Source organism: Episyrphus balteatus, chromosome 4, assembly GCF_945859705.1.
Source record: "Episyrphus balteatus chromosome 4, idEpiBalt1.1, whole genome shotgun sequence".
Taxonomy (NCBI): domain Eukaryota; kingdom Metazoa; phylum Arthropoda; class Insecta; order Diptera; family Syrphidae; genus Episyrphus; species Episyrphus balteatus.
Window position 1 is genome coordinate 2,471,781 of NC_079137.1, and position 72,089 is coordinate 2,543,869.

At 30.9% G+C, this 72,089-nt stretch overlaps 1 protein-coding gene across 2 annotated transcripts; it reads right to left on the reverse strand.

The window, feature by feature from the left end:
• Positions 1–17,754: 17,754 nt before the first annotated feature.
• LOC129919420 (protein teashirt) lies at positions 17,755–34,465 on the reverse strand. 2 transcript variants are annotated; one of them, XR_008773066.1, is made up of 3 exons: positions 34,258–34,465; positions 18,241–21,337; positions 17,755–18,108 (listed from the first exon to the last, which is right to left on the reverse strand). XR_008773066.1 is itself a non-coding variant. In XM_056000289.1 (2 exons), exons 1-2 carry the CDS (start codon positions 34,308–34,310, stop codon positions 18,646–18,648), a joined length of 2,745 nt encoding a protein of 914 aa, XP_055856264.1. In that variant the 5' UTR covers positions 34,311–34,409; the 3' UTR covers positions 18,221–18,645. The 2 variants fall into 2 exon arrangements, 1 of the variants encoding a protein (XP_055856264.1); XM_056000289.1 differs by lacking the exon at positions 17,755–18,108 and having other exon boundaries at positions 18,221–21,337; positions 34,258–34,409.
• Positions 34,466–72,089: the final 37,624 nt, after the last annotated feature.

Sequence of the window (72,089 nt, forward strand, 5' to 3'; positions counted from 1 at the left end):
AATTCTGCTATCTTCTGTGATCGAAAAATGCCCCCTAAGCTGAAAGGAAGGCTCTACACCGCAGTTGTGCGTCCAGCACTCACATACGGTTCACAATGTTGGACAATGTACAAAAAGTATGAGAGTAAGTTAACGGCAGCTGAGATGAAGATGCTTCGCATGACAGCAGGAGTAACAAAGCTTGATAGAATTAGAAGTACGAAGATCCGAGGAAGCCTTCATGTTAAAAACACCATCTCCCAAAAAATTGAACACGACCGACTCAGTTGGTATTGCCATGTTCAAAGGAGAGATCCTGAGAACCCCGTCAAAAAAGCAATATCATATAACGTTCCAACACGAAATAAAAAGAAAGGTAGGCCTAAAAACTCCTGGTACAAGCAAATGCAAAAACACCAGCATTCAGTTGGCCTCAGAAATGGAACAATACAAAACCGGAAGGCTTGCCGCCGATTTCTGAGGTCAACCCGGCGAACCCCACAGGCGGATCACTAGTGTGAAGCAGTAACGTGGGAAGGTTATGATCCCCTCGACATCGAGATCATAACAGCGCCGAGAAAAAGGAAAAAGAAGAAGAAGATTAACCCGTGCCTCTAAGGCCATACTTTCCCCATACAAATTTGTATGGGAAATTTTTAACTTATACATAAAATTTTTTTTCTCTCGAGTTAAATCATCTATTTTTAAAATGTTTGTTGATTCTGGTTGGAAAATAGTTCCTTTAAAAGATTACATTCAAAATTTCCCGTTAAAATTTTTTTTTATATTTTATTTCGGTTTTTGAAACTATTAGCTGTTTTCGTAGTTTTTGCTTTCACCTATCACATAATTTTAAATGCAGTTTTATTGGTTTTTAATTCTTTTCAAATATTGCATTCAAAAATTTGTGTATAAATCAAAAATTTTAATTTTTTTTATATCTTTTTTGAAATTTTTGCCGTTTTTATATTAAATAAATATTATTAAATACTTTACCCTTTCTTGTTTGCAACTTTTTTGATGTCATTTTTTAGTTGAATAATTATTAAACATATCTTTTGTAGTTCGAAAAAAATAAATTTAAAGGTATAAAAACGGCAAAAATTTCAAAAAAAAATTAAAAAAATTAAAATTTTTGATTTATACACAAATTTTTGAATGCAATATTTGAAAGTTAAGTTATTAGGTTAATTAAAAGTAATTGTTTCAGAAAATCTTATTTCTACCTTTCTAGCCTGTGATAAAAAAATGCTTAAATGCTTTTTCTTTTCAAAATCTTCAACAACTACTAGGTAGGTACTAAAATATTGGAAAAGTATATTTTATTTTTAAAATATTTTTTTGACATAGACTACAGTTTGACTTCAAAATAGCATTAAAATATAGGCATACGTTCAATTCCTGGCTGGCTTAGTGTGACTTCTGGATAACGAATTCTTCAGGCAGAATAAATAACATGCCCTACTTGGTTGCAAATACAAGTTTGTATTTATCATGGTAAAAGAAGATTAGTATGTTAAAACTTTGTTTTTATAAATGAAAACATTTTATAAGAAATGTTAAGAAAAAGTAAAATTAAAGAAAATCTTTTATATTCATTTAAGTATGTAATATATGCTATTTAATTTGTTTGTATTTCTGGGTAAATTTAAAAAAAAAAAACTAAAAACAATTTTACGAAAAATCCATAAGAAAATATTTTCTAGAAATAGAAAAAAATTTCAAGATTTTCTCAAAAAAAAAAAAAAAAAAAAAACTGGTAGGTATGCTCTTTTGGTAACTTTACAAAATAGGTATTAATTTAAAGCAAAAGGTTAAATTTTTGAAAGTTTTGTTTATTTTTAATTTGTATGTATTACTAAATAGTTCTAAATCAAAAAAAAATTCACTGAAATTGGTTGATTTCGTTGCAAAAATTTCGCATTTCATCAAACCGAGGAATGACTTTTGAAATAGATTTCTGACTCATACAAAATTTTTGAGGACAGGATAGCTCAATAAATTAGGATATTATTTGATTGATGACATTGTTGTCTGCTGGAAGTATTGAAACCCATGATTTGAAGCACTATCATAATCATTTTTATAGCCATATCCATGCTTTGTAGCCTAAAATGCATATTATTATAACTTCAAAAACCCAGATTAAGTCTAATAAGTGATCCACATTTATCACAATCAAAAATTCCACACTCTACAAAAATCCTAAGATTCTCCGTACAAAAAAAAAAAAAACCACTTCGATAAAGTCCAACCCAATCCAATCAATGTCAGTTAAAATAAAAAAGAATCTCCAAAGAATTTAACATTATCTAGAAGCTGACAAAAAATAAATAAAATGATATCAAGCCCTTCAATATCTTTCTGCAGAAATCCAATTCCATCAGGCCAGTATATCGCCATACATTGAAGATTCCTTTTCATCGAGCAAAATCCTCTTGGTTAAAAAGTTTGCAATGTCGTCCATCAGCAGACACAATAGCGACAGTATAGCACGATTTTTCGGCATCGTCCTTTGTGTGATGGTGCAGTACCTTTTGGCTTATACCTTCACATATGGTCGTTTGTTGTTGCTCCTGGTGATCGACGAAGAATGAAACGATATCCCAGTTGTCTTCGTTATCGTTTTATTTTTTTTTTTTTTTGTATATTTCGTTTGTGACTTCCCAGCAACAAAAAAATAATGCGGTTTTGAATGAGCCGATGAAATGTAACGAAACGAAACGAACGCGTCCAGCAAAAGTAAGGTGCATAACTCACAGAACATCGAAGACGTTCGACGACAACGCGGCATAATTTATTGAAAGAGATCAATGAAGTCTGAAGCCCGATTGTTCCTCGATGAGATGATGGAACAGGTAGTGGCCATATTCTCCCACTCTTCGTCCTCATCTCTCACCCACACTCAAATCGAAGACGACCTCGCTTTTTTTTGCTACTTATTACTGTCAATGCCATGTGAGATGTTTTTTTTTTTTTTGTTGCGTTTTCTGGTCCTTGTGTCCACGATTCACAGTGGGAATTATCACCATCTCTCCAAAATATCCGTGTATCGTCTCCGTCTCCTTGGAGTGTCTTTTTTAATAAGATGCGCATTCTCAAGATCAAAACAAAAAACACAAAAAACATCACAACAAAAGAAGCTGAAAAACTTGAGAAAAAACGCATCCGAATGTTTAATTAAGTGATGATTACTATCTCGGTGCGACTTGGACTTGGACTTCGTCTTTAGTTACGACGGACGGCTGCTGTGCGAATGTGAATGCGAGAATGTGCTATGCTTTGCGATTGTATATTCCTATGTGGTGTTTGGTGATGGTAATGCCAATTCAGATATTGCTTCTGTTGGGGAAGTGTGCAATTAATTCGCGGGATTCGCCACTGGAAATCAATTTTCATCCCAATTTTTGTTGTTAAAAGTTAAATTCCAATTGCTACTGCATCGAGGTTTGATATCAATTGCGAACGATCTTACGCACGACCGACGGACGGACGATTTAACCAATGGACAGTTGGTCAATGCGAAATATGTATGCACTCGGACAGAAAGGTTTTGCCCAATGACCGTTTACCTTTAAAATGGATAACCTGACGTAGGTTCTTAGAAACTATGTAATTTTGTAACCATAAGTTCAAGTTTACATTTTTCTTTACATGTATAAACTTCGCAAAGTGCTAATTTCGCAGCATCATAATTTCGCAAAAGCATTCCCCATTTTAGCATTTGCTTTTTTTGAAGGAACCTCTTTGTTTATCAAAACTAATTTAATTTGGCTTCGCAAACATTTCTGTAGTTTTAATTTAAGTTAGCAATACTAATTTCGCAAAGCTTAGGTAAGTATGTGAAGCTTCGCAAGACTTTTTAGAATTGTAATATGAGAATGAATCTTTATTGCCTTATTGCTTAGCGTTCATCTTGTTTTGCATTGCATTCATAACGCAATATGTTGTTTTGGTACCAAAATGAATTAAACTTTGGTTCGCAAATGTATCTGGGGTTCTAGTGTATACTTGCAATATTCTACTTTCATTCAAAACTCATTTCGCAAGTTTATGTAAGATTTCGCAAAGTAATAATCTTTAAGCATAGTAACTTCGCAAAAGCCTGCCCGAATTATAACAGGAGGATAAACATTTATTATAAATAATTTTGTATCGTTAATCATGTTTCTCATAGTAACGCAATAAATTGTCTACTTCAACTTATTTAACTTTGATTTCTTAATGTTTCTACTATTTTAGTTTAAGCTCGCAGTATTGTATACTTTCGCAAGCAAGAACAAGTTAATTCCTTGTTTTTTTTTTTAATGCTTTTTTCGATAAACGAATTTTACATGCTTCGCATGTTTGTAAATTTCGCAACAAAACTAATTATTAGAATTTTCGTTAACTTTGCTTAACACGAATTCTTATTTCGCAGCAAATGCGAAGAGACAAACAAATTGTAAGAATGTATTGCTTATTATGTAAACGCTGCGGCTTAGATTAATTTTGAATTGTTATCGAAAAGCTTTCGCAACTTTGCAAATTGATTTTTATTATATGTACCTACTTTTAACTTTTTGTTGCTAAACCAAATAGAATGTAAAATGCAACTTTGCGAAGCTCTTATTTGCAACAAAAATCACATTGACAATCTCCTCCCTTTTTCTTGATTAACCGCATTGTCTTCAATCAAGATCAGGATAGGAGGCTCCCTTTTTTATTGTTTTTCAAAAGATTGAAGCCCCACCAAATCCCCACAATATTAAATCGATATAAACCAATGCTAAATCGAGAAAAAGTCAACCAACAAGCAATATGGATGGATGCGCTTTGTTCATCTTATGGATGATCCAATTTTTTTGTTACTTTGCATTTTTTTTTTTTGCCAACTTCAATTTTGCAAGCGGAATGATATGGCATCCGCATCCCCGCCGCCATATTGTAAAATAAATTCTTCCAACTTTATCTGTAAAATCAACTTTTATACTACCTATAGTTTGCGATGCGATGGATGGAAACTATTGGTATTTGGGTATGATGATGATGATGCGGATAAAGAAGAGAAGAAGAAGAAAAAGCATCTCAAAAATACGCGATGACAAAAAATTAGCATTGAAACTACACCAGGATATGGCTTTGGGATAGTGCACCGGAAAGTGCAAAAGTGCAATTGCAGCTCTTCCTCTTGGTATAATGATATATAAATGTATCTATATGCAATAGATACAATAAGATACAAAAATACTAGCTTATTGTATCTTTTGGTTTTATAGAAGAGGACATTCCTCGTTTTCATGGTTATTTGTTGCTATTTTTTTTTTTTTTTTTTTTTTTATTATTTTTGTTCTCATCTTGCATTGTCTTGGCCTTGCATTGACAATAATTTTCATTGGCAAGCACAGCAGCAGAAACACCAGCGGCAAGTTAGTAGTAGATATCTATAAGATTTTTCTTCCAACTTCAAACCCAACTTCAAGTCGACTGTACGTACAGCTTAGATACTTTATGTGAGCGCGTGCTTTGCTGATTGCGAATCGATGATATTTCCTTTGGGTCGTCTTTTCTAGGATGCGCGCGAAAGGAGCTGGATTTTATTTTATTGTCTCCATAGATGGAAGAGAGAGGTTCTCAAAAAAAAAAAAAAAAAATGAACTCATGACTTGGTAGGATGGAGTGTTGAAGGGGCCTTAGTGCAAAGTTGAGCTTGCAAAATTCTGTAAAATTTGAATTCACGAAAAAGTTCCAAGAACTTTGTGGAATTATTTTTATTTCTTATTAATATACTTTTAATGTTAAATACTACTCATTAAAATACTGCCAATAAATAATTCTGCTTTGCAAAAATGTCTAGTTCGATGCATAATTTTGTGATCGAAAATGTATTTATGTACCTACATAGTAATTCCATTCGTCAAAATACTGCAAATTAAGAAAATTCTGCATAGTTATTGGTCTTCTGCAAATCGATAATAACTTTGTAAGATTCCAAATTTGTTTTTTTTGGACTCATAATTCTTTGCCGCCGGGTACAAAGGGGTTAAGTCACAAAATTGCACTTTTCGGAATTCGATGAAGTAAGAATAACCTCTTTTTTCCCTTTTATTTGGTATCAAAAAAATAAATTTAGAACTCTTTTTTATAAAAATAAGAAGAACAATGCTCAAAAATTCATCCATTAGCTCAACTTCGCATTTTCTGGCAAACTATCATTTATGACTTAACCCCTTTGTATTAAGCGGCAAAGAATTCTTTATTGAAAAATACTTCAGATGTACCATAGTAGGGAGCGGGTCATAATTCTGCTTGTCAAAATTCTGTACGACAAAATTCTGTATGAACAAAATACTGACTTGCAAAATTCTGTTTTGTAAAATTCTGTACGGCAAAATACTGTATTTTCATTACAGTATTTTTAAAGAAATTTCCTTTGATAAAAAAACACTAAATAGTAACTTTAAATTATTGACAGTAAAGTTGTAATTTTATACAAAACATAATTATTAACGTAAAAACGATATTTTTTACAGCATTCTTACAGAATTTTGAAATGCAGAATTTTGATGTACAGAATTTTGCAATACAGTATTTTGACCAACCAGAATTTTGCTATACAGAATTTTGACTTTCAGAATTTTGTTCGTACAGCATTTTCCACATGCAGAATTTTGACATACAGTATTTTGGCATACAGTATTTTGAATACAGAATTTTGCAACATACAGAATTTCGACCCCAACCTTCCATAGTAGTCTGCAGGATTTTTATTCAAGAGGCTTCAAACTAAACAAATTGGCCTCAGCTCAGTGCAAATTCGGGAAAAACTGCAAATTCATAATGATGAATTCTCAAAGCCTTACAGCCAATTGAATTTAATTTTTCTGGAATGTATAGTTTTAATTTATAAATTAAAATTTTTCAAACTACTGGTAATTCAAGATTTAAAATATTGTAGTTTTATTTATTCTACCATGAAGTATCTACTGTAAAAAAAGTAAAAATGCACTTTGTAATTGCAAATAATTTATTAAAGTTCAGTTTTTCTTTTAAATATACTGCATATTCAGGAAATACTGCAAATTCATAATTATTCTTAGTTTATAGATCCTGAAAGTCATTACTAGTCCAGACAAAATAAACATAAAAATGGGGGTAAGTAAACCCAGAAATAGTTCGCATAGAGCTTACAATTGGTACAGGGCATTGAAATGTCGATTAAAGATAGGGTAAGGTGGTATTAGAATGCGCATTTTAGACAAAACACCAAATAAAACAATAACAAAAAGAATTTAACTACTTTTTTTATATATAGTTTTTAGTTTATAATCAAAGCAACGAAAAAAACTTAAAACTGGTAAGTAACAAAAATGTATTAATTCAATAGTTATAAACAAAATACCACATTAGGTCATTTGCGCACTCTTATACACACTATTGTGTAAGAGTGCGCAGCTGCGTACAGGTGTAAGTTCGCACAAAAGTCGCAAATAAAACTGCCTATCTTTAAATAAACAGAGTATTTTTCAACCCATCACTCCTTGCATGAGGAACAATCAATTTAGTCTTCGATTATAATAATAATTATTGGTTCCGAGAAAATTTCAATGTTTCCTAGTTACTTTCATTCGCTTGTTTTTGTAAAACTTGTATTTGGTTTCTTTTTGGTTGGAATTGCTTTTTGTAGCTGCTGTTTGCTGGTATATGAACAAATGCCAGTTATTTTGAAGCCTTGGATAGCATTTACTGCTCTTTTAACCCGCGCACTCTTATACATCATCATGGTGCGCACTCTTACACGTCCAGACATGTAATCGAAGAATATATCAAGGGGCACGGTAGTGCCCAGCCAAGTTCTCTAGCAACTTTGGCACTACACCCTTATTTACAGGAAACAACTCAGGCCATTTTCGACCCCCCTCTAACTTCCACACTAAAGATACTAGAAATTTCAAACTCTCTTCATTGTTAAGCTGGTCAAAACAAAACTCCTCACAAAATTTCAGCTTGCTACGATGAGTAGTTTCTGAGATATAGGGCTTCGAAAATCTCAAAAACCGTAACTGACTGACTGACTGACTGACTGACTGATTCACTCACTGACAGATCATCAAAATTATGGAGAACTTCCCGTTATCGTAGAAACTTGAAATTTTACACGGTGATAGGACTTGTGGTGTATACAAAGGAAAAAATCGAAAATTTGAGATTTTCAATTCAGGGGGCGTGGCATCCGCCCATTTCCGCTGAATTTTCATCAAATATTATATAGCACTTCTGATTATCTTAGAATCTTGAAATTTGGTAGAATGGTAGAGTTGGTAGTTTATACAAAGGAAAAAAATTGAAATTTGAGAATTTCAGTCAGGGGGCGTGGCAACCGCCCATTTCCGCTAAATTTTCTTCTTCTTCTGATTATCTTAGAATCTTGAAATTTGGTAGAATGGTAGAGTTGGTAGTTTATACAAAGGAAAAAATTTTAAATTTGAGAATTTCAGCCAGGGGGCGTGGCAACCGCCCATTTTCGCTGAATTTTCATCAAATATAGAGATTTTCAATTCTACAGCCTTACCTTGCAAAAAGTAGTGAAATCACAACAAAAACATTACTGTTAAAAAAGGAGCCAAGTTCTCCTATGTTGAAATTATGCTGGCACAAAAAGTACTGAGATGTAAAAGTGTACCAAGTTCTAAAGTTTGGGTTCAAATTCGTATCAATAAAATTTTGATTGTTTACTTGGCAATTTTTGAAATAACTTTAAAAATCGGAAATTAAAAGAAAAATTGTCAAGAGAACAATCAAAATTTTATTGATACGAATTTGAACCCAAACTTTAGAACTTGGTACACTTTTACATCTCAGTACTTTTTGTGCCAGCATAATTTCAACATAGGAGAACTTGGCTCCTTTTTTAACAGTAATGTTTTTGTTGTGATATGTATTGCACAATGCACTTTATGACCAATCTTACGTGTTCCTTAAATTTTTCTTTTTGTCGACTTTTCAATGTCCCATACTTTGTTTATTGTTATTTTTTGTTGTTAAGCGGAAAATTTAATTTGTTTGGCAAGAAAAATTGGAAAAAAAAGTGCTACAAAACTTAAACTTAACTAGCACCTCTGTTTACAAACACATTTACATGAAATTTTGACAGCAGATCTTAGACAGACAGACACTTAGATCTTTCCAAAATAATTCAGTCTTATATTCCCTTTCAAACCGTAGAAAATCGCTTTGCGCACTCTTATCAACCGCGCACTCTTATACCATCCTACCCTATTGTGGTTTTCAAATGTGTCAGTCGAAAATATGGGTTTTTTGCCTATTTACTCTTAAACGATGAGTTCTATCGAAAAGTAGTCTTTGAAAAACTGTTAGATATAGTGCTCTTCTATATGAAAACATTTTTTTGTTTTTTTAAGTTGTCGTTAAAAAAAAAAAAAAACAAACAAACAAAAAACAACGCTTAAAAGAGTGGTATGCATAGAAAATATAGTTTTTTGTCTATTTTCATCAAATGGTCAGTGTTATCTAAACAAATTTTCATAGCATGTGTAGATTATGTGCTCTTTTACATAATTTAATCCATTTTTTATTTCTCAGAGCTGTAACTAAAAATAAAACCATTTTTTGAATTTGGACAAATTAAAAAATAACAGTTTTCGTACTTAACTCTTCAGATTTTTGAAACATATTTTAAATTTATTTTATATCCCATAATGTTTTCCATAAAAAAGATTAAGATGTGCTTTTACTTAGCTGTCATAATAATCTCATGTCTGTATCCATTTTAAAACACTACAAATTCTTCCCTGGATTCTTAGCTCAAAATATCCTTGATAATTTTTTTTTTTTTTTCAAATTATGCAAGTCGTAATTTCTGAATTTCAAACTACTGCACACTCAAAACATTTTGGGAGCGGTACGATTGATCGCAAACTAAAATCTCTTATAACAAAATCTCGCATTTTTGCAAAAATCACGCAAAGCAAAATTTCGCATTTTTAACATCTCACATAACAAAATCTCGCATTTTCAAAATCCTGCATATTAAAATCTCGCATTTTAGAAAAAATCATTAAATTCTTGCTATATCAAAATCTCGCATTAGAAGAATTAGTTTAGAGCGTAAAGTATCTTAAATTTAAATTGCTTTTTTGGCAGCAAAATGTATAAGCAACAGATTAAATGAAAAGAGAAGGTGGAATACAACAAATTTACATGCATTAAGTCCTTTTGACTCCAACATTCAACAGTTGACCCTAAATACTATAAAAAACTGGCATAGGCGCCTGACAGTTAACAAACCTTTTCCTTTTTTATTTATCTCTTCAAAACAAAACGAAAAAACAGAAGAGGGAGGTTCTGGGCTTTCTTTAGCTAGCAATATCATGTAGGTTTATAATCTCGCATTGAAATAAAATATTTATTAATTTATTCGCGCGCGCGAATTAATAAATATTTTATTTCAATGCGAGATTATAAATTTCGAGATTTTAGTTTGCGAGATTTGAATGTTGCGAGATTTCGGTAAACGAGATTTTTAAATTGCGAGATTTCGATAAAAAAGATTTCATAATGCGAGATTTTAAGATGCGATTTTAAAATGCGGTCAATCGTACCCAACCCAAACATTTTGATGTTTTAAAAAATACAGTTTAAGAAAGTATCGTAAATTCTCAATTCAATGTCAAAAAAATTTTGATATTAAGTCGGGTTGCGGTGAGATTCTAATTTTGTTTTTAAAAAATACTGGAAGTAGGTAAAGAAAATACTGCAAAATTTAAATTGAAAATTTTGTATTCCAATTTTATTGAATTTGGGAACTTGTGATCAAGATGGACTTTAGATTCGAAATTGCACAACAATTGTTATATTTAAGTGTTTTTTTTTTTTAACACTGCAAATTCAGAAAATAATGCTAATTCGCAATTATTTAATATTACAACTTTGAAAGTCAATATTTTCTAAATTGGATTGCGGTCTGATGTTAGTAGGATTTTTTTTTATCCAGTATTTTTTCGTCTATTTTTAGTGTCGCAAAATACGTCCCTGTGCAAATTCATCTATATACTTTTCATTCTCAAAAACTGTACACAAAAAATGAACAAATTGTAATAGATACATTTTATTCGATTGTCCTCGTCGTAGTCGTTGTTGTCTTTTCACTGCGGGATTATACCAAGAGAATGGCGCTTTTCACGATTTTTCTCTATTTTTCTTCAGGATGCCTGCCGCTGGTTGTTCCTCTTGCTCGGTCGCTTAATTTGTTAAATTCGGTGAAACATAAGAAAATAACAAAAAAAAAAAAAAAATAAACTAAAACAAAGCGTTCTGGTAGTTTTTTGTATCTTTACACACATTTAGGAGGACACAAAGTATAGAATTAGGTAGCAGCAATAATAGATACCTAGATATGGACAGACGGACAGAAAGTCGACGACTTGGACGACTCTACGATGACGATGACTTCGACTGTGCTATAGGACTTCTATAAGCGAAGCTGGAGCATAGTGGAATTCCATCGATGCATCATCATCGAAACATTTTTGCTTTTGCCAAAGCAGAAGAAGAAGAAGATATTTTGTTGTTCGTTTGCTGTTGTTGTTGTTGTAGAAGTTGTCGATTGGTCGGTCGCGGACCTGTATCAGTTTTCGTGGACCTAGTCACGATTTGGTAATATGTTCTGCCCTGGTACTACCAATATACCGAGGCTATTTATGGCCAAGATTCAGTTCGAGGATAATGGAGCAGCAGCAGGAGCAGAAGCAGTCAGTGCGAAGGAGGAAAGTGCATAGGAAAAAATATCTTTTGCTTGTATAATATAGATGGGAGGTGGTGCTGGTTTGGTAGTGGTGGTGGTGGTGGTGGCTCCCGAAATGAATTCACAGCCACCGCCACTGCTGGCCGTGCCGCCATCGTTGCCGCTGAACACCACAATCGATTACAAATTAAATGATGCTGGTTGCGCTTGGAAGGATGCGCTCAACTATATTGCTGCTGTTGGATTTCCTTCCAACTTCGTTGTTGTTGTTGTTTTTGTTGCTGTAAACCAGCAGCGGTATCTATTATAGTTTCGCTACACTAAACTGTGTTTTGTGCTGGGTAATTTACTTTTGGTCATTTTTTTTTTTTTTTTCTCTTAGAGAAGATACAAATTTTTGTGGATTTTTCGATTTCGGTAGCTTCTGGGTAGCCGTGGGTGAAGTCGTGATCGAAGCATTTTTTGAGTTTTAAGTTACGAGTTATTCGATTATATTTTTTTTTTCTTGTATCGAATAAAAGAGATGACGATAAAAATTGGTTTATATTTGATTTTCTTTTCTTGTAATGAATAAGTGGTTTTTGGGAAGGAAAATTCACAAATTGAAATTTCAAGACACTGGGTTAAGCTGATAAATATAAAGATTTAAGTAATTGAACTTTACAAAGTAATAACTTATGATCCAACAGTAATTTTTGCTGGAAAAAAACAAAACAATAAAAAAATGAAACAAATAAACTCTTAACTCTTACTGAAAACCAGAAGTGTCTTGGAAATCTAGTTCCTGAGATATTTCCAACCAAACTTGTTTTTTCATTCCGATATCTTTTTTTCATTCCGAAGACGATATCTTTTGACCAAAATCTCAAAACAAGTTTTGGTTTACAGATACGAGTTCACAATAAACACGCCTATCGATTTATCTAAAACAATTTCAAATTTTTTTTTTTTGATTTTCGAGAGAAAAAATCCCTTTTTAAGGCCTCCGGACAAAATTTTGAGAAAAACAAGAAATTCTGAAATTTTCTGCAGAGTTTGTGAGGTCCACAGAACACTTATTGCAAAAAACTAATTTGCTAATGAAAGATTGACATTTAATCTAAAACATGGTCTAGCCACATTTTAAATTTTTAAATTTTGTTCATACCTTATATTAATATTTCAGTAACAGTTTTTGAAAATAGCCGAAAACAACTTTTTTCTTGCATAGTTTATGAGAAACTGAAGTGGAAAACACATATGATATATCGTCGCTGTAGTTCTAATACCTCGTAACCCAGAAAAGTCTATTTTTCAGGAGAGCCAAAAAACTAAGTATGAAATGTATGAGAATCAATACAAATGATCTGGTTTTGATTAAGCGTATCTCTGACAATATCGATGCTAGGCAAACAGGGTCTTTTCTATTACATCCGGATTTTTTTCAACAATATAATTGCATCATTAGTCTAAAATCGCCTTTTGTGGGTTACGAGGTGTTAGAACAACAGCGACGATATATCGTCGCCCTAGTATTGAAGTGCCGCATACGCCATTTTTACATTCTTGGGAAATCGCATTTAAATGTTCGGAAGATAATTGCGAAAGAACTAACCGCTGGTATTTTTTGATATTTTAGTATGATATATAATTAAAATGTGTCTTTTATATACATATTATTGGACATCTGCAATTCGTTAAGTTTTCAAAATATTTAAATTTTTGTCCAAAATGAGTTTGCCGTATACGCCATGAAAATCAGAAGTTTCTTTTATTCATATACACGTACGTCAAAAAAAAACATAACGTACGTCAAAACAATTCTCAAAATTTTCTTGCATTGCATGAAAAATTTGACGTAAATGCCAAAATTTCTTGTTTTTGTCAAAACAATAGTGAATATCTCGGCAACGAAAAAAGATAGAAAAAAACGGATAGCAGATTTGAAAAGAGCAACTTCGAAAACATACGACTGCATACCTAGTTCAAAAAATGCAATTTGGCGTATACGGCACTCCAATACTAGGGCGACGATATGTCAATTTGAAGGTAATGAATAAAATTAGAACATGGTCTGAGCGGATTTTTCATTTTTGACCCTATTTTTGAATAATCATTTCATGAAAAACATCAAAATTGCTCATTTTCTCATGCATTTTTAAATGTGTAGTTGTATGAAAAAAGCAATATAATTTCCCCCAAATGACAAAATACCTTCTTTTAACTGATCCGACAAAAAAAAAATTAATCAAAAAGCTACTTATTATTGCAAAATAACACAATTAATGAAACTCTATTTTTTTATTAAAACGTCGTTACATTCTGTTAACGGCTAATTTTAGTTCATCGATTTACCACCAGGGTTGTTTTTTCGAAGATAACCCTTTTTTTGTTGGAAGTTGGAACATAAACAAGTTGGAAGTAAGAGAAAAAAAGAAGTATGATGAGTATCTGAGAAATTTGTTGCATTGTATAAGAATTATAATTTCTCAGCGGAAAAGTAGATACGAATCTGAGTTCGAACTTTTGTCCGGAGGCCTCTTTAAAATTTACTCGAAATCCAACGAGAGAGACATCAAAAGAAAGGTCTCTTTAAGCTCTGTTTACAATTGAAAATCAAGAGTTTCTTTGAGATCGAATTAATGAGTTATATCTTATATTTATAGATATAAAGGGGTTTTTTACTATATAAATTTTCGTGGGGCCCTAGCATCCGTTGGTTCCCCTCGAAATATTGAACAAATTTTCGTCTTTCAATAGTTTTAAAGGTTTGTTATTTTCGATCTATGGAATCTTCATTAAAATTAAGATTCTAATTTTGGTGCAAAGTATAAAGTCCAGAAGCCAAAAGTCCATAACTTGGGAGTATTTAAGTCCACATAATAAATATAATAATAATATAATGGACTAACAACACACCCAATTTGGTCAAAAATGGCTTTCAATGAATTTTTGCCAATAACTTTTCAATAATAATTCACTATGGCGATGGACTGTTGGCCTGTAGACTTATGACCCTGAACCTCTAATTTTCACAGGATAATTCATGCTCTCGAACTCTTAAAACACAGGTAGTGTGCGATTAATTTAAATAGGTACTGTAAAAAAAAAAAAAAAATGGATGACTCTTACTAAACTCTATTTAAAAAAAAAACATAGCCAACAATACCAGATTTTTGTTCTTATTAATGAAAGTAATTCCCAGATTATTGCGTCGATAAAAAATGAAACATTTTTAATGCGGTGAACATGGAACCCCATTATTGTAACCCAGCTTTAATATCACAATGATTTTTTTTTTTTTTTTTTTTTAATAAAATCCAAAGTCTAAAAGACATCGCTGGTAATGTTGTTTTAATTCAGTTTTTCCACTTTATCTTAAAATCTGGATCATTTACCTACCTTTTCCACTTTTTTACTTGCTCAACAGGGCAAGTATTGGTTTCGTGGATGGATTTTCTTTAAATTTGGTACAGATGACACAAGTCAACAACGTTTTTGGTGCCGAGACCAAGATATACTTTTCTAAAGGTTTTTGGTGTGCTGAACTCGAATCTGAAGTCAAAAACATCCTATCAGCTCCCGTTTTTTGAAATATTACCGTTAGAAGATGCAAACATAACTACTTTTGAGGTTATGCTTTTATGTGAAGAAATTTTTTTTAAATACAATTTATTACGGTTTCTGTAAGAACAATTTTCCTTCTTTCAAGAATTCTTTAAATCTTTTCGATATCTCTTTTATGGTTCGAGATATCGTCAGTTTTATGGCTTATTGTAATGTATCACATTTTCATCTCCTTTTTTGATAAATTAAGCCAAACACACTTACTTCATTTTAAGATATCTCGCGCAATAAAAAAGATATTGCAAAGATTTAAACGGGTCTTGAAAGAACGAAAATATTTCTTATAGAAACCGTTATGATTCATATTAAAAAAAATTCTTCAAATTAAGGCATAGCACCAAAAGTACTAAAAAAACGTTTTTTGCATTTTCTAACAAAAATATTTCAAAAACGTGACCTGCTAGTATATTTTTGACTTCGGATTCAAGTTCAGCACACGGGAAACCTTCAGAAAAGTATATTTTGGTTCATGTGGGGAAAATCTTGTTTGCTCCAAAATAAGTCAAAACATGTAATAAGTCAAAATAAGTCAAAACGATAATATTTTAAAAACGGGAGCTGATAGGATATTTCTGACTTCAGATTCGAGTTCAGCACATCAAAAACCTATAGAAAAGTATATTTAAGTGCCCGCACCAAAAAAAAAAATTTGTGATTTTTATGGAATTCTGAAAGTTTTTTTTTTTTTTTTATATCTCGATTAGAAAGTGTACCTCCCATACAATTTTTTTTTATTTAAACCAAATATCTCGAAAACGGCTCTAACGATTTTGATTAAACTTTGCAGACGTAATATTCAAAGCTATTGCAATAAAACTGCATTTTTATTTTTTCCAAAAAAAGTCAAATAAAAAAAAAAATTTTTTTTTCAAAAAAAAAATTTGCTCCAAATGTCAGCTCTTCCCCAACCTCAACCAAATTTCTTTAAAATTTATATAGAGGCAGCTCTTAAAATCTACAAAGATCTACAAAGCCAAAGACTAACTCAAATTAATCTTATAGATAAGCTTAAACTTAAGATATCTCAGTCAATAAAAGAGATATCAAAAAGATTTAAACAGTTTTTGGAAGAAGAAAAGCAGTTCTTACAGACACTATTACAAATAATTCTGAAATAAATTGCTACACATTATAGCTCAATCTTAAAAACTAAAAAATTACGTTTTTTTGCGTTTTATAACGCTAATATATTTCAAAAACTAAGGCCAATACATTTTTCTGACTTCGGATTCAAAATCAGCACCCCAAAAAAATTCAGAAAAGTATAAATTTTGTTTCTTCTGCAAAAAAAAAGTTTAATTTTTTTCACCAGAATTATCATTGTAGCCAACCAAAATATTGGTTTCGTCAGGTTATACATGAAATAGTTTTGGACGTACAAGAAAACTTAATATACCAAAATGTGGGAAATTTAGAGTTGTATCAATGTTGTTATAAGAACTATTTCGCTTAGATGAACCTTAACTGAAGAAAAGTGTAAAAATCACGATCATCACCGAAAATTTTACATGTTTTCGTCAATAACTTTTTATAGAGAAACTTTACAAAAAAAAATTATTTGATAAAAAAATTTAAGAATACGTTCTTCTACAAAACAAGACAAAAAAATCCATTCTACCATAAACAGGAGCCGAGAAAATAACAAAAACGCATTTTTCAAAATGGTGGCCAAACCACACGTTTTTGAGACAAAAAAATATATTTTTATGTTCGTCTTAATAGGCCTCTTTATTTGAAATATCAAATTCAAATCCTTTCCAAATACCCAATGTTTGTTTTTTTTTTTACTTAATTTTCACTCAACCGTTTAAGCCCCAAACACCTTTCTTACAAAAATGTCATTCTTTTTCTGAGAAAAAATAGCTCAAGACAGTAAGTTCTAACTAACTTCTAAATAATCTTTTTTATCAAAAAACAAAACCGGCTTCAATTGATCAAAACTGGGTTTTATGGTTTTTCTAATAGTTCCTATGGCTTTAACTGAACGAAATGTGAAATGGGACCACATTGCAGCCACCACCTTTCCAATACAAAAAGAATTATCAAAATTGGTTCACTCAGTCCAAAGTTATGAGGTAACAAACATAAAAAAAAAAAAATACAGGCGAATTGAATACCTCCTCCTTTTTGGAAGTCGGTAAAAAATAACAAAATCACATCACAAATAATAGTATTCGTGTACAACTACTAACAGTTAGAAATAACCTGGCCTATCAAATATCAAGTGATGCTCTTAAAACTGCAATTTTTAAAAGTTCTATACCACACATCAAAAGAGAGGTTTTTTAAAGCTCTCCCAAAAGGTGAAAATCCAAACTTTGTACGAGGCCAAGTTACCGATTTTTTCTATCCCAAACTTGCTTTTTTTGTTTTTTACTCCCCCCCCCCCCACCCCTACTTCAACAACCCTTAACCCTTGTTTTTTTTTTAGTGTAATTTAAGTTTGTATCTCTTTAATGAAGCATTTGGAGCCCTAAAAAGGGCTGAGGCTGCATCATGTTGTTTCTTCTTCAGCAGCCCAAAGTTGACTTCAATTTTGGTTGTTTCTCCAAGAATCCATAAAGTTCCATACATTCGTAAGATCCATTGGTTCAGGAATTCAACACATCGTCTTGGCTTGAAGTTCTTCATTTTCATCAAAAAGATTTATTGTGAAAGTAGTTTTTTTCGGTTTATGTTTTGGGTTTTCAAAGATCCAGTTCATAGTAATTTGTTTTTTTTGTTATTTTGTAAGAATTTGTGCTTGTATCTCAATATCAGGCGAATTTCTAGGAAGATTCCTGGAAAGAAAATAAGAAAACACAAAAAAAATTATTAGATTTTTCCTTATAAAAGCTTTGAAAGTTATAAAATAAGTCTAGACTATATAAATATAGAATAATAAATTATGTATAATTGAATTCTCAACTCACCTCATTGAATTTGTTCCCGTGCGGCGAAGTTGCTTATGTTTTTTTTTTTTTTGTTATTATTTTGTTTTTTTAAACTTTTCTCTACCGCTCCTCAAATCAGCCCGGTCGCTTTCGCCGTCCCAATTCGTTTGGCTGATGCATCATCACCTCTTCTTGTTGATGTTGGTCAATGATGCTGCTGCTTTTACGATGACGAAGGCGATAGCGATGATTAATATTATGATGCCCGGCTGCCAATCCGGCGACCGCATTACACCGATTTGTGATGGCCCGTTCCGTAGCATCTTTAGACTCTGGCAACGAGTCTTTACTGCGGTCGCCGATATGGCGACCGGATTCCAAAGCTAAACTTATCGACCGTAGCGATGTCGACGTTATTGATGGTTTGAATGATTTGTCGAAATTTTATGCGGTTTTCTCTTTTTGATCGCAGAATTGTCGGAGGGCGGCCAAAGAGTTTGAAGCCGCCGATAGTGATTCCTCAGATTTGACAATTTGTTGCTGTTGTTGTTGTTGTTGTTGTTGTTGTTGCTGCTGTTGGGATCGACCACTTCCGACACTGCTCAACGAATCAAACATCGAGGATAGAGCGTTTAAGCTGTCACTTGGATATTTCTTCTCACCATCACCGCCGAATGACTTCTGGCTAGAGGCTGGAGATTTTGGTGTTCCAGATCGATTGCTTTCTGGACTAGCAGCTGCCTTAGGACTAGCTTCATGATTTCTATCGGTGGTCGATAGATTAAGCTCTCCATTTGGAGTCGAAGCTTGTGATGGAATTTTGGGCTTCTCTTCATGTCTGTCTTCTTCTTCGGAGTTCTCCTTCTCTTCCGGTTCTTCTTTTTTGATCGGAAGAAGATTCGGCTCTGGCTTTTCCGGAGTTTCAGATCGAGCTTTGGCTTTGGGAACTTCATGGTTGTCGGCGCTGCACTCACTGGCGCTGCGTTCGCTGCTGGTATAGCGAGCATAATGGTGATAGTAGGGATCTTGAATGTCCATAAGAGGTTTGTTATAATCGACGGTTTCATCAATTCCCAGACGTTTAAGGATGCTCGATGCAACTGGCGATGTATTCTTGTTGGTTGCATTCACTGGTTGTGGAGCGTTATTATGGCGTGTGGGAGTGTCAAAGCTTGTAGTGAACATCTGTTCAATTGCACTGAGGACAGATGATGAGCCCGGCTTTGCTGTACCGTTCTTGACCTCTTGCTCCGGGGACTTTTTCAGCATGATTGGGGACTTATTGATCTCTTCAGCGCCTGTTTCGGCTTTAACCCCACAAATGTACTGGCGCATGCGTTCGGCAAACATCGCAGCTTCCATTTTTTCATTTCGGTTCATCTTGGCCTCCATGGCATCAACTGCATCAGCATGTGCGGCAGCTGCACCTTTCATTTCGAGCAGTTTCCGAACTGGCAGAGACTTTTCACGTTTCTTCTGAACTTGACGCTTGCGTCCTGCAGCTCCAGCTCCAGACATAGATTGCATCAGAGGTTCAGCGTAGTGATTGTTTTTGGCCATATGATTGCTAAGGTCTCCCAGAGATGAGAATGCTTTATCGCAAACTTTGCAGGTTAGTACTGCACTCAAAGTGCGACTTTCCTCCGAACTCATGGCATCTTTTCCATCTCCCCCGAGATTATTTCCCGAAGACTTCATGGAAATTGTTTGTTCCTGGGACAAAATATTCGTATAATGCTGAGTTTCCTGCATGTGTTTGGTCATCTCGCCCAGTGATCGGAAGCTCTCCCCGCATCGCATGCACTTGAGAATCTGCATAGCTTGCTCGACGCCTTTACCCAGCCAGACGTTCTGCCCTCGGACGAGTTTTCTTGGCAATGGAGTGTTGGGATCCCGGTTTGAATAATTACTATAGTTCGACTTAGATTGCATTGGTTGTTGCGAAGAAGGCTTTCGCATTTGCTGATGATTTTGCATCTGAGGCTGTTGCGGGGGCCGTTCAGTATTTGGAAGATTGCTGAAAGGAGGAACATTGACGCCACAATGTTTGCTGTCTTTCATGTGGGTTGTAAGGGCCTCGAGAGTTGCAAAACTTTGTTTGCACCAAACGCAACGGAACACACTACTTGCGACGCCTTTATTCTGCCAATGCGACTGCCATATATTGTGTCGCCCTTTCGAAGCCATTACACCTTCACCTGATGGAATGGGAGCAGCTGCTGGTGGAGCTGGTGGCACTGGAGTTTGTTGGCGGGGAGATTTCTCTTTGCGAGGTCCCTTCACGAGATCCGTCATTTTTTCCAAGCAACTTGTTGGATCAATGACCAAGTCATTCTTGCCATTCCAGCCACCCGACGGGAATGGACCGTTTTGGAATATGTTTGCTGCCGCAACAGCTGCAAGGTATGGATTAACGGTTGGCATTAAAGGAGCTGATGATGGTGTAACTGGTGCTGGTGGCGTTGTTGGCGGTGGTGTACCTTTGTACAACTTTTTGGTTTGATGTGCAATTTGAGCGGGTGAATCTTGATCTTCATCGGCACTTCGTTTGCGCGAGCTGGTTGACAAATCAAGTGGATTACCATCTTCTTGGATATCTTCCATTTCTTCCGGATCATCTACTTCATCTTCTTCATCATCCGATGAGGATCGCTTGAAGTTTGTTCGAAAGTCCAATGCTTCGGATTTGATGCTGGATGCAGTTGGCGATGCTTGTGGTGGCAGCTTAAAGTGTGGATCAGCTGTGGCTGCTGGTGGTATTGGCATTGGCATTCGGCCACCACCGACAAGTGGAAATTGGGCGTATTGTTGAGCTGCAGCTGCAACCATATGCAGGTATGCTTCCATGGACGGTGGTGGTTGTTGATGATGATGTTGTTGCTGGTGGTGTTGTTGTTGTTGCTGCTGATGGTGGTGTTGTTGTTGCTGCAGGTGATGATGATGGTGGGATGATGAATTGCTATTTGGCGAGGGTGGAATCATTGTTGGAAATGCAGAGTTTGGGGAAATTGGATGCATATTGGAGGCATTGCCACTGGCACTGCCATTTTCGGCGGATGACGTTGAATCGTGCGACGGGCAACGTTCACTGGAATTTGCCGATTCAGTTGATCGGGGACGTGGATTGGGAAGAGCACTGAAAATAGAAGAAGAAAAAAAAAATAAAATTAGTTATCTGTGGGTTTGGAAATATTAATTTTTTTGGGAAATATAAGTCTTTTTAAGCTTAGTTCTAGTAAAAAGTTGATGTACAATTAAAATATTCATAAGAAATATTCACTTGTCATTTTCAGATTTACATTCCACACGCTATTAATTGCGCTAACACGTTGTGGAACGTATTTGTTTCTGATTTTACGAGAGAGCTCATGTGTGCCACTTTTGTAAGCTTAAACCTTATTAAGAATTTCTTTAAATAATTAATATATTTAAAGAAATTCTATGTCTCGATTTAGTAAGAAAAATATGGGAACAATTGTGGAATATATTCTTGGATGATGTGGAACCTAAAATTTCCAATCAAATAATTTTATCTTGTACAAAATTTTCCACCCCTTAAAACTTTTTCATTGATATGGAAAAAAAAGTCTTAGAAAATAATTGTGGAACCTGTTTTGCAACTAAAACGATCAATTCCTTTCCAAAACAATTGATGTAGAATGAAGAGTTTGTGGAGTGAAATATTTTCATTTAGTTCTATTTTGTGCTTGTGCCAAATTTTTTTTTCTATTTATTTTCATTAAATCTATTTTGTTTTGTGGAACGTATTCTTACGTAGACTTGAGTATATTTTATTTCAAAGCTAAAGGCAAACAATTTTGAAACAAAAATCGATTTCATGCCTGTTTTAAGACTTCTTTAGTTTGGTGATAAAAAATATGAAGAAGTAAGTTGTGGAACGTATTCTAAAGTTTGGCAAATCTTGTTTCTTAGCTTGAAATATCTCTCGAAAAATGGCATGGCGTTTTGAACAAATAAATTATATTTTAAAAATTTTTGTTTCCTATGAAGATAATGCATGAAAAATTACTGTGGAACGTATTCTTTTTGCACTTCAGAGAAGGCGTATACTATTCTTATTTAGCAAAGTCATAATTCTTAATCTTCCATAAAAGCCTGGCAAGTCTATCAAAGGCAATCAATTTTGAGGTCACTCCCCTTAAAGTTTGATCTTATTTCAATAAAATTGTTTCACACTTTCCTTTCCTTTTAAGCAACTAAAAATGAAAAAAAAAAAAAAACAATCCCACTCACTTCAAGTTATAAATAAAACAACCTCAACCCGGTTTTATTTTCTGTATAAAAACGCGATGTTAACGTCATATTTATACTTCAACACCATTTCCTTTGATCGCACACAATTAGTCACGATTAACTCCTCCGCTAATTTATCCCCTTCAAAATCCCCCCCCCTCCTCCTATTTTTTACACTGGGCACATATCACTCAGTTTTATAGCGCCAATCTGAAATGCAACCCTATCCCACTCACTCCAATTTACATACAGAATCTTATCTCTTTTTTTTCTATCTTAAATATAAAGATACTATATGTATACTTTCAAGAGTTGGTACTAAGTTAGTTTGACTTAATGACAATTGAAACGTCAATCATAAGTACATTCTACAACAACAATTACCATAATAAACTTAAAGTATTTAATAATTACCACCATCACACATATTCTCATATTTACATTGACTTTAAATATGTATCTACAATGTTAAATTAATGTATCTTTTTTTTTAATTCCATTGGAATCTATATAGCTTGATTGATATCGAAGCAGTGGCTTCATGGCATGGCTTTTGTTTTTTTTTTTTTTTTTTTTTTATTTGTGGAATCATCAGTCAGAGATTCATAAAGATGAATCTCGAGAATTTAAAATAACAATTTGTATTTGACTTTTTTTTTTTTTGTTTTAGTTTGTGCAAAAGCCACATAATTGCTTCGACATTAATATAATTTATGAAAATTTATGGATTTTTTTATTTTTATTTTATTCATTGGACTATGAGATTATCGGGGTTTTGTATGCTTTTGTTTGAGATAATGACTGTATTAGTGTTATTAAGTTTTGTCTTGAAGAATTTGCATATATTTAGAAAAGTATTCTACTATTTTTAAACAAATAATGATTTAACAATTTCAATTAAGAAATATTTTTAGGAAATTTTGATTATTTGAAATTTTGGTCATTTATGGGTTTTGCCGACGGTGAAATGAAAATGTCAGTATATTGATTTATTTGATGAAAGAGGATCACTGGGTTACTTTTGTTTTGTCACAAAATTTAGTATCTACCCAGTTCGAATAGAAATGATGTATTTAAAAAAATCATTCAACAATACGTTCCACAGGTTTTATTCTTTAGTTTTAGGTTTTTTTTTTCGATTTTTGTGTAGCTCCATATTCAAGCTGGTGTAAATGACTGTGGAAGTGTGGAACGTGGTAATTTTTTTTTCGCGAATTAGAAAACGTGGAATATAAAGTTTTGATTTCTGACAGTTTTGCACTAAAATTAACTACATACAAAAATGTTTGAACATAAACTTCTTTAATAGAAGAACACGAATAGAAAACGATTGTGAAAAGCATTTCAAATGTTATCATTTTATTTTTATTTTCAAAATTAAAAATAGGGAAGTTAAAATATTGAGCTTATGCGGTTTTAATTCTACAGAAATTTTATTGTTAGCAAACTTGTGGGATGTTACAGCGAAAAAATTGAAAAATTGAATTGAATGCAATTTTGTGCAAAAAGAAATTATTTCTGATTGCGACAATTTTCTTGTATTAAAAACTAAATTTGGAAAATTTTTGTGGCACGTGAAGAACAAGCAAAGGAACTCAACCAAATCAAGTAACAAGAATGAATACAAGGTCTTATTAAGGAGGGAACGGTTTTACCTGTGAAAAGAAGATTTGATCAGGCGATCATGATATTTCTTAGATATTTCTAGCAGACTAAAAGCACTGCAACACTGGTAATTAAGGCCATTGGCTTATGTAACACAAGACATACAAGACAAAACGGCAAAGAGGAATAACGAATAACATGATAACAGAACGCATGTTGTTTGGACGGTCCATCAACTTTCAACTAAAAGCATTCAATGATGCTTGATTTCGGTTATCTATAGGCCACTGATGATTTATAAGAGGCAAGGTTATGGTCACCATTTTTTATTATTTTTAATAGAACCATATAGGTTGTAAATAGATGACTTTCTTAAAGAATGGGTCAGGAATCTATTGAATCTATAACCTATACGAAGACGTACATATTATGTGAATATGTGGAAGTGGATTTGGCACACTCTTCGAATTGGCAGTGGAATCCGCTCACTCTAGAAAGCGGAAAGGCCGGAAAACCGGAAAGCTCATAGCGGAGCTCAAGTCGGAGAAAAGTCAATTGCGGTAAAGCTGAAAGGAGCTCAATTACACCTCCAGAAACCAAGCAAATTGAGACCATATGTCCTCCTGGGGATAATCTAAGGGAAAAAGGTACAAAATTCGTTATTAAGACAAAATTTGGAAACCGAAGAATACCAAAATAAATCCACTGTTAAATCAATACGAAGGAGAAGCAAAGTGCTATTTTACGGACAAGTAAAGTGCGGTATTTCGACTCGGGGATAAATCTATCAAACCCTGACAGTACGGTACCTAATCGACTAATCCAAAAAAAGAACCTATTAGATGCAGGGAAACAGTTGTTGGGATGCTCCTTACCAAAATTTGCCACAGAAGCTTGATTTCATATAAGACATCTTGAGAGCTTGCTAACCGAAACTGAGCTAAGAAAATTGATACCATGAAACATCTTGCTGAGACTTTAACAAGATTTAATTGCGTCTCCATCTATACAATGTTTATACTCCAGTCAAAGCGTCATTTGACCTTGCGCAGAGAGGCACTGTCAGTTTTTATTTCATGGATCGATAGGGGTATATTTAAAAGGCTTAAACCCAATTTCTCACCACCTGATCATTCTTTTTAGCCGAGTTATTCACAAAAATGCATTTTTTGGGATATTTTACCTCTAAGCTAATATCTTTGCTCCAGATTGTCGTAGACCAAAAAATAAACATACATTCTCTTCCTTATAATATTTTCTATCGTTGTAGGTATGTAATTTCATTGTATTTGAGTGAGTAAATACAAAATGGCAGCCATTTAAAGTCAAATTCTTGTTGTTAAAAAACACATTTTTGTCGTTATTTCGAAAAAAGCTTATTTCATGATTGACATTTTTCTAATCTATTTTGTAGCCCTATTCATGTCCTGAAGAAAAAAAACAGCTCTTTATCATCAGCATGCAAAACCGGTGCGAAAACACCCAAAAATATCGTTTTTTGGGAATAACTCGGCTTCAGAGTGTCCTACGACAAAAAATAAAGCTATTAATTGTTCGTTACAACATTTTCTATCGATTTGGTGCACATTATTTTTGTTGAAACAAATAAAAAATAAGTAATATTAAGTCAAATACGTTTTTTTGTTTAGCAAACTCTTGCCTTATTATTTTTTAAACGGTGCAAGTATTGGCTAAAAAAATAAATTGCTGTTGTAGTCCTTTAAATTATCTACAATTAAAAAAAAAAATTAGCTCTCTACGACCCACACGAGCCGAGTTATTATAATTTTAAGAAACCATCATTCCGTAAGAAAATTTAAAAAAATTTCCCTTGCTTATAAGTCCAACAATAGTTCTCAGTGAGAGGGGTTGTTTTCATTGTTTCTTGTTATAAGAGGATTTGTCCCATGTTTTTCGTTAGGCATTTGGAACTTTTTTAAAAAATTAATTTCTCGGCTCGCTAAGGCAAGGTAAATAAATATCGTTAGGAGGTACAACAACAAAGATACAAAATTAGAGAACTTCTACAATGACATAAGAATTATCATGTTGCTTTAACATTAGTGAATTTAGTTTATGAAATTAGTTTCACAAACTAATTTTTCGAAATTAGGGTTACGGGAAAAAAACCGATTTTCAAAAATGATCGATTTTTGCATATTTTTAGATGACCAGAATTTTTTAGGTTAAACGTTAATAGAAAAATATTTCCATACAAAATATCGATAAAATACCAGATAGATTTGAAATAGTTTACTTAATTAGGTACCTAATCGTTTACTGTAAAAGGCGTCAATATTACACTGTGATAGTTTTTTGATTTTTTTTTGTAACAAAGCAACGATCTTTTATAGTCCTAAATATATTTACCAAAATTCGCAATTTTTCAAAGAACTTTTATAGTTTTAGCGGATTTTTTACTGCAATACTAATTGTAATTTATCTATATTTTGTATAGAAAAATTATGATATGGTAATGTTTAGGTTAAATATCGATTAACAAACTAGTTTTAAATACGCCAAAATTCGGAAATCTCCATTTAAATAAAATGATTGCCAACAGTGATCTACCAAAAAATTTACAAAAAATGTAAACTTTGAGTATATTTGAAAAAAATATTCATTCATTTATTTTTCACTTGAATTCTAAGTGCTTGACTCATATATGACAAATTAATTGATGCGTGATATCATTTTTCGATCGATTTATAAATACCAAAGTGTTTTACTGGAAAACTTCAAAAAGCTTAACCCCAACTATTAGTAACTATTTAAACATTTAAACATGTTTATAATTTATTTTTTTTATCAAAACTATTTGCTTCCAACTGCCATGTATGCTTATCTTAAATACAAATTCTCAAGTAGGTACAAAATATATAATAATCATTTGCACCTCTTTATGTGCCGAGTTAATTATTTGTGTTGCACTCAAAAAGCACTTTTCAAAAAAAAAAAAAAAAAAAAAAATTCTACTCACTGATCACGTCATATTATATATCAATATGCAATTCAAAAGCAAAAAGCCTAATAAAATGTAATCTAATAGCTCAAGCTACAGGTAAAACTATAAGAATACCTATAAGCTACCTGAAACAAAAATGATAAGAAGGCAAAAAAAAAAAAAAAAACCTGTCTCAAAGGTGTAAACATGAAGACTATACAAACAGGCAATGTAGGTATATGTAATCATACACCCTAACCATTAAGACCGACTTGAAAGCTATATCTATAAACTTACTCTGGATACACATCAAATTTGAATTATTAATATCAAATGGATAAATTCAGTTCTTAATTATTTTTAACTTGTATAAAACCTCTATAGAGTATAATTTGATTTACATATATAATCGATTTGTATGCGCTACGATTCGAAAAGTTATTGTTTAATCATTGATTTTAACAATCTATCAAGCATCAATATAATGATGGAAAGGTAATCACAAGCGACAACAAAACAAAATCATTGATTTTGAAATTGAAACCTGACTTGGGTGGTTTTGTTTGAACACATCTCACACAGCAGAGCAGATGAATGTAATAGATAGTAATTTAGAAGCTTAGCTTGAGAAATGATCATTGGGGTGATACGGTGATTGATCACTGTCTCTGATATGATTTGATTATATGATGGGATTTTTTTTGCAATCACATTCGTCTTGTCATGTTTTCCAACACTCAGTTTTTTTTTTAACCACAATTATTGAATCATTAATAAAGTATTCTGTCATTATAATAAAGATTAGTAAGAAAGGAAAATCGAGGTTGATACAAGTTTACCTTACTACAATGTGTCAATAGTATTAAAAACTCATTGACTTTTAAATCTTTTAGGTATAGGTAATAAGGTCAAAATTTAAGAAGGGACCAAAAAGAGGTACCTGTACCTATACAATTTAGCCCCAAATAAGGCTCAGATTTTTTTTTGTTTGGAAATATCTTCAAAATTAATACTAATAACCTAACCCAACTAACACAAGAGCTTTTATAAAATAAAATCTAGCAGGTTTTAGCTTCTATAGAGCTTGTATACAGCTTGCTTAAGAAATAAATTGCTTATATAAGTTCGAGCTTGTTTAAAAACTTCTAGTAAATTGTTTAAGGGGGGAAATCCCTCTGGACGACGGGTTTTTCAAGAATTTTTTTTGGAAAACCGAAAGCATTAATTTAAATTTGGGAAAATACATGATATTATTGAAATCATGAAGTGTTAACACAATTTTTTTGAAGTAATAAAAAAACAAAATGGTGGCTCTACAGCAGTTCAAAGTTGATGCCTCGCGTTTGCGCCGTGCAATGCCCAGGTCCAGTTAATTATAATTATTTATAATCAAAAGAGAAATTTGTTTCCATTAAAATATATTTATACGCATTGCATGAACCTAAATTTAGCGGAAAAAAGTCTAAAATAAAAATTAGAGACTAAAAAAACAAAAAAACACAATGTTTTTTTATAAACAAATTGTTAAAAAAAATATTTATTGTGAAAATTATATTGAACTTTTAGGTTCATGCAATGACCAATGAGTTAATGAGTAATTTGCACTTTATTTCACGTGTTTCGAGAAAAATTCGTTTAAAGTTTTCATTTTTGTACTGTGGTAGGCTCGTAACGCATGGGTTTCAGGACTATCTGGGGACTTTTGAGGCTTCATTGAAGGCTAAGACCACTAAAATAGTTTCTTCGGTTGATAAATAACTTTTTTAGGCAAAAAATTAATAATGCAAAAATTAAAAAATTCCAGAGGGTTTTCCCCCCTTAAATACTTTTAAAAAAACTTAGCCGAAGAAAGTTCTTGGGATAAGCTTAGCTTAGTGAACTTATAGAAGTTAAGGGAAGTTTGATCTTAGAAAAGACTTGGTTAACAGCTTCTATAACAACTGTGTCGAGTTTTTCGATAAGACTTGAAAATCTCTTGGTAACGAAGCTTGAAAGAAATAACCAAGTTTAATGTTTGTTTTTTTTTTTTTTTTTGGTTTTGACATTGAATAATCTAGTACTGACATTTCTGATATTAAGAGTGATAAGGTTTTTGATTTTATAGATCAAGATGTTAAGATGGCCGAATGGTGCTTTGTTGTTTCTATTGGACAAATCTATCTGTCAAATCTCAAAGCTTCGGTAAGGCTACGTTTAAGCTTCCTGTAGAACTAATAAGTACCTTTTTATAAAGGGTCCAACTTGTTAAACGTTCTTATTTTTCCATGACTAACAATCTTACTTAAGTTTAAAAAATTAAAACAGATCAAAACTGAAAGGGTCATCTTTTGTTTTTTCGTTCCACAATTGTTGTGATGTGACAATAAAAACAGACAATTTTTTTTTGAAAAGTCCTCGTCGAAGAACTTGTACCCACATAATGATAACACATAAGTTTACAAAGAAAATGATATTATAAGCATCCATTTGGAAGTTTGTAGATAAGATCATTATACAACTGAAATGAAAATCTAAAAAGTTCGTTTTTTGACCCATTGCTATAACGACTTATGAGTTTGCAGTTCCTCAACTGTCATCTCTGTCTACTTTCAACATTAACCATTTCAATTGGATTACCCATAAAAATATAAATTAATAAATTCAAACTTCACTTTAAGTGGTTTGTAAAGTTTTTAGCTGAACATACTCTAATTCATTCTTCGTTCTTGATTTAATCAGTTTATACTTGTATTATTTATCTATTAAATATTGCTTCAACATAAACTACAGTGACATAATTTATTTTTTTCTTAGGCGCAGTTCTAGTTTAAGATATCAAGAAATTCAAGGAAATAAATCTTTGATATTTTAAGATTATACTTCTGTAGACTAGACTGATACTAATAGTTTTTCTCATTCTCATTATAAAGTTTTGCATATCAAAGTTTAACATACATTTAACAAGAGTTAACATTACACAAAAAAGAAAAAAAAATACATATTTATTACCTGTCACAATGAGCAACAGGCTTGGTTTTTGTTTAATGTTGTCAACAGCTATTAAATAGTGTGAGAACTAACTTTACACCCGTGGAAATCAACGAAAATGATTTACAAATAAGTTTTTTGAAACTTATTTATTTGGAAATTGTTTTAATTTTTTAACACACGTGACATAATTTTGCAAACTCACATAATATTTATCATGGAAGCAATTTTATTGAATTTTAATAATCATCATTGTCATTATACTTTAAAAAAAAATCCCATTTTAATATTAAAATGATTAATGTCATTAAATATTTATTACTTTTAACGCAATTCAAGAAATAAATTTTTAGAGATAAGTAACGTACGTAATGAGTATAACATTATTTTGGAGGTCCATCATAAATTTTAACTTAACACACATTTTTTTTTTTTTTACTGTACCTACTTTAGGTCTGCATGGAAGAGATTTTTTGTTTTATGATTTTTTGTTGAAGCAATAATTTATAATCATATTTTTGACATATTACTGATAAAAATATTGGACATCAAATGTCAATCTAAATTCTTGACACATTGGCGTCGTTATAATAATAATTTTTAATTTTGTTTGTTTCATTTCTTAGTTTTGGTTGTTTTTTTGTTTTTTTTCCGTTCAGGAAATATTTAAATAAATTTTTTTTTAATAAACCTTTTTTATGAGTTTATTATTGTTTTGTAATGTTTAAGTGATAAGGTTTTTTTTTTGTTTTGTATTAAACTCTTGCTTAAGAAGAGATATGTACAAAAAAAATTAGTACACGAGAACTCGAATAAATTATGTTTTTTTTGTATTTCAAAGCAATTTTTGTTTGTATTATTTAATAGTTCATTTAATTAAAGTAAATTAAGTATACCTTTACTTTATTAAGATACCTACCGCCATCCGCTTTCAAGCTACATATATGCAAAAATACGACGATACGGTTGTAAAGCTTATTACCCAATTCAAAATAAAAGTCCGGACTGATGGCCTGATCAAATGGCACAACATCAGTTTTGATTAGTTTTAATTTTTTTTTCTTTGAAAAGCGTCCTAAACCTGTCTCAAAAATTCAACCTGAAAAATTAGTTTCTATATATTTTTTTATCAGCTCGTCCCTTAAAATATAATCCTTTTTTTCAAGCTACAGCTAGATTATTATAATTAGTCGGTTATACCACGAGCATCATAAAGTTATTTTTTTATATTTATAGTAACTTTCCAAGAAACATTAAATAACAAAAACTCATCAGAAGTCTATTTGCAATTATCCGGGACCCAACTATGTATATAAGTGACCTATTGAGGTAACGAACAGAATTGGACTAATATGACTTCCTTGAGGAACTCTAAATAATAGGTAATTTTATTTACACGATTTTTCTTCTTTCAAAATTCAACTTGTTGCTATTTTCGCTATTGATATTGCATATCCTTCTTTATCTTTCTATTATCCCATTAAGTTGCACTTAATTTTGTGATTGATCAAAATCAATAAGAAAGCATGATTTATCTTCTTATTTTAACCCCTTGTAGCCCCATGTGACATTTCTGTAACAAACCGAAAAAGATCGCCCAAAAGCTGTAAAAAACATATTTTTATTCTTTTAAAGCTTCTTACATAATCTTTAAGAATTGCTTTATCGAAATAATGCGCCATATTTCTAATAAATAGCACCAATAGTTTTTAATTGGCAGTTAATGTTGAAAGTTCGGCTTTTTTGGAAAACAAGCAAATCTATGTAAAAACTACGAAATTCAGAAAAAATATTTTTCGTGCATAAACTAACAGGGTTTTATTTTTGTATTTTAGGAATGCGCCTAAAAATAAATATTAGATAGCTTTTTGTTTGAATTTTTGCATTTTTATACAAAAATAAATTATTTAAACTTTTTTTTTTACTGCATAAATTTCGAAATAACTAAGCAAATAATGAATTTATTGAATTTTTAAAAAATACGTGTTTTATTATAGCCAAAACCCTTTCGATTTACATTATTAATTTTAAAATTTACGATGTTGGGTTACAAGGGGTTAAAAGTTTGGTAGTAAATTAAATAAACTTACTTCAAACACTGATTACACTGGTCGGCAACGAAAATGGAGCTTGAACCAAACCATAGGATTTTTGTGTTCTAATTCCGAATCTGAAGTCAAAATTTCACTGGCACGTCAAGTTTTCGAAATATTTAAATATTAACAGGTCAAAAACGCGTTTTTGTGGTACTTTTGGAGTTGAATTTCATCACCGTTAAATATTTTTTCGCAAAACTACATATGCAATATATTTAAAAGCTATATTTTATCGTTTTAAATACGTTTATTTTTATTTTCAAAATTATTTTTTTCTAAAAGATATTTGGTATAGAAATGTATGATATCTCAAAATCTTGGTGGTTAAGGTAACTTATGGTTTTTGAAGCAGATTTTAAGTATATTTCAGTTTTCGACTCCAGATTCCGTTGAAAAAATAGCAAAATATTTCGGAAAAATAATATTTTTAGATCAAATGTCAAAAAAACATTTAATTTAAAATTAGTTTTTGGGACTTTCTAGCTAAAATTGTGATGAGCAGAGCTCAAAAACTAGACGTGATGGAAAAAATCTGTAAACTGTTTTGAATTCAGCACACTCAAGTTTATTAAAATCACCTTACAGAGTTCTTGATCCCGCCTTTTTTTGTTTTTTTTTGCCGACCAGTGTTACCACAATTTGAGAATTCATTAATTTTCATTTGTGCCTCAATTTTGAAAATGGCTAAGCTTTTGATTTGAATTCACCATTCAAAAAAACAATTAAATTTCTAAAATTCCGACTGTCTCCTCACAAGGCAAACTTTGTTAAAATTCTCAAAAATATGTGTCTTACATTTTTTTATTCATAATCATTTTAAGTTTAAGTATAAATGCTATTTATTCATTTACGGGTGGTGCTATTACCAGGTAAAAGCCCCAGTGAAAGAACTTTTGACAGGTTTTGTAAGTTTTTAACCAAAGGATTAGTTTCAATTTTTTTTTTGTTGAAAATTTCATTTGTTTTGCATTACTTTTTTTGAAATCGATGGCATTAATAAACAACCATTCTTTACCTCCTTCAAATTTATAATCTAACTTGTTGCTGTTTTTACCACATTTTACTTTGTTTTGGAGGGCACAAAGAATATACCAAGAAAATACACAAATTTTTGTTTTGTATCTTCTTCTTGCTAAAGTTCGATTTATTTGTTTATTCGGAATTTTCTTCTTTAATTTTGTTTGGTGAATCTAAAACCATATATTTTTCTATTAGCTTTATTTAACTAACAATTTTGTTTATGGAAAACAATTTGACATGCCGCATGAGTATTTATAATTGTTGTCTTGCTTAACCTGGAGTTTTTAGGTAGGTATATTGTAATACAAGTTTTTCTTAAAATCAGTTTAAACAGTGTTTATGAATATACCCTAATAATTTTCTGTTTATAATTCCAAAATATATTTTTTAATTTAAACTCTACAGAAGACGGTCGTAAAATTTGAGTATATAATAACTATTTCGGTATTTAGAAACTATTTTTTGAACTGTAAGTACATTTGTAAAGACAAAAACGAACAAATAAGTTAGCTGTATTTTAAACTCATTACACCTTAGTTTTTCAGTGTTAAGTAAGGTTGGGTAAATTTTTCAAATATAATACAATTATAATTGTAGTTCCAATTAAATCTATAATTTTGCCCAGAAAAACTGTGACGAAGAGAGCGCAAGGTATCTTTAAAACTGATGGTTTCGTATCTTAAAGTCACATAAATCAAAGTACCTAGTTCATCTTTGAACGACGTTTCAACTTACATTTATTTTTTCCCTCAGTAGGTATATATTTATTTAGGAGCTTTGAGTCACTTAAGAAATTCAATCCAATTAGTAGATTTAGCAAGGATTCCAAACAAAATATTTTTTTTTTTCGAAAATTTCTGAACAAAAAAAAAATTAAAATCAGAAAAAATTTTGTCATTTGTAAAATAATTTGAGTCGGTTTAGAATTTGATCAAGACCAATATGTTTAGTTTATAGACTTTTTTTTCAGAAAATACCTAAGTGTTGTTTTGTTTCCATAAAAAAAATTGGAGTGAATAAAACAGAAATTAAACTAATGATTTGTTTTCTTTTACTGAAGATTTTTCTTCCAAACATTTCTCCTCAATTATTTTTTTTTTTTTTTAATAAATAATTCAAATTCCCAGTTACAATAAAGATTAAAAAAAAAAAAAAAGTGATGAAACTTACCCAGCATTTAATGCTTGTCTGTAGATTTCTAACATCAATGCTTCGTGTAACATTTTGTTGAATTTATTTTTTGTTTTATTAAATTATTTAAAATTCTAAGTTAATTTAATTTTTTAGCTTTTAGAGTTCACAACTAAAATAATTTTATTTTAAATCACTGATTTTTTTGTTTAAATTTTTGTTGTTGTTTCTTATATCACTATTATAATTGCAATTTTTTTTTTTTAAATAATTTTCTTATATTTTTTTAACACTAATTCACATTATTAAATAACACTTATTAATTTTTTTTTTTTTTTATTAAATATTTTTAAATTTTATTTATTTAGATAATATTATTTTATATATTATTTAAGTTCTTCGAAGAGAAAAAAATATATAAACAATTTGTTTTGTGTTTATTTATTATTTATTTTTTTGTAGGTATTTATTGCATGTAAGATCGTATACTTCGTTTTGTTTATTAATTTTTTTTTTAACTTGAAGTTAATTTTAATTAATTTTATTTTATTTTTTTTTTTTTATTTAAAATAGAAGGTTCGAAAAAAATATAAATTTATTTAAAATTTACGTATACATTGGTTAAGATATTGGCTTTTTATGGTGTTTATTTTTTTTATTTTTTTTTAATCAGTCTTGATTTCGTATATATAATTTATTATTTTTTTTTTAATTTAAATTTTAAGTTTTTTTTTTATTTTGTTATGAAAAAAAAATTAAATTATTTCATCAACTTTTTTTTTGACTAGATATGAATTTTTGTGAGGCGAAGTAATTTTTCAAAATTCCAATTAGCATTTATAACAAAATGCAAAAAAACGTAGAACACAAAAAAAACGATGAGAAAATCTCTTGTCAACGCCTCTTAAGACAGAAAAACTAAACAAAAAAAAAAAAAACAATAAGAAGAAAAATATAAATTTTCTTTCCACTTAGCGGCGGCGGCCAATAATTAAAAATTATAAGGTGATGCACAAACGAATGTATAATTTTTTTTTTTTTTTTGCTTTTCTTTGATTTTGATTTTTTTTTTCTTCTTTTTTTGCTTTTTGTGACGACGAACACAACATACAACGTCTCGTTTGACAGAATCCGAAAATACTGAATGAATGAATGAATTCGACTAACGAACGTACCGCGTATGTCTACGGAATGACATACAGCAGCCAGAAGTTGTTGTGTAGATACTCCACAAAATCGTATCTTTTACACACATTGACAACAAACACACAAAGATACAAAGATACGGGCTAATACACCCTATACAAGTAACGAAACGAAACGAACGAACGACAACACGAAAACACAACAACGAAAACACCAGAACGAGAAGAGTGTGGCACGTCAAAAATTTTCTGATTGATCCGAAGCAGCAGAAGAAGAGCCGCTGCTTGTCTTGTGTCTTTTCTGTCTATCTATCTATCTGAATGAGAAAGATACTTTGTGCTGGTGAGTGTATCTATGAATATGGCGCGCAGTGTGGGACTTGAACCAGATATTAATTAACCCTCTTCGGTAGTTTTTTGTTGTTGTTGTTTTCTTCTTTTTGTATCTTTGTTTTTACACTCCGCTCCGCTGACTCTCTCACACTGACAGATGAAGATTACAATTTTGTTTTGTTGTGGAATTGGAATTGGAATCGCTGACGACAAAGACGAATACGAATAAAACTTTTGTGGACATGATCACTGTATAACGGTCTGTTGTTGACTGAAAAACTCTTCGTTGGCTGTGGATAGAGAATCCTTGCGGTAAGGCAAGATATCTCAAAAACTTAACACAACTTCCAGGGCAATGGCGGTGTTTTGTGCGCGTGTGTTGTTCAACACATAGATACAATTTTTTTTTTGTACCAACTGAAACCAATACATTTGGCCGCCGGATGTGGAAGTGTGCGGTAAAACGGTTCTCTTATAAATCCGTTTCGTTTCCAAATTCCTATAAGGGTTTAAGGAAACAGTTGTTGCTCTTTGAAGAGTTCTCCCCTTTATAAAGTTTCCTTAAAGAACAAAAAGTATCTATAAATTTCAAAGAGTATCTATTGACTCTGAAATTGAATTGAGAGATAGTTTTTTGAATGGGAAGAGTGTGTGCAAAGTGAGACTGGAATATAGCATTTTTGTACCATTCGAATTGGAATTGAACAGCAGCAGCAGCAAGCACAGCATCCAAAACGGTGGGATGATTTATGACAGTTCAAAACAATTGGCCTTCTCACTTGCACGCGTTAGCTACTGTATCTGTTGGGACGTTTCCATTGTGAAGACATGTTGTTTTTTTTTGTTGATTTTTTTTTTTTTTTGTAAACAAAACAGAAAGAGATGGCGGTGTAGAGCAGATATTTTTCCGGTTTTTTTTTTTTGCAGTGTGCAATTGGAAAATAGAGGAAGTCGGGGTTGAAACATGTTTTATAGTTTTTTTTTTTTGGAAAAAAAAATAATTAGTGATGAACTTTATAGTGAATCAATCAAAAAATCATGATTTTTATTTTAATTTTTTTGGAATTTTCTCTTGGAATTTGATTTGATGTAGAGATTTTTCTTGTTGATGGCGTTGATGGACTTGCGGACATTGGATTTATCGGATTAACATAAATGTGCGTAATGTTAGGTGCGCGTTGACGTTTTTATATTTTTTTTGATTTAGGTATTTTTTCTGAGAGTTAGGTATTTCTTACGTAGGTACATAATTTTTTGTGATTTTTAAAATTGTATGCTCAGCTAAAATAAAATTATTAAATGTGATTGCGATTTATTTGAATTTTTGAATTGATTTAGCGACGGTAAATGGAAAAAAAATTAAAAGTTTCATAAAAATGTAGCACTTAATTTGGTGATTTATAATTTTGTGTAGGGTGACTTTTTGCTACCGATTTTCGTAATGTAGCTACTTGTTAACCCTCTGTAGACACACCTCTTTTTTGTGACGTGATAGGCACACGGGTGCGAATTTGGTTTATACTTTTTCATGTCGCTAGAACTTTTTTCGGTCACAAAATTTATAGAGAATCAAGTATGAAATTGATGTAGAATATTTCGAGGAATTCGAATATTGTATTCACAATTCCGAAAAAAAAATATTTTCACCCTTATAAAGAGACTTCTTGGTGACCACTTTTTTGAAAAATCGTAATTTTTTTTATTTTTGTCCTGCCAAATTCGCACCCGTGTGCCGACAGATTGTTAATGATAGATATTTTTAAAAGGAAAATTTTGGAACAGTTTCAAGGAAAGAAAAAAAATATATAGGTTCTGAAACTCTTTTTAAAATTTTGACGGTTACATATCGTCGGCACAAATCCAAAACCGCTAATCTGCATTTTTGGACATTTTCACGTCATTTAACTTGTTATCGGTCCCTCTATCCACTGCTTCGACCCCAATCATCAAACTGTTGCCTAAAGGCCTAAAATGTCAATTTCCGTACCACGAGTTCCCATAAAATTGCATGAATTTCCAAAACTATGAAGCCGTTTTTCTCAAAACTACAATTTTGCAGATTTGTGGTTTTGGCGTTTGTGCCCACGATATGAGGTTTTGTCTCATTTCAGAGGAATCTTGAATAACAAGAAAACTAATTGAGTTACAAAAAATAAATTTTGAGCTACACTAGAAAATCAAATTTCTAAAAACAAACTTTTTGAACTTCAATTGTTTTTGGATTTTGAAAGTCCAATGTGAAATATCGGTTAGAAACCAACAAAGATCCCACAAAAGCTCTACAAACTAGGGTAAAAGCGGGTGAGATGGCATACCTTTTTTGTTTTTGTCATATTTTTCAAAGTAAACCACATTTCATATTTCTAACAATGCAAAAATGTTCTATATTCAATATCCATCGTATTGTTTGTTTTAAATTAATATACAAAAAAAGTTAAAAAAAACCATCTCCCCCTATAGGGTGGGTGAGATGGCGCATGAGTTTGTTTTAGGTTTCTATTGCCAAATTCATTGCACAAATGGTTGAACTATGTGAAGGAGTCAAGCACCAATGCATGCTGTATAATAGATTGCAACTAGTCGTCTTTTTTATAAAATTTGAACTTGGCTGAATTACTTAAAAAAAATATTTTGAGGGTGATATGGCACATTTTAAAACTATACTCAATAAAAAAATTCTAGTAGGGAATGCGCCATTTCACCCGCAAAAAACTGCGCCATCTCACCTTTTTGCGCATAACTTATATTCGTAAGCACCCATAAAAAGCAGATAGAACTAGAGCTCAGATTTCACACGCAATGCTTAACTTCTACTCTCTTGTATGTATTGGTATATCAAGGGCATCTAAGATCCCAACGACCAGGGTTCGGACTTTACTTCGATCGAAGTAGATTTACTTCGATTTTGGGAAAAAAATAAAATCTACTTCCCTACTTCTCTTTTTCAGGATCTACTTCTATTTCTTGATTGAAAAATATTTTTCAAATAATAAATTTAGACAAAGGGATTTAACTTCAATTTTAAATCTGGTCGAGGCATTGAGAAATAAAGCTCAACTGAAATCTCAAAAGATGAATGGAGGTCAACTATTCTTCGAATTCAACACATAAATAGGTTTATCAAAGTAATTTTGAATGATTTTGAAGAATTCCTGATCAAAAATTTGTTAGATTATGCTGAATTACCCGTTTTGCCCCAAAGTATCGTTACAACCACTAGATATGAAAGGTTTTTTTGGAAACGATCATAATAAAAAAAGTAAAGAAAAATAATTTTGTTAAAAAATAATTTTTGTAAATAAATGTTATGAAAGTTTAATTTTAAAATCTACTTCCGAAATTTTGGATCTACTTCACTTTTTTTTCAAATTTGCTTCGAAATTTTGAAACTGAAGTCCGAACCCTGCCAACGACTCACAAAATATCGAAACAAAAAAAAGGGCGAACAAAAATTCGAAAAAAATCATGACATGATTTGCTTTGAAATTTTTTTTTATTTTTTGTATCACAGAAAGAGACACGATTACTGGCTACTTCGATTTAAAATATTTAAAGAAAGCTAAAAATATTTTTCGTACATTTTTAGAGCAATAAATGTAAAAGATATTTAAAGTGCGCCATCTCACCCGCCGCGCCATCTCACCCGCTTTTACCCTATATTTTCCCTCTTAATGAAGCTTATAACATAATTTTTAAATATTGCTTTATCGAAATAATACTTACAAGATATTTCTAATAAATAGCATCAACAGTTTTTAATTGGCAGTTAATGTTGAAAGTTCGGCTTTTTTTTGAAAATAAGCAAATTTGTGTAAAAACTACGAAACTCAGAAAAAATATTTTTCCTGCACAAACTAACGGGATTTTATTTTTATATTTTAGGAAAGCGCCTAAAAATAAATAGTAGATAGATAGTTTTTTGTTTGAATTTTTGCATCTACATATGTATATAGAACCATAAATTATTTAAACATATTATTTAACTCAGTAAATTTCGAAATTACTAAGCAAATATAGACCAGTGAAGATGACTTCAAAAACATTAAAAAGTACAAAAAAAATCATATAGTAGGATGAAACCCATTGGAAAAGGACGTGAATATGATAAAAATGAAAGGAAAAATAAATTACGGGCGAACCAAGTTCGGGAAGTGGGTGGGTTGAGTTTTTAATGGTAAAAAATGGTATATCTCGATTTCCGGCAAAACTACAAATCCTATAGAAAAAAATTGTATGGCAAAGTTGTAGGTAATAAAAAGATCTACAACTTTTGTATCAACAATTTTTTCACATAACCTCAAAATTAATGTGAAAAATTAAAAAAACCGAGTTTTAGGTTTTTTATTCTTATCTTTTTCAAAAACAAAAATTTGTCTACGAAATTTGGTGAAAACTTACCTTATTATGTCCCAAATACACTGTAATTTATTTGATTTAAAATATTAATTTGTTCACCTTATTTTGACTTAATACCAAAAAAACACCCTAATTTTCAATCGAAAATTCACGTGTCAAAATATTAGCTTTTTTCAAAAAGTCGGTGGGCATTTCGTTCGTTAAAATGTCTATTTTCTGATGGTGTAAAAAAAAATTAACATTAGTGTACCTACTATAGAACGTGTTCTAGTAAAATTCAAAAAATGAAAAAAGCTTGTATTCGAAAAAAAATTTGTATCATTGTTTACAATTTTGGCCTATTTATTCAAATTTACACTTTAATTACTCAAAAAACGTAAGATTTATCAGTGTTAAATGAAGTTAATTTCTAAAATTTAAGATCTTGGGTTACAAGGGGTTAAACAAAACCTTGAATAATTTTAAAAAAATGTTGGAGCTACAAAATTGGTGTTTGTATCAAAAATTTTGTTTTAAAAGCTACAATTACTGGCAAAAGAAAAATAATTTAAAAAAATATTCTTTCAAAATGTCTCGCAATTTGAAAGTGCGATTTTTAAACTTAAAATTATTGAATAAAAAAATGACTGAGGACATCTTCAAAATTAATTTTTGCGCAACAAATTAGAGTTTAACTCTTTTCGGAGCAGTGGAATGGAAATCGTATCAACAGTTTTAACATTTTTTTTAAGCTTTAAAATGCAATAGTATTAAATTAATCTCACATTTCTTTGTAAGTTAAAAGCAATGTCTTCAAGAAAAAAATTACAAAGAAATGTTTAATTTATAAATTAATTTAATATCTACCATTGCACATTAAAGCTTGAAAAAATGCTTAAAAAGGTGGTACGATTTTCATACCCGGAAAGTGATAAAGATCTTCAACAACTGATATTAATTTTGTTTTTTTTTTGATTCGTTAAAAATTTAAGAAAAAAAAATTAATTCTCGACACACATAAAGCTGCTTGAAAAAGTTAAAAAAGCTTTTTCCTTAAGAAGACCTAGGTGCTTACAAACAAACGGATGAATGGATCGAATGGCTATCGCCTTATCTGTCATCGAAATGTCATATTTGATCAAAATTTCGAATTTCAATTAACTCGAGAATGAAAAACTTTTATTTAGTTCGATCAATTGTCAATTGACCTAGCTCAAAATCATACTACTGCGATTTCAAAGTTAAAATTATACCTTACATTTCATATTTCAAGTCAAGTGTACTCAAAACATTACTGCATATAAAAGCGATAGAATAGATCATTTTTAAAGATTACACTGGTAAACAAAATTTTTTTTTGTTGCCGAAACAAAAATATATTTTTCTAAAGGTTTTCGGTGTGGTGAACTCGAATCCGAAGTCAAAAAAAATTAATCAGCTCCCGTTTTTGAAATATTACCGTTAGAGAATGCACTACTTCGGACCTTATTCTTTTATATAAGGAAAATTGTTTGAGCATATTTAGTAACGGTTTTTATAAGAACTATTTATCACCTTTTTAAATCTGTTTAAATCTTTCCGATATCTTTTTTATTGCCTGAGATATCCTCAGTTGTTTGGTATTTTTATAAATTTGATAACGTCATTATCTCCTTTATGATATATGAAGAAAACCCCACTTACTTAATTTTAAGATATCTCGGGCAATACAAAAGATATTGAAAAGATTTAAACAGGTATCGAAAGATAGAAAACAGTTCTTATAGAAACCGTTACTAAATATTCTCAAACAATTTTCCTTATACAAAAGAATAAGGTCCGAAGAAATAAAAAAAAAACGTTTTTTTGCATTTTCTAACTAGGGCTGTAAAAGTAACGACAAAATGAGTACCCGCATGTATACGTTACTTTTGATACTAGTACCCGCATCAATAATATCGTTACTCGTTACTTTCGTATGTTTCGCATTTTTCGCATATTTCGTATGTTTCGTGTGTTTCGCATGTTTCGTTACTTTCGTTACTTTCGCATGCTTCGTGTGTTTCGTATATTTCATGTATTTGATACGTTTCGTATGTTTGGCATTTTAAGTATGTTTCGTACATTGGTATAAGGGTGTAAATTTTTTTTTTTTGAAAAAAAAACCAAAAACAATTTCTATACATTTTACTACACTTTAAGGTCATAAACATTAAAATTAGTTGCGGCATTCTCATGTTATAAGAGTTTAAAGGTAGCTATATTGAATTTTTTTCGTTTTTTTTTTAATCAAACGTGGAAACTTTTTTGATTTTTTTCTAAATTTTTAGACAAAACTTGGGTAATTTTTTGTTTATATTCTTTCAGTTATCTTATCACAATTATTTAGAGACCTTTATTTCAAAAGTGCAACGCGCAGATCTCGAAATATTAACACTTCAATACAACCATGTCGAACAATTTTTCATTTATTTTTTCTATTGAGAGTGATTTTCAAACCTCGTTTTCTCTGCTTTTTTTTGTGTTGAAAATTTTGCACCGAAAATAAACTAATTTTTTGAAAAACCAAAAAACTTTTGTACATTCTTAAGCTAAATATCAATACCATTAACACCAAGGCCATTAACAGATTGGTTGCGTCGTGGATATACATATTTCGACCAAATAAAGAAAAATATCTCTTTTGATATTTCTGTATAAATTATCGATAACACAATGATTATTGAACCTTGGCACTACTGTTTTAATCGAGACAAACTCCAGATAATTATCTGCAGTTAGCATTCTGACTATGGTTACGATACCGACACGAGATGCGAAATGCGACAATATGAGTGTATCACTTCATTTCGTATCTTTTACATCGGATTTAGTATTGAAACTGGAATCGCGTCGTTACTCGTATGTTTCGTATCTCGTACGTTTCGTATGTTTCGTTACTTCAGTACCCAGTAACGAAACATACGAGTAACGATACTGTTTAGAAAGTAACGTTTCGTTACTCGTTACTGAAGTGAATACCCGCATTTTAGTAACGAATACATACGATTTGCTACAGCTCTATTTCTAACGGTAATATCTCAAAAACGGGAGCTGATTTTAGTTGTTTCTGACTTCGGATTCGATTTCAACACACTGAAAACCTTCAGAAAAGTATATTTTTGTTTCGGCAACAACACCCTTGTAAACCAGTGTTATTAACCCTCTGTGTCGGCACACGGGTGCGAATTTGGCACGACAAGAATGAAAAAATTACAATTTTTCAAAAAAGTGGGTATAAAAAAGTCTCTTTATAATGGTGTAAATACATTTTTTTTTATTTTGAAAACTATATTCGAATTCCTCGGAAAATTCTACATCAATTTCATATAAGTTTTCTCTATAAAATATGAGACATAAAAAAGTTCTAGCGACATGAAAAAGTAGAAGCTGAATTCGCACCCGTGTGCCTATCACGTCACAAAAAAGAGGTGTGCCTATAGAGGGTTAAATAAAGTTTTAACATATGACCATTTTATTGAATTCTTTTCTGCTCTGGCGACCGCTTTCAGTAATTAACACCTCTCATTTAATCTGAACTTGTTATTAATTTGAATTCTTTTTAAATTTCTTTTGATTTCTTTCATTTTATTTGTTCTTCTTTTTTTTTTGATTTTTTATTATACTTTTTTTTTTCTTACCTAGTCACATATAAAATGATTTTGACTAAATCCATGTTAAATTGATCACAAACTTAAAAACAGTGTCAAGACTTAATCATATTCCTTTTGCCATAAAAAAACCAGGTCTATAAGAAATAAAACGATTGATGACCCTAAAGATCTTTACAAGAATACAAAATCGAATAAAAAAAAAAAACACTATAATATTCAACCTACTTCAATCTGATATGTTCGACAGAAAAAAAAAAATAAATATCAAAGATTAATTCAAAATCTATGGAAATGTTTATAGAAATGAAAGAATTCGTTAAACTGCCCACATAAATCTGTCAATTTTATGAAAACCAGAGAAATCAAAAAAAAGAAGAAAAAAAATTATTCCAACAAATATCAATTTAGAAAACAAAAAAAAAATTCGTTTCATCTAAATTAGTCCAGTAAATCTCATATAGCTGATAGTGATAATGATGACTATGGCTTGTCTGCCGCCTAGAGACCAGAAAAATCGAATAAACTAAAAGAACTTTTATGAGCGAACGATATTACATCTTTTTGGTTTAAGATTTTTTTTTTGTTGTTTTCTTCGATTAATCACAAAAATATTTCATCTTCTCAACACACAAGTTAACGCGCTTAATATTTCGTCGCTTTTGAATAAATTAGATATTCTGAATAAATTAGCTAAGGTTTTGGTTTTTTTTTTTTATTCTATGTTTTTATCTAGATATTTAGGTTTCGGTCTTTAGATTGTCTACCTAAAGTAACTTAAAGATGTTATCGAAAAATATGATTTCATCTAGGTTTTTAGGGTTTTTTTCATCTCCGCAAAAAAAATCTGTTTTGATCTTTTCAAAAATTTTAATATTTTTGATAATTTTTGATTATTTTCCTCATTTTCAAAAAAAAAATCCGCACAGTTAACACATTTTTTATGATAATTTTTAATTCTTCCAGAAATCCCCGAAATCAAATTTGATACCAAAAACTCATAGTACCAATAAGATGGTTATTGAAACCTAATCGGTTTAAATTCTATTGAAATGTAGTGAATTTATCTAATAAAAGAAAAAAATCTTAATTATTCTGAATCACAATTATGTATTATTAGCAGAGAGCAGACATTATTATAGAATATACAATGAAAGTCAATCGACGACAGGTTACATGGTTGAAGCTCACACCTCTTAACCGAATTACCATATAGTTTCCAAGTTCCAACGAGTTCTTGACATTTAAATGGAAAAGTCACGTAAATAATGGAATTACACTCGGTTACAAGTTCGTTCTTCGATGAATAGAAAAACTCGAACTACAATAATAAGGTCTAGGGTATTTAAGTATCTAATCGCTGTTTATGGTAAAGCAATGAAAATGGAAAATCAAGTATATATGTAAATCAGGTGATAAAAGGTTTTTTTTGAAGAGCGATTTAAGGTGATAACATAGGTTTTGTGAGTGAATTTCTTTTGATACATAAAGATGCTTTTAACTTTTTGTTGTAAGATTTAAGAACTTTTTTGCTTTAACACTTGACTTTTCTAACCTTAAGCTGGTTTACACAAGTTATCTTTAAAGATCTTGCCTCAGATCAGTAAATTTAGTTAACATTAATTGATTGAATTATGGCAATGGATAAAGGAGGGTTCCTATTTTGAAAAAAAAATTATGTGTGTAGAAGTGAAACCTTAAAAAATCATTTTTCTTGGAAAAAAAATTACACCATTAAAAAGCTTACAAATTTTCCTAAAGAATAAGGCCATAGGTACTTAAATTTTTACAATGCGCAAAAAGTATAAAAATAATTTATTCAGAAAAATCCATTTTCATGAAAAAGCAAAAAAATCTTGTTTTTCTTCTAACCCCATTAAATCCATTTTTTTTTTTTTTGTAACAACTTATAATAAATTTTATATCACCTGAAAGCTTATTACTTCAACTCAAAATATTTATAATCGACCATGTCTACAGGGTATCCCACAGTCACCGCCACAAATGAAAACCATGGATTCCTGAGGTAATTTTAAGTCGAAAAACTCAAGAGGTAATTTTCTCGTTTTCGTCCCGTTTTCGAGTTATGACGGTTTTTATAATTTTTGTTCTCTTGTCCTTTAGCTGGCCTTATCTTTGCCAAACTTCGTGTTATTCGAAAGATTTTTTTTACAACCAATCAAGAATTTATTACAGTTTAAGTTTGTCTCAAAACTTTTTTTCTGCAATTTTGCATCAAACACAATTTTCTTTGTTTTTTAAGTTGTTTTTTACACTTTCATATCATTTAAGTAAAAAAAAACACGTAAATGAGTATTCATTTTGTTCGCTTTTTATTAAAGCCCAGTTTATTTTTATAAAAAACTAAGTTTTTTTTTCTGAAAAAAGACGACTGAAAGAAATTTAAAAAAATACATAAACTAAGTGAATTTAAAAAAAATTATTTTTAAATAAAAATTTATTTAAATGGATAAAAAACTTTTTCTGAGTTATTGTGGTTAAGAAAATAACAAATAGATGCTCAGAAAAAGTTTTAATTCATTTACCTAAATTAATTTTTTATTTAAAAATAATTATTTTTTAAATTCACTCAGTTTGTTTATTTTTTTAAAAATTATTTCAGTACCTAGTGTTTTTTATAAAAAAAAAAAAAGTTATTTTTTTTTAAAGAAAATAAACTGGGCTTTAATAATAAGTAAACAAAATTATTACTCAATTACGCGTTTTTTGAATAAAATTATATGAAAGTGAAAAAAAAACTTAAAAAACAAAGAAAATTGGGTTTGATGCAAAATTGCGGAGCAAAGTTTGTCCGCAGAAAAAAGAGACAAACTTAAACTGTAATAAATTCTTTATTAGTTGTACAAAAAATCTTTAAAATCAGACGTAGTTTGGCAAAGATAAAGCCAGTTAAAGGAAAAGAGAGCAAAAATTATAAAAACCGTCATAACTCGAAAACGGGACGAAAACGAGAAAATTACCTCTTGAGTTTTTCGACTTAAAATTACCTCAGGAATCCATAGTTTTCGTTTGGGGCGGTGACAAGATCTTCAAAAAGAGAATTTTTTGAACTCAATAAGTTTTCATAAAAAAAAGCAAAAAAATCAATCTTTTTTTCTTTTCTAACACCATTAAATACATTTTTTTTAAATTTCAATCTATAATAAATTCTATATCATTTGAAAGCTTATTATTTCACCTTTTATATGACGCTTCAATCATATTTCTACGATGCCTACAAAAAAAAAAGTAAGAATTTTTTAAAACCAACCATGTCGAAATTTCAAACTGAGTTTACGGTACTTTCTACACTGGTGGCTGGTCATCGGCAAGAGATTGTGTAACTTGTAGAGCACGTACCGTTATGTGCGATATATCAAATGAAAGGTACCATTATCAGCATACGTATTAATGTTAAATAAAATGCTTATGTGCTCTAAATTCAAAGATATATCGTGTTTAGAAAAAGAAAATCTTTTCACCCTTATCTCAGGATTTTGAATATGAAATTTACTGAAATTTTGTACAATTATAGTTTATTCTATTTCTTATCTACATTATAAATTTCAATTTATACTAAAGAAAAATATCGGTTAAAAATTAACAAAAAAAATATGATAGTAAAAAAGGTACTTGAGAACCCTTAAAATCTGGTCCTAAAATGTAATACCTTTTTTTTTAAGTTTAAAACAAGTTTTTAGCCTTTAATATTTGAGATCGCTTGTATTTTTCAGATTTTTGCATTCTGCACTCGTCAAATAAATCAGCCAATTAAATAAAAGCCATCTATACTTGTCAACGGTCCGGATTTTACCATTACCATTATTACCTTGTCAAAGGTGCAGTTACATATTATAGAAAAAAGAACACATCCGCCTTATTTAAAAAAAAAAAAAAAAAAAACATACTCAAAAAATGTCAACACATCTAGGCTAATCACACCTCAAAATATAACCGAAAAAAAAAACCTAAAAGTCCATTAGTAACAATTTAACTCAAATATTTACAACCGCGCGATCATAGATCGTCATAAATAAAAAAGATCCACAACCTAATTCGTTTGAATCTTTTCTTTTTTTTTTTGTTTTCTGTTAAACTAAAAACCAATTAAATATCTCGATTTCTCCTTCAACATTTGCTACAAAGTATTTATATGATGAATCCAAAATCGTCAACATTCAGAAATAACAAAAAAAAAAAAAAAAAGTTGAAAAAAAAATCATTTTAAAATTCATATATCTACATCAGATGACAATAAAGCATTCCTTATTTACGATTGTAATTAACTCTTAAATTTCCCCCACCGAATTCATCTCCAATTAGACTTGCCTGATGTCTCTGATGAATTAAACAAAAATAAAAAAAGATACACCATCACAACCCACTCAAATGGGTTGTTTCGGTTCCAGTTTTTTTAAAAAATTATTACGAAAAAATTGAAATTTTTTTTGATTCATTTCTCACTTTGTTGTTGTTTTTTTGATGATGAAGAGTGAAGTGAGATTTAATTTAATAGACCTGCTTTGGTTCCTCACCGTATTGTCGACTGTCTGTCTTTTTTTTTAATAGCCCACTTGTACGACTGTCAACCGGACAGACTATATATTGGTTTGGTTGATGACTTCGATGCCAATAAATCCAAAACAACCACAACAACAAAAATATATATAGCCATTGTGAATTTATTAAAAATATAAATATTTTTCCTCAAGACAAGAAATTAAGTCAAAAATTTAAGAAACAAAAAAAAAATTATAATAAATGCTTCGCTAGCATTGGAGGCAGTAAATTTTCGTCAAAAATTTGAAAATTAGCACAGAATTGTAATAAAACTCAAAAAAGATGCATAAGGCATTTAAGAAGATAGCTTGATGATGATGGTTAAATGCTACGAATCTATAAAAATAAACAAAAAGCACTAATAGACAAAAAAATAGAAATTTAATTTTTTAGATATTTATGAGTTTTAGATGATTTTGGTCTAAAAGTTTTCTTCCATTCTTATACAGTTGAAATCTGGATTTTACAACTTGATTTTCTAATACTTACATTTATAATAGGAAACTTTGACTTTGATGGTGTTGTTCGTTAAATTTGGTAGAAAATTTTTGTATGAGATGAATTTTGCAAATTAATTAACCCTCTGTCGGCACACGGCTGCGAATTTGGTAGGACAAAAACAAAAAAAATTACGATTTTTCAAAAAAATGGTCACAAAAAAGTCTCTTTATAAGGGTGAAAATATTTTTTTTCGGAATTGTGAATACAATATTCGAAATCCTTGGAATATTCTACATCAATTTCATATTTGATTCTCGATAAAATATTGTGACCGAAAAAAGTTCTAGCGACATTAAAAAGTATAAACCAAATTCGCACCCGTGCACAGTGTGGTAATTCGCCAATCTGACTGGACAAAATAGAAAAAAAAAAGTTTAGCCACATGATTTTAAATCATGAGTTGAGCTTCTCAATAAAATGGGTAACTGTAATTCATGTTTGGTTTTTTTGTTTTCATCTCGGATTAGCGTAAGCTAAGCTTGAAAGTTGGTTCTTGTTAACAGTTGGATGGAGATAATACAAAGTATTCTATTTTTCGCTTGAGTTTGGTTGACGATTAAAAACGCTGTGGTAGTTTTTTGGTTCTAATTGTTTTTTTTAATTGTTAATCTACATTTGGAGGTAAAGTGTTTTAATTTTTATTTATTAATTAATATTGCAACTATTTAAAAAAAAATAAATTCTATAAGAAGGCTAGGAAGTGCAAAAAAAAAATATCTTTGTTTTTCAATTAGAGGTAAAGTTAATTTTTCCGCATTTTTCCGGTCTGAAATTAATTAATTAATGTATTGTGGAGTGTTGTCATTAAGATTAGCTATTTACATGTCTCGCGTTTTCTCGACCGCCATACAACTTTTTTCACTTTTCAAAATGAAGTCAAGATTTTCAAAAAAAACAAATTTTCGAAAAATGTGTCAAAACTGCCAAATAAGATCGAAAAGACAGTTTTTTTGATCTTTTAATGAGCAGGTATCATCTTTGGAACATTTTTGACAATAAAGAAAAATTAAAAACATATATAAAAGTTTTGTGCTTCAAGTTAAGCGAAAAAAAAAGACAAAAAAGGTGGAAGAAACATTGGACCGCTCTTTAAACATGAATTTCATTTTGCTTGACCAATATTATGTGATAACTAAATAAACAAAAACAGTAGATAGTGAAACAAAAGTAGAAAAGAATTTTTAAAAACTAAAAAAAACGGGAAAAATATAACAAACGGAAGGTTAAAAGTCTCCTAAGTGCACCTATCCATTAGAAAATAGTTAAAATCAGCAGAATCGCTCTCCGCAAAATTGAAAAAGCATTTTCCAATAATACCGGAAAGGATTTATTGAAATGAGTGAAGGATCAAAATGTATAAAAAATTAAATTCTGATCCTCTGGAACTACTAAACTACTGGAATTTTCAACTAATGAGGCATTATCATTGATGAATGATGCTTTTCTGTCGGAACATCTTAAACAAGTTCAATGCAAAAAGCAAGCAAGTGTAAAAGGCCAGAAATAGGGTCACGAAGAAATTTAGAGAATTATTAGCTTGAAAAACATCGAAGGTAATATAAACACAGCTGTTTTTAATAGGCCCTTCTGTTTCAAGTTTGCATCGCACAAAAAGGAGTTACTTTTTTAAATTATCTGCAGATATTTTTAAAGGTGATGCCATTTTTTATGATTGTGAAGCATATTTAATTAAAATCATTGCTAAAATTTTAATTTAAAGCATGATAATGAGAAAATAAATCATATATGTCACCTGTCAAAAACGTGTGTAAAAGTTCTATTTCTTAATAAAAACTAATTATTCCGCCTCTCTTTTTTCGTGAATAGCAATAGAGCTTTTATTTATTGAGATTTTTCAAGCGTTTTTTAAAATAATTAAGTATATCCAATCATAGAATACGTTTACGGAAACATAAATTCAAATACTATAAAAATGCATTTTCTTCATCACTATTTTGACCCACTTTTTGCAGAAATTATAGATTTCTTTTTAAAAAATATTTCTTTTTTATAGAATTTTATCTATTCACATTCATTTGTTTAAAACTGTTTAGAAAAAAAGTCGATTTAACGCGAGTTATTAATTTTGTCCAGCTAGATTCGTGATTGGCCACACTGTGCCGTGGTGTGCCTATCACATCACAAAAAAGAGGTGTGCCTACATTTTCAGTAATTTTGTCCTCGATTATAAAAAAAATATTGCCTTTTTCTTACTTCGCCTTTTTCAATTGTCTGCAATTTTGTACAATCCCGATTCCATAAAATTAATTTAAAAAAAAACATACCTACACCAAGTGTTCTGAGAACTAACTAAACTTATTTTTTTTGGGTGTTAAACGTTTCACACTTAACTTGTCTGGCCAGCTATAAATTTCTTGCCAAGAAAATGCAAAAAAAAAAAATTTTAGCACTGAACTGACGAACTGAGGTGTGAGATGTTGTTTCTTTTCCAAGTGCAACAGGACTCAATCCTTCTTTATCCTATATAACGAGGACTTTTTTTGTACTTATATTTTTGAGTCTTAGGTTTTAGACTTTTTTCTTTGCGGTTATTATAGTAGTACAGGTAAAATAGTACATAAAATCAAGAAATAAAAAAAAAAAAATTGTTCCACTCATGAAACTTAGCAAAAAGTTTGCTTTTGGGATAAGAACCAAGTACAAAAAAAGTCTATAGAAAAGAGTTCGGTGGAAGGGTGTTTTTTCGCGGACAAGAGGGAGGGGGTGAAGGTCAAAAATATACTGAAAAAAATTGTTTGTTGAATATCATCATATAACACATGTTTTCAAGGTATTTTTTGATGTTGAATCTAATGACATAAAAATAAAGTCAATACGATTACTCTACGAAAAGTTATTTCCGATTAAAAACCAGGGTGCTTGTTTTTTGACCTCAACAGGTAAAATATAACCGAAACCCATGTGAAAAACATGCTACACTGACAAAATTTGGGATGAAGGTTTAAGATAAAACGGGGACAAAGGATTCATAAAGTTTTTAAAAATATTTTGGGTGAAAGGGTGTTTTTTTGATAGGTTAAGTTGTGTGTGAGAAAGGTATCATAACAGCTAACTTATATTTTATTAATTTTTAAAACTTGGTGAAATAGTTTTGATTGGTATAAGAATTAAGAATCTATAAAAAGTAAAAAATTATTTTGAGTGAAAGGGGGTGAAATTCGGAATTAGTACCACAAAAACTGGGAAAAAATTGTTACACCAATGAAAATTGGTAAAAATGTTTCATTTATAACAGAAAGCAAGAACTCAAAAAGTCTATACAAATATTTTAGGTTAAAGGGTGTTTTTTTGGGAAATAGCGAAAAATCCGCGATAAGTACGATAAAATCAATGGTATAAATGGTACCCTTACGAAATTCATTAAATATGTTCACTTTCCCATGGGAACTACGAATAATGTAAGTCTATAAATTTTTTTATGTGAATGGGTTTTTTTTTTTTTTTGAAGTAAAGAAAATATGGGTATATTTGAAAAAGTGTGAAATACTAGAGTAATATTAGTGGTACCTTATTGAAATTTAGCAATTATGTTACTTTGAGTGGGAGAAATGAGGGCAAATGAAGTCCTCTTAATATGTATTTAGTTGTGATTTCAAAACCTTATTTTACTGTTCTATATTGTAGGTAATCCAAAACTGGCTTTTAAGATCCTATCACAATGTTTTTGTCAAAGAATTCTTGTGATGTCTTTTTTTAAGCAATTTGATGATGTGATTTTTAAGGGAATAATTTTTTTGTTGGTACTATTGCATTTTGTCATAAAACTTTTATTATCTTTGACTTCTTTTCGATGTTATAATTTTGTATCCCTAAAACGTGGTGTGGTTATAGTTGATAATTTAAACTTAATCATAGTAAATTTGAAATACCTTTAATCCCATTCCTTACGAACTTTTTGAAAAATAAATGTCCTCAAAAACAACCAACAGAGATAAAAAACAACCTGATTATCCTTCAAATTCATTAAATTTAAAATTAGAAAAAGAAAAATAAGAAAAAAAAAACTTTAAATTATGAAAAAAACATGAAAACAACGTCATAATAATAACGAAAAACTTTTCATCCCCTTTGTGCCAATATGCAAAACCAAAAAAGCCTCCCGAATGGAAATTATTAAATCTACTCTCGCAGCACACATTTCAACGAGATAATCAGTTTTCCTTTTTCTTTTAGTTTTTTTTTTTTCATATTTTAAGATCATACCATCATTTTCCATATCGAATACAGGAAGCTTCCAAAAACAAAACCGAAAAAAACTAGCTTAAGGCCAAAGTTAATTTAGTTTCAGAGCTCTAGATGAGAAAACCATCTCCATAAAAACTCCTTCATATTTACCATTCAAATTCAGCAAAATCCACCTCCAACATCACATCTACCATATACACACTATAGCATAGTCATCAGCATCATCATCATCTGCATTATCCGCGCAAGAAAGGTGCTTATTACTCCATCTTGGTTGGTCATGCCTAATTTAAGCGTCACGAGAAAACGATGCTATGTGGCGATTGTATAAACTTATATCATAAGGAAAAAGTCTATAGACAAAAAAGAAATATGAAAAAAAAAATCCAAGACGAAGAAGAAGTCCACACAGAAGTTTTATCCACAAATAGAGGTCCAATATCTTGACTGCATAAATATGAGAGTTAAGAGTTTAACCGGCTGCTGTTTCAACTGCATCAACCACCACAGTAGCAGGACACCAGTGCTGTCGCATAGTATTTTTTTTTAAGTTATTCAGAAGAATTTGAAAAAAATAATATTTCTAAATTTACTTTACTAGAATCAGAGGTGAACGTTTTCGGGGCTACGAGAAAGACTAAATTTTCGGCCCCCTTTGATATGTACTTGTACATATTAAATAAGAAAAAAAAGTACGTACACGCCATACTTTCTTTTGGTTGAGGGTGGGGGCTTCTAATACCTATATAATTTTGATGGTCGCTAGGATTATACAAGTAATGTTTATTGGGGCCCTAAGATATTTTTTTAGGGTTTCTTTCAAAAAAGTAATTTTTAGGTCAAAAAATTTAAAATTTATTTTTTTCGGATTTTCGACAAAAAATCCATTTTAAAAAATATCCATTTTAAAAAATTTCCTATAAATCCATCGAGTGAGACATCAAAAGAAAGGTTTATTTAAGCTCTATTCAAAGCTAAAAACCAAAAGTTTCCTGGAGGTCTGGTTGCTGAATAATTTTCAATCGAAAAATTTTTTTTTAAATTTTTTTTTATACATTTTTTTTGATGAAATCCTTAAGTTTGATTTTATTGGAAGGCGATTTAACAGCTTTGAACACTGGCGCTGTATATAAATGCAATGCAGTGGCGCGGATATAAAAGTTATACGATCCAAAAGATAGATCGTAAAATCATTGTGAGTGTTTTGAACAAACAAGGGGAAATGTCAGGGAAATAAATTAAATAGAAAAAAGTCAATTAATTGGTCGGAGGTAGTTGTTTTCTGTAATTAAATGAATAAAGGTAGGAACGTGTTTGAAAAATTCTAATTGTATAAAAATTAAAAATTTATTTTTTTTTCGGATTTTCGAAAAAAAAATCAAGGTTAACCCCTTGCCTAAAAAAATTGGATTTAAAAAAAAATTCTTCCAAATCTCTCGAATGAGACATCAAAAGAAAGGTCTCTTTAAGCTCTATTCATAGCTGAAAACCAAAAGTTTCTTGGAGAAACCAGACGGTTGATGAATAATTTTCAATCCAAATATTTTTTAAAAATTTTTTTTATACATTTTTTTTACATTCGGAAGCAGATATTTTCGGATCAAAATTTCTAAACAAGTTTTGGTTAACAGATACGAGCTCACAATGAACAGGCCAATTTATTTATTAAAAAAAAATACAAATTTATTTTTTTCGGAGTTTCGAGAAAAAAATCAAGGTTAACCCCTTTCCTAAGAAAATTGGATTTTGAAAAAATTCTTCCAAATCCATCGAATGAGACATCAAAAGAAAGGTCTCTTTAAGCTCTATTCATAGCTGAAAAAGTTTCTTGGAGGTCTGGTTGCTGAATAATTTTCAATCGAAATATTTTTTTTTTAATTTTTTTTTTACATTTTTTTTTATACATTTTTTTTACATTCGGAAGCAGATATTTTCGGATCAAAGTCTCGAAACCAGTTTTGAGTTAAAGATATGAGTTCACAATGAATGGGCCTATGTAATTAGGTCAAAAAATTAAAATGAACTTTCGAGAAAAAAATTAAGGCTAACCCCTTGCCAAAAAAAAAAAAAACATTTTAAAAAATTTTTTATAGCTGAAAACTAATAGTTTTCTTCACATTTTTTTATGAATCCCTTAAGATTCAAGAGAAATGATTTAGTACTATAAAGTACGTTCGACAACACTGTCCATTAGTTAGTCTTTAGGACGGGAGTGCGCGATATTGTCAAATTAATAAATTGGAATTAAGTTTTTCGCGCGCCCTTGCTACTCTGCATGTGGAATGTAGGAGGGAGAATGTTCAACTTTTCTCAAAGTTGGCTTGCCATATTGTGGTCGTTTCATATCAGCTTCTTGTTATTATTTTTTTTTTTTTTCGTTTCTAGTCATTTTCAATTTGTAGTCCTTTTGGTATAAAAAAAAGGACCAGATAAAGTAGAGTAATATTCTTGTTATCATTTTACTACCTACTTGTAGACATTAAATTATGATTGAAAAAACGTCTTTGACTTGAAGAAGAAGAGAGAAATAATTTGCAAATCTTTCTTCTTTCTCTAGAAAATTACTGAAATAAGATTCAGTAATTTTCTGGAGCAATTTCTACAGCAACGCAACTTATCAAATACCACCTTCGTATGTTATCTTCTTCTGTTAATTCTAAATCCATTCAATGTCTATAATTCTTTCACTATCATCAATTATTCAAAAAATTGGAAAAAACGCTGAGAAATATCGTAGCTCAGTTTCTCAATCAGCACGATCCAACTGTGCTGACTGGCTGAACAAAATTGTTTTTCTTCTCTCACCAATCCAATCATGCCGCGATCTCGTCGAAATCCCCCCAACATTCGAATAGGTTAAAGATTTTTATAGGAAACCTAGCTCTGCATCTGTCTTATAGGAGCTGATAAATCTGTCATTGTACCATTTAAGACTCACCCAGAGGCGCCCTCTCGTTAGCACCCCCATCATCATCCTCATCATCATCAGTAAGCATCATCATTGTGTGTTCATCTTCATCCACTATAAAACAGAGCGATCTCCGAACGGTGGTGCTCGGTATTCCTTGGTGGAATTCCTAAACACAATGTTTTACGTTTTTGTTAAAATTTATAACAAACAACAAATCAACGATGGAAATTAAAATATTTACAAGAGAAAAAAACAAGATGAATTTCCATAATTTTGTGTATGAAAATTCTTGATTTCGAGAAAAAGAGAATTTACTCGTATAATTCACAGTGAAACAGAGCAAGAACATTGGCTTCTGTTTTTTGTGGAAGTCTTGGTGCCAGAGTGGTTTTCGTATGGCGGTTTGAGTGTTGTTGAAGGACAGATGTTCCCACTTTGATGGCGGGGATGTGCATATATGGAGGATTTATATGTAAGAAGGAATGTGCATATATTTGTTAAGACATACCCGCGGTCTTTCATCACAATAATACTTCTTCTTTTGTGAATGGATAACATGAGAGTAAATTACCAAAATGGTATGGTGAATTTCTGCAGCTAAATTGTTGTTTTTTTTTTTGGTTTCTTTGAAAATATTAAAAAAAGGGGAATTTATTTTGCAACCGCGATTCTGTTTAAAAATAGAGTTTTTTAAGTCCCTAGTCGCTTATTTTTGTCCCTCTGTATACATGAATTGGCTAAAATTTCAGGAGATGACAGAAATGACAAAGGCTCTAAAATATTACTGCCATCAAAAATAAGGGGTATTTGAACCAAAAAGGTGGTATTTTTAAATGAAAAATGTTCTTAAAAAGTGTAATAATTAATAAATAAAAAATTACTTACCATATTTTACAATTTTTACAATTTGTACTAACCAATAAGATTTTTAAATATAAAAAAGTTACACATACACCACAGTGACCCGCAGCTAGGACGCAAACAAAATAATTGAAACAAATTTATAGCTTACTTAACACTCTGTCGGCACACGGGTGTGAATAGGGCACGCCAATGAAAAGATTACAATTTTTCAAAAAAGTGGGTGCAAAAAAGTCTCTTTATAATGGTGTTAATACATTTTTTTTAATTCTGAAAACAATATTCGAATTCCTCGGAAAATTCTACATCAATTTCAAATACGTTTTCTCTATAAAATATGAGACATAAAAAAGTTCTAGCGACATGAAAAAGTAGAAGACAAATTCGGACCCGTGTGCCTATCACGTCACAAAAAAGAGGTGTGCCTGCAAAGGGTTAACAATTACACCAGTTCACTTTTGTTGACTATTCAACAAATGTCAAAATTTTACATATTTGATGACAAGACTGTAACCACAACCAATAACCGCTTAAGCGAGTTAAGAAAAATTGTTTTGAGTGGTCTTATGATTCTTTCAAATTCTAAGGCTACATCTTCTAAATTTTTTAATACCATCTAGATCGAGTTAAGAAAAGATTGAGTTGCTTTTGAGGCAAATAAAAAAAAAAAAACTAAATTTTTGTTTTCTTTTTCGACCTAAGCGGTTTTATTGGTTGTGGCCCCAGAAGATTTCGGATCCATTAAGCCAAAATGGGTTAAGTATTTTTTAACCACTAATCCATGCAGATAAAAATGAAAAAAAAAAACAAAATGGCGGAGGTTGGCGGAACTTTCTATTTTCGAACCTGATAGAAAAAAATACTTCGAAAATTATGTAGGTAGTAGATTAAATATTGGAATCATAACTAAGTAGTGCATTGAATAAAGATCACCACTCTACAACCTGCGCATCGACTTGAGAAGACTTTCCAAAGAGTCATCAAACATTTTATTTGGCTTGTTTTGCGGAGGAAGGGTATCTCGGATAAGCTTTATAAAAGTAGCACATTAGGTAGGTATTATGAGTCCAAATGCTTGCATGGAAAAAAATTGACAGATCAATTTAAAGTTCGGAAACGGAGGATTTCGATTGACTCTGACATATTATTCAACACATTAATACGTCAAAAATGGGGACAGAAGGAGAAATCGGGAGGCGGCAAATAATACGGAAAAAAAACAAAATACACTGGTCGGCAACGAAAATAGAGCTTAAACCAAACCCTACTTTTCTAAAGGATTTTTGTGTGCTGAGTCTGAAGTCTGAATTCGAAGTCAAAATTTCACTGGCACGTCACGTTTTTGAAATATTTGAATAATAACAGGTCAAAAACGTGGTTTTTGGTTACATTTGACGTCGAATTACATCACCGTTTATTTTTTTTTTTTTTGCAAAACTACTACTCTCAAAACGCCTAAAGGTATTTATTTTTTTTTTCTCAAAGATATTGAGAAAATTTATAATAGGTACATATTTCAAAATCTTTATTGTTTTTTATTTTCAAAGTAATGAATCATTTTTTGAACCAAATTCCAGTTTGTGTCTTCTTATTTGGACTTAAAAAAGCAAAAATTTACGGAAAAATATATGTTTTTAACTAAAAAAATCGAAATGAACTTTATTGAAATTAGTTTTTATAGTGAAAATAGCTCAAAAACTAGACGTGATAGGAAAAATCTGTAAACAGTTTCGAATTTTGCACAACAAGTTAATTAAAATCACCTAACAAAGTTCTTGCTCCAGACTTTTTTTTATTTTTTTGTCGACCAGTGATATCAGTCTTAGTGGTTGAGACCTTGTGCCCCTTAAAGAATCGCTGCAGACTTGATAGATCTTCAAACAAAGTAAGTAAGTTTATAAACTAATATAAGCTGTAAGGAAATTTACTCTATAAACTTACATAATTCCTGGAAAAAATAAAATGCACGACTGGGTCGCACGTACTTGCTCTTGTAGCACAAATTATCTTTATCTAAAATAAAAATCAAAAAAAAAAAAAAATTTTTTTTCAAAAATATACATTATATTACCTATATTTTTTTTACATTTTACACTTTAAAATGATGTCTGTAAATTCTGGTTAAAATTTACTTATGATTTGATAAAATATATGTTGCCGATTTTTGAAAAACGGCAACGCCATATTTCTGTTCTCCGCATTTTTAAAGAAAAACTAAAAACGCAGTTTTGTTAGAATCAATAAGACTATAACGTGCACCAAATTTAATCAAAATCGAGAAAATTGCAATACCTCGAAAACGGTATATGGCAGATATGCGTTAAAGAGCAGATATTAAAAAAAGAAAAGCAAGCAAATCCATCTATTCGTTTAGGCCATAGCTCGATGTACAGATGGACGCACAGACGAAAACCACTTTTTTGATCTTCTCCATCATCGTAATGTTGGTTTTGATTAAAACCTCAAATTTTTTTTCTACACGAAACCAAATGGTTAAGACGAAACTTGGATATTCTTCCTTTGAAGGTCAAATTAAAAAAAGAAAGATTATTAAAAAGTGCTTTAAAAAAATCTCTAAAAATTGATGGTTAATATTTTGGTGAAATTCTCCTTTGCCTAGACTCGAGTTGAGATGAAAAAACAGTACCTATAAACCAACGTATGATGTGATGGATTTATGAGGCATTCTACAAAAAAACACACAGGAGGCAATTTTATATAAACGCGTATGAGATTGCTAACAAAACACGCTGACGAGTTAACACACAGAGCCTTAAGAGAGAGAGAGAAAGAGATCTAGTAAAGGTACCTATACCTTACCTAGTAGATCTCTAGCTAAATATTCCTACTGCTTTCCTAACAAGAGCTCTATAAATAACACGACATTTAACATACATATATGAAGCCTATTCATCGTGGGTAATATAACAAATCGGTGTTTTAAATACATAAATAAATTTACAAAATATTATTTAAAATTAAATTTTCAAAAATGAAAACAAAAAAAACTGAATGTGTTTAAGTTGAGCTATGAACAGCGAGCACAACCATCGCCTATAGTGGGTGGAAATATTTTTTCAATAAAATGCAATAAATCTTTGAGCGGATTTAACAAATCAATTTGTTTTGGCTTTGAAAAAAAAAAATAAAATAAAATACCTTTAGATGCGATGTGTATTTTTATTATAATGGCATCTCTGAAGTTGTTTCGGGATTGTGGGAGAATATAGAGATGTATTTTTTTTTCGTGTTGATTTTCATTTAAATCTCTCAAAAACATACTTCTTGTTTTTTTTTTTGTTTTTGTGTTTATTTAATACAGAATTGGACAGGTGAGAAAATTAATGGAAAATCGAGGAAAATGAAAAAGAGAAAAGATAGATTTGAGATGTTTAAATTTATTTCACTTATATATGTGTTGTGGGAGAAAGATATTTTGATTAAGTGCATATTGAAAGGGTAAATAAATATAATGCAGAATTAAAAACTCAAGGAATGGTTTATTAAATGCTATAACAATAAATAAAAACAATTTTTCAATATTTTGAACTGGTTGAGGTAGGGCTAAAATAAGCAAAAAAAAAGTATATTTGTCAGTAGAAAATTAGACTAGCCAAAACTTTACATCAAAGTATTTTGAGTAGGTACCATCTACGGTTTATAAGCTATAATCAAAAAAACTAATATTTTCGACAACTTTTGTAGAGAATTGTATGATCTTCAAATTTTTTGAATTTTGTTCTAAAATACAAAAAAATAGTTTTGTAATTTTTTATTATTTAATTAATTCAAAACTAATTCCGAGACTTTGACCAAAAGATAATGGCTTCGGAATAATGTCAGAAAAAGAAAGAAAGAAAATTCACGACTGGGGTCGCTCGTGGGAACGGGTCGTTATTCTGTATTCCAAAATTCTTTAAATCCAAAATTCAGATTTTCAAAATTCTGCAAATCCAATATTCTGCTTTTAAAAATTCTGTAATTCTAAATCTCTACATTAAAACATGTCCCTCAAGTAAGCAGAGCAAGTACCTACCCCAAAATTATATCAAGTGCTCCCCTACTTTTGGAAAAACTTAATGTTCTGCTAACTCGATTTATAGTTAGCAGAGCAATTAGCAGAAAATGCCTTAAACTGTTAGTAAAAAATTCGGGTTATAATATTTAGGTGCCAAACAAAAATTCAAAAAAAAATTTTTTTACAAAAATAATTTTTTTTCTGTGATTTTCGAAAAAATCTTGAATAATTAAGTGCTTTACTAATTTGAGTTAAGTACCCAATTTTTGAAAAAAATTTAAGAGATTTTCCATTTAAAAAAAAAAATATTTTCATTTTCCATACAAATTCATGTTCTATTAACTTGAATTTGTTTTTTTTTTTTTCAAAAAAATTCCAATTTTTCGAAATAATTGGACATAAATAATTGAATATTCGACTAATTTGAATTAAGCGCTCCATTTTCCGATGAATTTTCCGAGATTTTCATGTTCTGCTGGCTTGAACTTCATTTTTCTCAAAAAATTCAATTTTTTTCGACAAAATTCAAATGGAGTTATTAAGTGCATGACTAATTTGAGTTAAGTAACCCTATTTTCCGAAAAGTTTTCCGAGATTTTTCATTAAAAAAAATATTTTCATTTTCCATGTTTTTTTTTTAAGTTGATCTTTCTTCGTTATTAAACATAAAACCATTGACACACAATTTATCCTTTTCTTTATTAGGTTTTAATGATTTAATATTTTCCATTTTTCTGAATTCATTTTATATCACGATTAACGGATAACACTTAACTTAAGCTGTCGAACGCAAACTGCTTCAAGGTTCTGCATAGAAAATATCAAAAATCTGTACTCCAAAATTCTGTAAATGATAAAAGAAAAATTGTTTTGACAATGAAAAAAGTGCGCACTTTTTTCATTATCAAAACAATTTTTCTTTTATCATTTACAGAATTTTGGAGTACAGAATTTTGGAAATACAGAATTTTGAAATCCAGAATTTTGTGTTTACAGAATTTTAAAATACAGAATTTTGAATTTACAGAATTTTAAAATACAGAATTTTGGAATACAGAATTTTGTAATCCGAATTTTGGCCCATACAGAATTTCGACCCCAACCCGTCGCTCGTACTTGCTCTTATGTTTAAAGTAACTCCAATGTTAAAGCTTTTTTTTTTCAAAAAAAAAATAAGGAAAATTTAAAAATTTCATATTTTCAAGAAATTTAAAAAAAATACGAAATAAAATCAGTTTTTATAATTTATTAAACACTGTTTTAAAAAAAGGAAGTATCGTCGGTTTCATAAGGAAACCTCGTAACTCCAACTTTTTTCGAAAATGACTTTTTAATGCCATTTTTTAGAAAATATGCCAGCGGAGCAACCTAGAAAATTTGAAGTCATTCCGAAAACTCTAAGTACACTTAAATTCTTAAACTACTCTGTTGTTTCTCTACTCTTTTGTCTCTCCTGTAAAATTTTGAATTTGGGAGTTACGTGGTCTCTTTATGAAGCCGACCAGGGGCGGATCCAGGATTTTTTTCTGGGGGGGGGCACAAGGGACGGATTGGCAAAAAAAAAAAACAGCAATAACAGTTAGAAATAAAGTGAAGTACCATACGACTGACTAACAAGCAGAAAATTTTAACGACCCACAGTGGTCTAAAACCTGGCCAAAAATATTTAGGCACATTTCCCACATCAAATAGGTACCAAATGACCAAAAAGTTATTCGGAAGGAAAAATTTTCATTTTTTTGTTACAGTAAAAGCCACTTAAGTGCTAACCCTCTTACTCCTGGATTAGCCGGAAGAAAAAAAATATAAAAAATCAGAAAATGCACGTACAATTCTGTGCTATATTAAAGTTAGTAATCTATTCTTTATTTAATTTTTTGACTTAAGTTGTTTCACCAAATAGTTTTTGAGAAATTAAGTTTTAAAGATGAAATTTTGAAAAAAAAAATGTTTACGTTTTTTAATTGATTTTGTATAAAATTTTGCAATATTATGGACATAATTATACCATTAGTTAATGACCTAGTAGTTTTTAGTCAAATACTAAAGACTTCATTCTAATAAATATTAAAGTTCCTAAGAATAACAAAAAAAAACTGAATCATACTTTTTTGCCGGGAAACCCAGTTTTGTTTTTTTTTTATTTGCATTAACCTTTTGTAACCCAAGGTCGTTAATTTAAAAATTAATAAGTCAATCGATTGGCCTTTATCTTTAATAAAACACGTATTTTTTAAAAATTCAATAAAGTCATTATTTACTTAGTTATTTCGATATTTTGGGAGTAAAAAAAAAGTTCAAATAATTTATTTTTATATAAAAATGCAAAAATTCAAGCAAAAAACTATCTAATATTAATTTTTAGGCACTTTCCTAAAATCCAAAAATAAAACCCCGTGGGGTTTACTAACAAAAACTATTTTTTTTTCTGAATTTCGTTGTTTTTACACAAATTTGCTTATTTTCAAAAAAAGCCCAACATTCAACATTAAATGTCAAATAAAAACTATTGGTGCTATTTATTAGAAATTTGAAGTACTATTTCGATAAAGCAATACTTAAAGATTATAATATTAGAAGCTTCAAAAGAAAAAAAAATAGTTTGTAGAGCTTTTATGCAATCTTTTTCGGTTTATTACAGAAATGTCACATGGGGCTACAAGGGGTATATCTCAAGAATATTGTGTTCAAATTGTAGGTCTCTTGGAGCCAAATTGACCAAGTTATGAGTATTTTAATACTTCCCTTAGGAACGTTTTAGTCTTTTAGTCCAGAGTTCAAAACTTTAAATCGTTATCCCCACAACTAATGTTTTCAACGCCGGTGCTCCTCATAACTTCAAAACTACTGCACCGATTCTTTTGAAATTTGGAACACTATTTTTTTACATATTTTTAGAGGTATCCTTGGAGAAATTTTCCCAATAAAATAATATTTATAAAAATCTATAAGTATAAGGGTCGCTTTTGAGGAGTTTTTTTTCAAGGGGTCTTTATTTTCGGGGTGCAAACTTGAGCAAACTTCTGAAATGCAAGTTTGTTCTACATATCAGTGGCGTAGATAGGGGGGGGATCAGGGGGATATATCCCCCCCATTGATTGGGATCGATAATTGTACAACATAGCCAGTCATGAACAAATAAGTTAAAGAAACACACTCTGAAAAAAAACGCTATGGATTTCGAGTTTTTGATTAGCTTAAAGGTTATAATTTATAAATATGGTTTACCAACTCTCGTTGCCATTAAGTCGGAGTTTCAAAGAGTGAATTTAGACTTGGTCCAAGCTTTGGATCTCGCCAAAGATTTAAGAGATCAACTAAAAATTAATTGGGCAGAAGGCGACTCATTTTCGAAAGTGTTTGTAGGTTCCAAAAAAAAAAATAACTGAAGTCCTTGACATAGGCTTCAAACATAAGAGAATAGTGAAGCGACAAAAGAATCGTTCGAACCCTTCGGTTCAAAGTACAGAAAAGAATATTTTCGTGTTACTGTTTTCAACCTTTTCTCGATTTCTAAATATTGGGCCTTGAAGAAAAATTTAGAAACCATGAAAACATACTAGAAAGGATTTTGGTTCTTTCCAAGAATTCTTCGTCTGAAATAGACAAAGCAGCTAAAGAATGCAGGACAATCTTCTATTCTTCCACCGAGAAAACAAGACCACGTAAAATAGAACAAAAACAATAAGATTTCCTTATGGTTTTCATCCAAGAAGGAAATATTATTTTAACAATCGGGTTTTCCTTATTGCAAAATTTGAAATAATGAAATTTTTACTAAATTTCAAAAAGATTTTCTCCATGAAAATAATATTTAATAATTAATTGCTGATTTTAATAAGGTTTCTTCGTAAAACTGTTCAATAAGAAAATCTGTTAGTTTTAAAGTGGCCCTGGTCATATTTTTCTCTGTGTGAAGAATTAAAAACTCAGAAAAGATATTTTATCAGAAGGAATAATACTTCCTCTATGAACTCATTAAAAGCCCTCGATAGCAGCCCCGAAGAAAGTTTTCCTAGTACCCATATATATTTTATTAAAGATATAAGTTACACTGCTGGTTTCAACGTACGTCAACCACCGAAAGAACTTTCTCCAATTTAAAGAAAATAAAAACAATACGAAGAAAAATTATGAAAACTTTAAAAAAATTTGCGAACTAAATCCATCCCCCCCCTTAGCGAAAAGCTATCTACGCCACTGCTACATATCCAGCAGTTCTATAATATATGGTTTATGCAATTTTGTGACGTGTTCCGCTATTTTAAAAACACTAATGTTAAAAAAAAAAAACAACGAAAAAAGTGCAAATTTTTTAACCCCTCTGTATGAAAAAATAGAGTTGCATATACCTACAATTATTTTTTTTATATCATTCCATGTCATTCGATGTCCATATCAAAATTTTTCACCAAAATCACTTTGAAAATTCAAAATTTTTTTTTAAATCGAAAAAAAAAAAAAATTCGTGTGTACCCAACAAATAGCCGTTTATTTATTTGTGAGGTGGAGCTTTTCATGGGAAAGGGATGCAACAATCAACAAAATTCGCATTTTCAGCCAGAAATAGACAAGAGTTTCACTCAAGTTCTTTCTGTTATTATTCATATATTTTTAAAACTCTTATAGTTTGATTTCCTTTAAGTATGAACTTTAAGTTCTGGGGGGGGCACGTGCCCCCGTGCCCCCCCCCCCCCTGGATCCGCCTATGAAGCCGACGGTATGTCATTTTATTTCTTGTATAAAAAGGATTTAAATAAAATGCACGACTGGGTCGCACGAACTTGCTCTTAGAGTTAAAGTTGCTTAAATTTTTAAGACTTTTTATGTAGAAATTTGGAAAAAATAAAATAAAATTCATTTTAAAAAAAAAAATAAAATAAAATCTGAAATCAAATTGCCCTCTAAAACAAGTATGCAGTTTTGATTGATGTATTAAAATGCATTTTTAGAAAAAAAAATTTTCAAAATCGTTAGAGCCGTTTTTTAAAAAACTAATTTTTTATAAATAATTTTTTGGAAAAAATGTTTAAAAATAAAATTGGTATGCCATTTTGTAGAAATCACTAATCAACATCTAAAAACAAAATTTCAAAAAAATTCAATGTCCCGTTTTCGAAAATTTGAAAATTTCAAATTTTTTTTTAAAATCCAAAAATTTGAATTGTATAAATGCTTTCTCGTAAAAAGTTTCGATGAAATCGAATAAGCAGTTTTGGAGATAATCGGATTTGAAAAAAAAAACGGTTCTATGGCAGGTACCGTTAATAATGATTTTCAAAAAAAAAAAAAAATTTCATTGGAAGATAGACCTTAGCTTAAAACTATTATTTGAATTTTTTAAACAAAATCGTTGGAGCCGTTTTCGAGATATTTCAATTTTACTAAAATCGATATATGACAAGTACCGTTATTTTTGGTCCAAAAAAATACATAATTCGAAAAACCCCTCTGGAGAGTCGCCAAATAACGCTACATACCAAGTTTGACATTAATCGGTCCATCCGTTTAGGCTGTAGCTCCTTATACAGACAGACTGACAGATTGACAGACTGACAGACAGACAGACGAACTTCCGGGACCCACTTTTTTGGCATTGTCTACCATCGTAATGTCATGGAAAAATGTTATCTCAACTTTTTTTTTTGTACGAATGCATAACTTGATATATAGTACCTATATCGCAAGTAAAAAAGAAACCTACATAAAGTATATACAAATTTTCTAACATCTTTCAAAAAAAAAGTTGATATGCCATTTTGAGGAAATAATTAATTTACACTTAAAAATAAAATTTCAAAATTTTTCACAAACCCGTTTTCAAAAAATTTATTTTTCAAAAAAAAAATTTTGAAATAATGTGTTTTTTTGATAATTTTCTAAAATTTTAATATGTGGTCTTACTTAAACGCTTTTTCGTTGGAATCGGGTTAGTCTTGTACGAGATATTCATAAATAAAAAAAAACGTTCTATGACAGGTACCGTTATTAACGGTACAAAAATTATTTTCTTTATTTCAAAAGTTTGCTCTTATGTGTAATACTATAGACAAAAATTTGAATCAAAATCGTTAGAGCCGTTTTTTTTTTCAATTAAGTAAAAAATATGTAAAAAAGTATACAAATATTTTTTGTTTTCAATTTGGAGGCACTTCTGATAACCACTTCGCAGTGGTCTTACACATTTGCTCCTGAGTTGGATCCTTTGGGAAAGATGCGTTCATCAAATGGCTGGTGGTATCCTGCGATATAAATTTTTGTACGTTAAACTTTCGGTCTTCGTTGAAGAACAATGAATATTAGATAAGCAGCAACAAGGAGTGATTCCAGTTGCTGTTGGCTCATCGGAACGTTTGGACAATCCGGATATTAGAAGAATGCCTTGAATGTTGATGGTGACTTCAAAACTTTCTGATACGTTTCTCTCAAAAGTCAAAACTAGTCGTGAGTTAAGATTATACAGTTTTAAGCTTTTCTTCTCAGCCATGATATGATTTTTTTAAATTTATAACAACACCATGATCATCCTTCCAATTAATCTCTGTCTCCGAAAAAAATTTTCATCCCTGATTGAATTCATTCTTTTTAACATTTCAATTATACGCACACACGACAATTTGGTTACAGACCTGTCCGCAACGTGACTGACCACACCTATCACATGGCGACCTGATACATCCGCATCATGGAGTTTGGTCTTGTTTTTTTTTTTTTTTTAATTCTCCTTTGTCCAGAATGCAATTTTTCCTTCTCACAGGACGATAAATGTAGCAAACCATGATGAAACTGAAAAAAACCGACTCCGCAGGGAAAATGCAAACGAAAAGCAAAAAAAATATAAAAAAAAAATGGACCTTCAACAACAACAACAACTCAGTCATTCTCCCGATTCAATTTAACTAAAGCAATTTTCCACTTTGACCACTTTTCGTTTACACCATCACCATCAGAAACCAGATGGAAGGCAGCAGCAAAACAAAAAATGAAATCATGCACTGTGCCTGCACTCTACAGACACATCCTGTTGCCTGGGAAACCAAACGCATCCCTTAAAACTGAAAATGCTCTGGCCAGTCCATCTTTTGGACATGGCCATCAGGACGAGAAAGGACCTCGGATTTTTTTTTTGTTTGTGAGTTGTTTTTTTGTATTTTCTCTGTTTGTCGCAGCTGAATGCATTCGTGCATTCGAGGCAGAGATATAGGCTCTGCTTGCGAAAGGTCCTTTCATTGTAAAAATTTCAAGCCCTCAATCAATGAGTGGATACCTTTACACAGAAACCAAGCAACAACTAAACAAACAAAAAAAGGATAAATAAAGCAACACTTTGATAAAAAAAACCTTGATTCTGATAAAGTTGATATGCGGGTGGCAGGCTAGAGAAAGAGAAGGAGAGCTTTTGCAGCCTTTTTCATCCCCCGAAGGTAATTAAGGGATACCTTCGCTTCGCTTCAACTAATAAAACTGGATATAGGGGTGAAAGTCATATACCTTTCGAAATCCTTGTCGGTCTAAAATTGATGAGCTCATAACGTTAACTAATCTGTAAGCTCACCCGAAAAAAGGACCGTCTGATGGTACAGGGTTTGGGGCTTTAGAAAAATAGAGAATTGGGTTGATATGCGGCTCTAGCTCTGAACTCTAAACGGGTGCACACAACACACAAAGAAAATGGCGACAACGACGACGCCTTGGGTGGCAGCTAGAATTATGGCAGAGCTGTCGCTTGGCTTTCCCAGAGCAGCACACTGAACGGTACCCTTCAAGATAGCATCTTCTTTATGCGACTTCTTAGCATTACTCGATCTTATCGGTGATGTGATTTACTTCAATCTATTTACAGTTGCTACTATATACTACACCCAAGTCCCGGATTCAACGTTATTTCTAGGATTTTTTTTTTCTTTGAACTTTGAAGCAGGACGATGATGCTGGTTGTTGGTGGACGACGGAATTGGATGTGAACGAGAAGAAGAAGAAAGTTGATTCTCTCCTGCCACATCACATATAACATTCTTGGGAACTTCGAAACGGAGTTTTATTTGACAGCGAGTAATGGTAATGGACGTGATAAGTTAAAGGTTATGGGACTGCTTTTCTGGGTATTATAGTAGTGTTAGTGAGGAAGTCTAGTTTCCATTTGCACCCGCCACCATCAAGAAAAGTCACATTTTTGAAATGGTTGACACCTGGGATGGAAAATAAGATGTTTTTTTTTTGTCAAACCGGAAGAAGGTGTGGTAGAATTTATATCGGTCACTATAAAAGTAAATTGTATATTTTTTTGTTTCTGTTATTTTTGCTAAAGCAATTGTTATCGTTTTTGTTCTTTTTTGTGAGACGGGATAGAAAGGGAATTGAAGGTTGGGTTAAGGTAAATGCTGATTTGGAACAACCTGGTTTTGTGATGGGATAAATCAAATGAGATCTTAGGCGTACGATGAGCTGATAAGAATCAAAATTATGTTAGTACCAGTGGTAAAGGTGAGCTTTTTAAGCTGATTGTTGGGTAAAAGTAGATGGAAATTTAGTTTTATGTTTTGGTGAATTTTTGACTGCTTATCCGGTTGTGGTTATAAAGTTTGAAGATAGGATCAGGAATTATACTGAGAACTTTTTAGGAATATCAACTCATAATTTTTATATACATAGTTGAAGAATTTAAGCATAATTCTCATATATTTAAACTTCGGGAGGATTTTCTTGTAAAATGTCTTTCGTTGTAAGGTAAAAGATTGAAAATGGTTGAAAAAATCGTTCAAAAAGTGTAGTTAAGCTGTGATTTAAATAAAATGAGATTGCTGTCACCTAGAGAGCTACAAACAGAGACGAACTTCAAAAGATAGAGCTCATTCCAAAAATTGTATCAAAAATAATGTATTCAAAAGCTACAATTAATTGCAAAAGAAAAAATTAAAAAAAGTGATTTTTTAAAAAAATCTCCACTGACTAGTCAAACCGGAAGTGCACTTCTGAAACTTTAAGTTGCAATAAAAAATGACCGGGTGAAGCTACAAAATCAAGGGGCACGGTAGTGCCCAGCCAAGTTCTCTAGCAACTTTGGCACTACACCCTTATTTACAGGAAACAACTCAGGCCATTTTCGACCCCCCTCTAACTTCCATACAAAATATGCTAGAAATTTCAAACTCACTACATTTGTTGAGCTCGTCAAAACCAAACACCTCACAAAATTTCAGCCTCCTACAATGAGTAGTTTCTGAGATATAGGGCTTCAAAAATCGCAAAAACCGTAACTGACTCACTGACTCACTGACAGATCATCAAAATTATGGAGAACTTCCCGATATCGTAGAAACTTGAAATTTTACACGGTGATAGGACTTGTGGTGTATACAAAGGAAAAAATCGAAAATTTGAGATTTTCAATTCAGGGGGCGTGGCATCCGCCCATTTCCGCTGAATTTTCATCATATATTATAGAGCACTTCTGATTATCGTAGAATCTTGAAATTTGGTAGAATAGTAGAGCTGGTAGTTTATACAAAGGAAAAAATTTAAAACTTGAGAATTTCAGCCAGGGGGCGTGTGGCAACCGCCCATTTCCGCTGAATTTTCATAAATTATTATAGAGCACTTCTGATTGGCGTAGAATCTTGAAATTTGGTAAAATGGTGGTGCTGGTAGTTTACACAAAGGAAAAAATTTAAAGTTTGAGAATTTCAGGCAGGGGGCGTGGCAACCACCCATTTTCACTGAATTTTCATCAAATAAAGAGATTTTATATTCTACAGCCATACCTTGCAAAAAGTAGTGAAATCACAACAAAAACATTAATGTTAAAAAAAGAGCCAAGTTATCCTATATTGAAATTATGCTGGCACAAAAAGTACTGAGATGTAAAAGTGTACCAAGTTCTAAAGTTTGGGTTCAAATTCGTATCAATAAAATTTTGATTGTTTACTTGGCAATTTTTGAAATAACTTTAAAAATCGATGGTTAAGAAAAATTGTCAAGAGAACAATCAAAATTTTATTGATACGAATTTGAACCCAAACTTTAGAACTTGGTACACTTTTACATCTCAGTACTTTTTGTGCCAGCATAATTTCAATATAGGATAACTTGGCTCTTTTTTTAACATTAATGTTTTTGTTGTGATTAATTTTTGCGCAACAAATTAGCATTTAATTAGTTACACTTTTGGGCATCAAAAAAATATTAATTTTCCTACTTTCGTCCGCTAACTTCAGTCTTATTTTAGCGGAATATTGAATAACAAAAAAACTGTTCAAGCTACAAAAAACAAGTTAATGTAATTGAAAAGCATTTAAAAAGCTACTAATTTGGAGGTCAACTAAACTCATTAATTACAATCATTTCAGATTTTGTCTGCTAACTTCAGACTTATTTTAGCGGAAAATTCAATAATTCAAAAACTATGCGAGCTACAAATTTTTGGTTTGCTCAACAAATTAGCATTTAATTAGCTACAATTAATGAGATAAATTTTTTTTGATTCCGCCACAAAGTGTCCGCCAAAGTAAGGGACGTGGTGTAACGACTAGTTCAGGAATAAAATTCAAATAGTATCTTCCGTAGAAATAGCATTTAAGTTTTAACTATTTTCCCAAGATAATACACATTCACTCGGGCGTATACGTACTTTTTTTAATGCAAATATTTGGTAACACAAATTGTTTCTTTTTTTTTTGTTGCACTTATTGCAGATTTTTCTTATTTTTAGTTTCTATTGTTAATGAAACATTTTTAAACCAATTGTCTTTGGGGTATCATTTACGTAAAATTTTTTTTTTTTGTACTAGTTCAGATTTGCATCTTTTCTTAAACAAAAATTTTACACCCTTTTACTCAAGATAATTTTGTAAACTCCATAAATTCTTAGTTTTTATAACAAATAAAACTTTTCCATCAAATTTATAAATTAATAAATGTATATCATCTCTTATTAAACCCTTCTCACACATAACTCGACCCCTCAAAAAACAACCTTTGCCCAAAAATATTTTTAAGAACTTTATGAATTTCTAAAACTCTGTCATGTTTTTTGTAGAGTAGAAACCGTCGTTGGATGTTGGATCTTCTCTAAATCATTTACATGGGATAAAACCAAGCATCACTCGAAGGTAAGAATCGACCTCCTATGAATTGACCATGCATCTGTCTTAGTAAGACAGAAGAAGAGAGGACTTATTCATGGACTTGTGTATTTCTTCATTGAGATTTGACTTAACTGTAAAGTTGACTTCTTACAACGAAAAAAGAAAGTTTTTTTCTTTGCTCTTATGTCATTCCGTCATGGTGGTGGTGCGGTGTTTGTGCATTATCTCTAAGTCCATATAAATCCATCATCTGGTCACAAGTCCTTGCAATATTCAAACTTGCTGAAA

Excerpts from the sequence above, each read along its gene's own strand:
- LOC129919420 (XM_056000289.1), bottom strand. The coding sequence starts at position 34,310 with ATGTTACACGAAGCATTGATGTTAGAAATCTACAGACAAGCATTAAAT. Across the intron at positions 21,338-34,257 it reads AGACAAGCATTAAATGCTGG|TGCTCTTCCCAATCCACGTC; the intron begins GTAAGTTTCATC and ends TTCTATTTTCAG.